Here is a 67,527-nt window from a genome sequence, read left to right as displayed (position 1 = left end):
ACAAGGCCAAAAGTGGTTTGGTCAATTGCATCAAACTAAAGCTAGGAACTTGAAAGAAGTGCAGCACATATTAATTGCATGGTGGGCCTCATATAATTGGATATTGGTTAAAATACTGAGCTGAAGAGCAATTAAATGTAGAGGACAAGCTTTTATGGGTAGCTCAAAGACATCGGCCTTCGAGTGCTTAATTGCAGTCATTTTAGTTCAGGGCATGTACTTTAGATTTCTAGGAAATTAAGAACACAAGTGCAGAACGCTATAATTGCGCAACTAGCCAGCCCCAAAATATGAAATTGCGTTTCAAAAGCAAGAGTTATACCTGCAATTCAAGGTTACCCAGTCACTGTGTAGCTCTGATAGAGTGGGCTTTACTCAAGATCAAGAGATACCCAGCCATGTTTTCAACTTTAGAACAATGGAAGAGTGAACTACAAGATGCAAAATTCAAAATCTGCACAAGAGACATTCATCAGATTCTGCAAAATTCGAAATCTGGGTTTCATGGTTTTCAATGTCAAGTTCAAAGTTCAAAATCGTACCTTTTGTGTGATGGTAGTCCGTTTTGCCTCCTACTCACTCCATACCCAGTCCATTTGGTGAAGGATTTGATGAATGCAAGATGGAATATGTGTGTTAAAGACCACCCGTAAAAAGAACAAAAGGGTATTGTTTGTGTTTCTTTCGAAATGGAGAGGATAAGTCTCATATGTGGTTGTGAAAAGCTGAGAAGGGATCAATAAAAAAAAAAAATTGGGTCGACCCATAATGAAATTGGTGCCAGCCAACCCAAAAAAAAAAATGTTAAAAAAAAAGAAGATGAAGGGAGTATTTGGCTGCCAAGCTTTTGTCATTGCGCTAGCTAACTATTTTTTCAGTTGGCTGACCAACTTTTCATGTGTTGGCTAACTCTCTTTGAGTTAGCTGATTTGCATTTCTTCATGCCGTTGGCCAACTTAAAATTTGAACTCCCTTGTTGGCTTACTCTCCCTCACTTGAGCTAAGTGGCCAACTTAAGACTTTTCATGTGTTGGCTTACCCAAAATAGGTTTGTTGGCTTCCTTAAATTTTTCACGTGTTGGCCACCAAGAGCTATCAATTGGCTTTCTTATGATATATTTCCATTTGTTGGCTAAACCTTGACATTGTTCACTCGTTGGCTTCCATGAGCCATTACTCATTTGTTGGCCAACTCTAGTCCTATTAATCGGCTAAACTCAAGTAAGTTATTTGTTGGCTTTCGTTAGCCGATTTGCCTATTCATTCTTCTGTTGCCCGATTTGAACATTAATATTTGTTGGCTTCCATGCGTTCATTGATTTGTTGGCCACTATGAGATATATTCACGTGTTGTCTTACTCAGCCTTGTTAATTGGTTTACTCATGAACAATTCACTTATTTACTCAAACGTCATTTGATCAAGTTGCCCAATTTCTTACTAGAGCGTGAATATAGAAGCCAACTTATCAACTTGGATTTTGGTCACTAAATTTGGTTTGCTAAATTATTGAGTAAGGGTTTAATACTCAAGTTGATGTCCTGAAACCTCGTTCGACGAAGTAAACGTAGCCTAGCCATCAGGGAGGTAATGAGGAACATATATACATGAGTTTTTCAGAAGTCGATTAGGGGGGCAAGTTGACTCAAATTTCTCAACCATTTGGCGACATTCGGCGATGCTTAAGAAACTTGGGGGGGGGGGGGGCAATGTTTGTACCCACATTTGCATGTTCACTCGAACATAGCTAATGTGCATGGTTATTGAATGATTTCTAATTACAATGAGCCGCTCAACGAACAATTGGGTCGATAGCCAGAAATGTTGGCCGATGGATAATTGGACAGTTCATTTAGTCCAAGACGAGTCAAATAAAAGTTAGGCCTTTGGTTATCGGCCGGCCCGTAGTCATCAATTCGACAAGATAGTTATTGTCTAAATGTCCATCGGCCAGTTGTTCAAATCACTCTAGTTAGTTTCCAACTCGAACTCAACATGGGAAGATAGTAGCCGATTGACAGGGAAGGACGATGAGTGATAAAGATGAAATTTGATCAAGTTAGTATTTCAATCGAATTGAAGTTCGTTAGCCGATAAGGAGAGTTCAATTCAAGATAGTCTACTTCAAAATTAATCGTAGCCATTGATGACAACCATCAAAGCCGATCAAGATAGAATCCAGTGTCAAGTCAGCCGGTGATAAGTATTGAAGCCAAATCAAGATAGAGTCACTGAGCCAAGAGGAAGCCGAATTCCCCTCAAATTCAAAGAGTCAAGAGATCAGTTCAAGTCACAGAGCAGGCAATATAAATTGAAGCATCTCCAGAAGACATCACATACACAACTCCAGAAACTCAAGTCATCAAGCTTTTCTTGTTTTCGTCTTTCCTTTTTGCTTAGGTAAAATTTCCTTTTGTCCATTAGTTAGTTTGCTCTGCTAGTTACAATTTCAGTTGCTTTACTTTTCTTGTAGCCTAGTATCAATTTTGAATTGTGTTCTTTGTTTTCTTTCAAACAATAGTTAATAATTTTCAGCCATTCCATATTTCAGTTTTATTGCTCCTTATTGTCTTTATGCTTTACTTGTTTGATCATGCTATTTACTGTTCGTAGTTGCATAGTAGCTATTAATCTTGAAGATTTCATTCGTTACGAGTTCACTTTTACTGTTACTTGTTATTACTTAAATCCAATTGACTTAAGCCCTGTGCCTAACTCACCCAATCTTCAGCCACCAAGTCCTTAGTCTAGAGGCATCGAACTATTAGCCGAGAATAAGTTCCTTCCTCGGCCAACAATCACTCGACGAAGTCAGAAAAGCGTACTACATCTACAATTGCATACTTGGCCTTCTGGCCATATGCTGGCACGCCCTGGAATTCATTCATCAAGAAGGACGTTTGTTCCTTGATTCCTCAGCCATATAGGCCGAGGTGATTTTCAGAGGCAACATCTTTTCGAAGCCCACTGGGGGGGGGGGGGGCAATAACTCCAGAAATGCCGTGTGCTTAAGGAACTTAGTGGCTGAAGGTCGGGTGAGTTAGGTGTGGTCGTGAGAGTATGAGTAAATATGAACTGTCTGGTCAGAGGGCTTAAGTCAATTGGATCCAAGTAATAACAAGTAACAGTAAAAGTGAACTCGTAACGAATGAAATCTTCAAGATTAATAACTACTATGCAACTACGAACAGTAAATAGCATGATCAAACAAGTAAAGCATAAAGACAATAAGGAGCAATAAAACTGAAATATGGAATGGCTGAAAATTATTAACTATTGTTTGAAAGAAAACAAAGAACACAGTTCAAAATCGATACTAGGCTACAAGGAAAGTAAAATAACTGAAATTGTAACTAGCAGAGCAAACTAACTAATGGACAAATGGAAATTCTACCTAAGCAAAAGGTAAGACGAAAACAAGAAAAGCTTGATGGCTTGAGTTTCTGGAGTTGTGTGTGTGTTGTTTTCTGTCGATGCTTCTATTTATATTGGCTGCTCTACGACTTGAACTGATCTCTTAGCCCTTTGAAGTTGAGTGGAATTCGGCCTCCTCTTGGCTCAGTGACTCTATTTTGCTTTGGCTCCAATACTTATCGTCGGCTGACTTGACACTGGACTCTATCTGGATCGGCTCTGATGTCCATTATCATCGGCTGGAACTAATCTTGAAGTAGACTATCTTGGATTGAACTCTCCTTATCAGCTAACGAACTTTAATTCGACTGAAATACTAGATCCCACCTCATCTTTATCGTTTATCATCTTACTTTGTCGATTAGCTATTATCTTTCCAAGTTGAGTTCGAGTTGGAAACTGACTAGAATGACTTGAACAATCGGCCGATGGGCTTTTAGATAATAAATCTCTTTTTCGAATTGATGACTACGGGCTGGCGGATAACTAAAAGCCTAACTTTTATCTGACTCAACTTGGACCAACCAAAGTGTCCAATTATTCATCGGCCACCATTTCTGGCTACCAGCCCAAATTACTTGTAGAGCGGCTCATTGTAATTAGAAGTCATTCAATAACCATGCACATTAGCTACGTCCGAGTGAACATGCAAATGTGGGTACAAACACTTTTCCCATGCTTCTCACTCATATTGTTCATCAATTTTAGTTCCTTTGTCTTGTCTGGAAGTTGAAAGATGCTGCAAACAATGACGATTATTATTCATTCTGGTAATTTGATTATATTGTCCGACCATAGTCTTTGTGTAGCATTTGAAATGTATGATCATAAAGTTCATAGCTTTTTATACTCGTGTTTTCCCAAGCTTTCTATCTCTTATATGTATTGTTTCCCCATTTTAATTTTGTTTTTTATTTTGTTTGAAAATTGAAAAATAATGCAGACTATGAAGAGTACTGTTTTTTTTAATTTTTTTATATTTTATAATTATTATGTCTTTATGTAGCATTTGAAATGTATGATCATAATGTTTTTGTATAGCATTCTATTCCCAAGCTTTCTACCTCTTACATTGTTTTCCTATTTCAATTATTTATTTATTTATTTTTTTTCACTTTTTCTGGAAGTTGAAAGATGCTGCACTATGTTAAAAAATTACTAGAGGTCTAAGTGTCTAACTACTGATTTTGGAGGTAGAAGAGTTTTTCTATTGGAACCTCCGAATTTGCTCACTTGACCTCTATGCTTTTTGCACCTCCTATCAAATTTTCAAATACTAAATTTACTCACTACACCTCACTAAAGTTCCTTAAATAACCTCACTCATATAATTTGCAAACAAACTATTATCTTTAAAATAAAAAAAACTTAGTCATTTCAATGATTAATTATTCTATAATCTTAATTACATGTCTATTCCTTAATCAGACAACATAAATCTCTTATCCAATTAAAAAAATAAAAAATAATTTCTAATCAACAATAAAATAACATGAACTATTGTGTGATTTTTTTTTTAAACTTTTTTTTCTTTTAGTTGTGCAAAAAAAAAAAAGAGTAATAATTTTTTTCTGAATGTTTTTTTTTTCTCTATTTTCTGCACCTCATGATTAATTAATTATTATTTTTTTTAGTTTTTCTATAAATGCTAGCCCTTTTTTTTTTATTATTATTATTTTTTTTTTTACAAATATAATAGATAGACTTAGATTTAGGTTATAATATGATTTATTTTGCTCTCCCTCACAATGTGTTCAACATGTATATCATATATTTTTATGTCACATGATCTTAATCATAGTTTTAGTTATTATTAAATATATATGAATACTTTAATGAGTATGTAGTGAAATTGGAAAATGAAAATAGATAAGGAAAATAATAAAGAATGCAATTTGATTATTATTGAATTGGAAAGTCTAGAGAAATAAAAATAATATTTTTTTGATATAATTATTATCCTTAATAGTCATTTTATAGTAGGTTATATATGTAATTTAATAATTTGATTATGAATGAGGTCAAGTGAGCAGATTTGGAGGTCTCAATAGAAACACTCTTGATAGAACCTCCCAATAAAAGGCTTTTGTTGATTTTTTTGGACGATAAGCATTTTGGAAATATTAGAGAGGTATAGATAGCATATTAGTTATTTTCAAAAGTAAATTGAAGGTCTATTAAATGGAGAGATCTAAATACCAATTTATAGAGATATGATCATATGAATAGAAAATCATGACTACGCAAGATAATAAATTTGGGATTGTTTAAGGATATCTCTATTTGTGTTTGGCCCAAACTCTAGGTTACTTGACCTAGTGGTAATAGGGTTAAATTAGAAGGATCTAGATTCCTATTCAATGTACGATTACTTTCCTTGTACGATTGGGATTCTATGTATTGTAATCCTCTATATAAAGAGGCCCCTATTATCAATGAGAATACACAGCAAATTCCTCTCAAATTCAGTTTCTCTAAAACACGTTATCAGCACGAGCCCTAACCCTGAAACCCTAAATTCGTAGCCTTCAAATCCCAGAAACCTCAGCCGCCCAACTCGAAGATCTCAACTCCAGGAGTCCGAAACCGACGGCCCCATCCCCAAAACCGGCCGGCCAACCACCGAACCGGCCACCGGAAGAAGCAACAGTTCCCCTGCCCGGTTCAAAGCTTTCCTCACCACCTCCTGCAGCCATACTGGTCTCCCTGCAGCACCTCCACCCCAGAAACCCGGAACCAGAAAATTCCCCACCGGAACCGGCCTAGAATCATCCGAACCGGCCACCAGAAAAGATTGATACCGAACCGGCAGAAAGAAAAGAAAAAAAAAAAAGGGAGAAGTAGAGCCGCAGCCCAAGCCGAGCCCGAGCCGCTGCCTGAGGCCCAGCAGCCTGAAGCCCAATAAACAAGACCCTGCTGACGTCATCCTTGCGTCATCCGCACCCACGTCAGCAAGCCACGTCAGCTCCAGTCAGCAAGCCACGTCAGCATCGGTGCCACGTCAACGCTGGTCAACCCTCCGGTCAACCACCGCCGGCAACTTTTCCGGCCGACTTCCGGGGACTTTTCCGGCCGACTTCCGGCGACTTTTCCGGCCGACTTCCGGCGACTTTTCCGGCCGACTTCCGGCGACTTTTCCGGCCAACTTCCGGTGACTTTTTCCGGTCAGCTACAGTAACTCCGCAGATACAGTACTCCGGCAGCTACAGTAAATTTCCGGCGACGACTTTTCTGGCCATCTTTTAAGGTAATTTTTATAAAAGTTCCCGTTTTGAAGTTTTTTTTTTTCAATTTCTTCTTCTTTTCTCGGGGACTTCCAACATCCCTTCTTCTACCCCCCTTTCTTCTTCATAGGGGAGACCAATAGCCGAACTGTGGGGGTTCGTGCTCACTCCAAGCTTGGAGCTTGTAGAGTCCTCCAAACTTAGAGTTTGTTGAGAAGAAAACGATCGACCACATACATCGTCGTTTCGATCTAATCCAAAACCCCTCTTGGAATCGGATTTTCTTGGAAGCGACTACGCTCAGAAAAATCCCTAATTTCTTGGAAGCGACTACGCTAAGAAATTATATAGTTTTTCGTGGTAGCCTTCTTCGCTCCGAAACTAACCCTATTTTCTTGTTGTTTTTCAGGATGAATAACCTGAACAAGTTGAGCTTCGCTCCACTAGAGACAACAGGCGCAGGATACCACAAGTGGGTCCGTGATGTGCGCCAGCATCTTAAGGCTGATGGGATCCTAAGTACGATCCAAGAGCCAAGTCAGGACGTACGTACTCCTCAACAAGCTGCTGCTTTTGAAGCAAATAGAGCTACGAGAGAGGCGAATGAAGCTAAAGCCATCATTCTCATGACAAGGCACATGAATGACGCGCTCCAAAATGAGTACCTCAATGAGGAAGACCCAAGAAAACTATGGGTGGAACTCGAGCAGCGTTTTGGCAACGTCCGTGATTCCCTGCTTCCAGACTTAGAAGTGAGATGGCATAGCCTCCGCTTCTGTGATTTCAAGTCTGTACTTGACTACAATTCAGAAGCACTTCGTATCAAGTCTATGATGGAATTCTGTGGGCAGAACATCACTGATACGATGTTGATCGAGAAGACTCTCTCCACCTTCCCCGTCTCTGCATTGATGATAGCCAAAAACTATCGAATTGATGTCAATGCTAGACGCATCACAAGATTTCATGAGCTAATTGGCGCCATGAACGTAGCTGAAAAGCACGACAACATACTTGTGAAGAACTATAACTCTAGACCCGTGGGAACCAAGTCAATTCCGGAGTCTAATTATAGTCGCGCCCCCAAGGGAGGACGCAAGGAGCGAAACCCTAAGAGTAGGGATATTTCTGGACGTTCTGGTCCATATTCTCGCCCTAAAGAGGAAGGAAATCGCCAAGATAGGCGTACACGGAACCGTGGAGGTAAACGTGTAAAGAGAGAGAGAGGCCAAGCCTCCGGTTATGGTGGTAACGCCACCAAAGGCAATAACCGTCTACAAAACGCCCCCAGAGCGCCTCGATCAAGGGAATCTGACCATAATGATGCTTGTCTCAGATGTGGATTAAGTGGACATTGGGCAAAGAAGTGTACTGCATCCCAGAATGTTGCAAACGCATACAAGATGTATCGTGAAGCAAGGGAGGCACATTAAATGGAACAAGAAGGTCAAGATGGAGATCTCGATCTAAGGGTGGAAGACTACAAGGATCAAGACCCAGAAACTGGCGATTTTGATTAAGTCTTTCTATTTCCAAGAAATGTAGGCAATTGCCATATTATTTTTGTAGTAGATGCCAATGCTATTAGTCTTTCTTCAAAGTAGGCGCATGCAATGTGAGTGTGATGTCTAGGAAGGTTTTGAGATCAGTGGTACTTAAGTGAGCCTCGCTCCACCGACATCTCTCTACTCACCTGGTCACATTTACATTGGAATTACCGAAAGGAGTTAGACGACTACCATTGTTTTGCATTAACTAGTTTATTGGATTAGATTTCCTTTGGTTAAAGAAACGATGATATAATTCCGTTTGGCTTATTAATAAAAGTTGAGTTCTTTTCTTTATGACTCCTTTTTTTAATTACGAGCTTTTCTTTTAGGAATGGATGAACTTCAATGTCTTGCGGATAGTGCGACTACGCACACCATTCTACGACATAGGCAATTATTCTTGGAGATGTTGCCTACTTATTCATCTGTGACTACGATGGCTGGGCCATCAAGTTTAGTTCAAGGACATGGAATGGCCCAATTCCTTTTGCCCAATGGCACCTTGATTAAAGTCACTGAAGCTCTCTACGCTCCTAAGACGAATCGAACCTTATTGAGCTTTAAAGATATTAGAGCCAACGGATTCCATGCGGAAACGCATAGTGAGAACGGAATAGAATTCCTTTGCATTACCTCTAATGATTGCGGAAGAAAGCGCATCTTAGAGAAGCTTATGTGTCAATCTAGTGGACTTTATGTCACTACAATTCGACCTATTGAATCCAATAATGTCATAAGAGAAGACCTCTTGGATTCAAACACATATTGGCTTTGGCATGACCGACTAGGACATCCTGGTCGTGATATGATGCTCCGTATACTAAAGACTTCACACGGACATCCATTCTTTAGAGTGAGAAGAAGCAAGAATCGAAAATTGATTCCAGGACTTAGCAAGACCGCAACAATTGCAGCATCTGGAGCTGCAGCCGTCTTGGGGCGCCATAGGGCCGCCCAAGTGGTGACGCCATTAATGGCGCCAACCATGAGCATAACGCCATGGTTGTTCCTCCTAATGGCTCTAACGCCATAATGGGAGATGTAGTCACACACTTTGCTTCTAATAGCGCTACAGACGCTCAGGCCCAACCAAAATCCTCATTGGTTGCTTCTAAGGCCCCTCGCTCTTTCTGCAAAGCCTGTTCCTTCGGGAAATTAGGACCGAGACCGTCCTACGCAAAGGATCCCAAAATACTCATTCCGTTCTTACAGAGGATCCAAGGGGATATCTGTGGACCAATTCAACCACCATGCGGACCTTTCAAATACTTTATGGTATTGGTTGATGCATCGACACGCTGGTCACATGTCGCGCTATTGTCCACTCGAAATGCTGCTTATGCTAAACTCCTCGCCCAGATTATCCGTCTACGGGCTCACTACCCTGACCATCCTATTAAGTCAATTCGACTTGATAATGCTGGGGAGTTTACATCGTAAACATTCGATGACTATTGCATGTCACTGGGAATTGATGTAGAGCATCCAGTTCCCCATGTTCATACCCAAAATGGTCTCGCAGAAGCCGCTATCAAACGACTACAGATGATAGCACGGACATTGGTTATGCGCACCAATCTCCCTATTTCTGCTTGGGGATATGCAATATTGCATGCAGCGACGCTAATTCGTCTACGACCCACTGCCACCCAATCTTACTCTGCGTTACAGCTAGTGACTGGATACGAGCCTGATATCTCGCACTTACGCATCTTTGGGTGTGCCATTTATGTGCCTATTACGCCGCCACAGCGTACTAAGATGGGTCCACAACGACGAATGGGCATTTATGTTGGATATGAATCTCCAGCGATAGTCCGCTACCTTGAACCCTTGACAGGCGATCTCTTTACCGCTAGATTTGCGGATTGTCACTTTGATGAGACAGTCTTCCCATCGTTGGGGGGAGATAAGAACACATATGTTCAACAGGAACGACAGGAATTGTCGTGGTCTGTCCCCACTATGTCTCATCTCGATCCCCGTACCGCACAGTCCGAACTTGAAGTGCGAAGAATAATCGAGCTCCAGAACGTAGCAGACGCTCTGCCTGATGCGTTTTCTGATGTTGCCAAAGTGACGAGATCACACATACTTGCTGCAAACGTGCCTGCAAGGATCGATGTCCCAAATACTGGACATCACACCTCTCCTGTGACACCAGGAGATGGCGCCATTGCCCAACATGGCAATGATGTGGCATCTATGGCCGCAGGTCCCGCAAGAAAGCGCGGTAGACCGATTGGTTAGAAGGATACTCGCCCTAGAAAGAGAGCGAACGAGGCACAAACAAATCCTTTGATCATCGATACTCAAAATCCGTCCCATGACAATGTTCCGGATTATGGTTATGTCCAAGAGACATCTTTGGGGATGCCTCATTGTCAGAACCTATCCCTGAGAACGTAGAGATCTCTGTTAATTACACTAGTGTACATGGGACGTGGGAAAGAAACTCCATCATCATTGATGATGTATTCGCGTATTCAGTGGCGCGTGAGATTATTGAGACCGATGACATCGAACCACGCTCCGTTGATGAATGCCAACGTAGAGCCGATTGGCCAAAATGGAAAGATGCGATCCAGGCAGAACTTGATTCTCTAGCGAAAAGAAAGGTATTCGGACCAGTTATGCCAATACCGCCCAACACCAAACCAGTTGGTCACAAATGGGTATTCGTTAGAAAGCGTAATGAGAAAAACGAGATTGTAAGGTACAAAGCTCGCCTTGTGGCGCAAGGTTTCTCACAACGCCCTGGGATCGACTACGAGGAGACCTATTCTCTCGTAATGGACGTCATAACGTTCCGCTACCTTGTCAGTTTGGTAGTTTCCGAAAAACTGAACATGCAGCTTATGGATGTGGTTACTGCGTATCTATATGGGGATCTAGATACAGAGATATACATGAAGATTCCAGACGGAATTCAGTTACCCAAATCAAGTGGCTCTAAACCACGGAGCGCGTTTGCAATTAGACTAAAACGCTCACTATATGGATTGAAACAATCCGGACGGATGTGGTATAACCGTCTAAGTGACTACTTGATTGGAAAGGGATATGTCAACAATGAACTATGCCCATGTGTGTTCATAAAAGGGACAAGTTCCGGATTTGCAATAGTAGCGGTTTATGTCGATGACATGAACATAATTGGCACCCTTAAAGAGTTAAGGGAAACCGCTGAACACTTGAAATCCGAGTTTGAGATGAAAGATCTTGGGAAAACACGGTTTTGCCTCGGTTTAGAACTTGAGCACCGTAGAGATGGTATCCTGATTCATCAATCAGCTTATACCCAAAAGATGCTTAGGCGTTTCAACACTGATAAGATTAAGCCTTCAAGCACCCCAATGGTCGTCCGTAGTCTTGATCCAAAGAAAGATCAATTTCGTCCAAAAGATGACGATGAAGAAGTGCTAGAGGCAGAAGTGCCCTACCTAAGTGCAATAGGCGCATTATTGTACTTAGCACAATGCACAAGACCGGATATCTCATTCGCTGTGAACTTGCTAGCTAGATATAGCTCTGCGCCTACACGACGCCATTGGAGTGGTGTTAAAGATATCTTTCGATACCTAAGTGGTACGATCGATATGAGCTTGTTCTATTCCTTCAGAGAGAAGATGGATTCGGACCCATCAAGTGCCAGGGACGCCACACATGGTGGACTGCGTTCCCTCTCCCCATCCCAAAACGATATAAGTGTTTTGGAAGGTTTTGCTGATGCTGGGTACCTCTCTGACCCACACAAAGGTCGCTCCCAAACTGGTTATGTTTTCACCATGGGAAAAACCGCGATATCTTGGAGGTCTACAAAGCAGACCTTAGTCGCCACCTCTTCGAATCATGCAGAGATTATTGCTCTTCACGAAGCAGTTCGTGAATGTATATGGCTTCGATCCATAGTTACGCATATTCGAAGTAATTGTGGTTTGAAGTCTACCACAGATGAGCCAACGAGCATTTATGAGGATAATGCTGCTTGCATTGAACAAATGAAGCAAGGCTACATCAAAGGCGACAACACCAAGCATATATCGCCTAAATTCTTCTACAATCAGCAACAACAGAAGCTCCTCAAGATCAAAGTAAACCAGGTTCGATCTGAGGACAATGAGGCAGACTTATTTACTAAGTCATTGCCCAAATCCACGTTCGAGAAACATGTGGCAAGAATTGGCTTGCGGAAATTATCTGAACTCCCATGATCGTAGTTATCAGGGGGAGGCGCAGACATCAGGGGGAGACGTCTACATGTTCAGCTCGAAACGTGAAGGGTGTGTTGTGCTCTTTTTCCCCTTCGACCGAGGTTATTTTTGTCCCACTGGGTTTTTGTTACTCGGCAAGGTTTTTAACGAGGCAACGAGAGAAGCACCACGTTTGGACAACACAAGGGGGAGTGTTTAAGGATATCTCTATTTGTGTTTGGCCCAAACTCTAGGTTACTTGACCTAGTGGTAATAGGGTTAAATTAGAAGGATCTAGATTCCTATTCAATGTACGATTACTTTCCTTGTACGATTGAGATTCTATGTATTGTAATCCTCTATATAAAGAGGCCCCTATTATCAATGAGAATACACAGCAAATTCCTCTCAAATTCAGTTTCTCTAAAACAGGGATTGCTTTTTTTTCTTTTTCCTTTTACAATTGAGCTGGGCTTTTTGGTAAAACCTGTACAACCATTTGAAATGTTACCCTAAATAAAAATTACATCGCAAGTCCTCCTTTCTTCATTCACCGACTTCTTGGCTCTCTCACAGTCACTGCTTCTTCTCCCTGACTAGTTTGATTCTAATGCCTTAAAACCTAAACCTGACCCCAAAGCTTCGATCTTTACCCATATCATCGTCCTCCGGATCCAGGCGCAAGATGGGTCATTCTTGTTTAGTTGTATAAGTATTTTGCAGTTCTCAACGCTGTCTATTTCTCTGTTCTCATTTCTCAATTCTCAACGCCTCCTTTGCAGCAAGGTACTCTCCCATTTCCTATTTACTTATGTTTGAACTTTTTGGTTCTTTTTATCTGTTGGGTTTTGAATTATGATTAAGAACTAAAACGTATATAATGAACTGGGTTCTCTTGCTTGATTGAGATAACTAGCCTGAAGGGCTGTACTCTGTAGGAGTTATGTTAGTAAAGAATAGACCGTCTTATTTTGACTATGCTTTGGTGAATATGTCCTTCCATTTTGTCTTTTCTTACTGACTCTCTTCTCCCTCTTACAACCCAAATTCTATTTCTCTGTGAACTCAGATGAATCTTCTCGACAACCTTTAAGCCACATTTGTAGGAGCCTAGGAAGCTTTGTTCTCCTGCACATAGCAAAATTTTGGTTGAATTTATGGTTATTTACTGCTAAGTATAGATTCTTATAATAATGCATGGATAGTAGGGTTGGTTACTTGGTTATTGTCACATTACTTTGACTTGCATTTTCTCTGTTTAGTTGCATTCACTGCTATGACTGAACTGAGTGTTGTTTTGTTACGATAATTTTGCCTCAAATTGATGCTCAGGATCCGAGTGTTTGTACATTGCACTCTCTTTAAAGGTCACTATGAGTCCAAGGATTAAAGCTTCCTCCAAGGTGAGTAAGAAAAATACCATTGCGCGTACAGTTTGTCGGCGATCACCTTCTGTCACCAAACGTGTTCGTAACCAAAAAGTTAAGTTGTGCTATGAAACCAGCACTTTGAAACGTAACATCATCAGTGAGCGTCCTTTTGAACTAGAGGATGTTGGTGAAGATTTCACTAATATTATTAACAAACGTCAGTGGAATTCCCTGATAGATTATAATGATCCACCAAATGCCACTCTGGTCAAAGAATTCTATGCTCGTCTTGCTGAGGATACTGGTACCGATCAGGATAAAGTTTATGTCAGGAAAAAGTTGGTACCTTTTAACCCTGAGGTTATTCGATGTACTCTCAATCTTCCTCCTTGTAGTTTACCCGACAGCTATGCCACTTTCAAGAAAATGATTGACAGAAAGAAGCAGCACTTGCCTTCTGACCTTCGTGATTCTGGGACCGGTCATGGTGAAATGCCATCATCAAACTATGGATGTCTGACAGATCTCCATAGGACCCTTGCTCAGCTCAGTAGATCATCTATTTGGCCTTCTAGTCAAGTATCATGGCTTTCAAATCGTTTGACCTGTTTAATTTGGCTCATCACTCAAGACGCAGTTGAAATCCCCTTACATGAAATCATTTATGATTGGATCTGTAAAGCAGCCAAGAGCAAGAAGTCATGTTTGGGCTTTCCTTGTCTTATCACCAAAATTGGTCATGATGCAGGAGTTTCTTTCCGAGTGCACGATAAGTTTATGAAGCTTCCGGAGCCTGTTGACAGTGTCAATAAGGTCAAGAGTGATGCTCATATAAAATTTTCCAACTCAAATCGTTCTTCAAGTAGTGCCCCTGTTGCCTCTTCTGGTCTGCATGATGATGCTTCTTTAACTTCGAATCCAATGTTGTGCGACTTGCAGAGTTCAATTATCGCTGTGGAAAAGGGGATAGCTTGCCTTAAGAATGCTGTCTCTCATGTTACTCAAGATACCATAGGTGACAATATTACTGGTTTGACTACCCGCATGTCTGCTTTGAAAGCTGAGTTAATTTCCATTACTAACGCTTTCGCTCATGGTTCTTGAGATGTTGTTGATGATCATATGTATTACCAATATTACTGTTTTGAAAGGGCTTGAAAGAAGTTTCCGTAAGACAGGGCTCGAGCTTTTGAAGTTTCCTCGTAAAATGTCCAAGCATTCCAACACAGATGTTGCTACAGGTGGTTGTGGTTATTTGGGCCGGAGCGAGAAAAGCTTAAATTTTTTGGGGGCTCTTTTGGACACTTAAACGTTACTTTCTTTTGCAACGGGTGTACTTCGAATTTGTGCCTTTTCTTATAATTGATATTCGAATTTGAGACTTTTCTTAAACTGTCAACCCCATTCCTAGATTATTCTAATGTGAATATCACCATCAGTGTTAAAAAAAATGATAATAATTAAAAAAAAAAAAAACCATTAAGGCACCAACGAACCTCTATATGATTATGAAAAGTAGTTTTGTTAGTTAAAATATATATATATTTTTTGATAGAGATAACCCTAAAAATCTCACAATAAAAAGTTTTGTGCCTATATTTGCAGATTTTCATTTCCCTTTTGACCTCAGACTCTGCTGGCTTACTCTGTCCTCACCAAGCTCAAGGTCTCTGAAGTAGCTTCGTACCCAAGACCCAACCCGCAAACACCATAGCTTCCATGGCCAAAATCTCACATGTATAAAAATTTGCTGCTGCTATATCAATGCAACACTGATCATTAATATAAAAATCTAGAAGTCAAACAACCTTAACTAGTTACATTATAAAGTTGAGACAACAAAATGTAATAAAACTAGGAACTGCTAATCAATGAAGAAATTGTAATGCTAATTTTAATTAAACCGGATCACTCTTAGGTGACTAGTAACTGGTCTTGAATGGCTTGAAGGATTTGAGGTCAAGAATCACACCAGCAATGGAGCCAGCAGCAGATGATATGGTTATTATGAGACAAACAACACTTAGGATCTGGAGGCAAATCCACCTTTTGCTCCACTTTCGTATCCTCTTCTGCTCAATGTACATCTCTATTGGGAAGTAAATTGTGAGAGGCCAGAATCCCAAAGCACCGAGAATTCCAACGACATCGTTAAAGAACGGGAGGAGCATAGATATTAGAGTGGCCACAATCACAAAGGCAGTCCTCCACACTGATCTGAAGAGGTTAATGTTGCAGTGGCAGAAACAGGGGACACGTACCCTGATTTCTCTTGTAATGAAATTACTGTCCGGGTACTTTTCGGCTGCTGCTTTCTCAACAAAGGCGAAAAAGGGTTGGCAAAAGACTTGGTATCCGCCAACAAGGTGGACTACTATGGCAACGTTGGCAATGTCTAGGAGCCAATAAGGGTTGTAGAAGCCAAAACCAGTGAGCAAGTTCCCAGGGGCTAAGTCTCCAAAAGCAGCGTAGCCCATGCAGCCACATAGCATGTAGAAAACGGTTGAAACTGCAACGCTAATTATTGTGGCCTTCTTCATTGTCTTGGCTTCAGATGGTGGTGATCTAATTGTGTCCTGAATTTCCAACAAAATAAGAGAGAAAGAGTAGGCAAAAGCTATGTTACCAAGTGCTTGGAATCTCCTCCACATCTTTTGGGTTTCAGTCACACTTCCAATGCTTATTCCAGTCATACTTCCCATGATGGTTCTGGTTTCTGCAACTTTGGCAATCCCAAGTCCTAGTCCAATTGTGGAGTAAGTGAATGACATAACCGCCGCAACAATGGAGAGCCACCACAACTGGTCGAAGTTTGGAATCTGCGACAATACGATTTGCATGATGCCGAAAGCAATCATGTACGGGTTGCTGTTGATATGGCATGGATCTTTCCCGCCACTCTTGTGGAAGCAGTTTGATCTCTTTATTGCCATCATGCTTATAGATGCTGCTATAGTGTATCCAATGGCACTTCCGACTAGGTTCAAGTACTGAACAACTCCACAAATCTTGACCTTAGCACCACCTAGGTTGGATTTAACAGCATCCATGTATGTGTAGTTCCTTTTTCCGGTGTCAGGATCATTGTTGCGATAGCAATCGGAGAGCAGAGTTGAAGTGTAGTAAGTCACCCAAGAGAACAAGAGAATGACTACTGGGCCAGCAATCCATCCAAGCTGAGCTATTGCCCAAGCCAAGGACAGAACCCCAGAGCCAATTACTGCCGTTGTTATGTGAGCACTTGCAGTCCAAAGCGTTCCACTTCTTCTGGGTCGTCCATCATCATCAAAGCATTCGGAGTTTCCCTGTGGCGGTATGTCTATTGAGACATCACAAACTTTGTTGTTGGGAAACATGTGCTTCTTGTTATCACTGATATTGAAAGAAGTGTCTCGGAATTTACTGAATGCCTAATACAAAGCTTCTGAATTTACTGAATGCATTATGCAAAGCTTGATGTGTTTATATATAGACTACGAAGCCAAATTAAAATCTTAAAAGGAGTATTAATTGAAGTCATACATGGAAATGAAACCAGTCCGAAAATGAAAATGAAAAACAAACCCAAAATGAATAGGAGTCCAAATCGAAATATGATTTGAATTCGATGCTTAAGCTGGGAGAGTGACCGATGTAATATTGTCTCTATATAAAATGAAAATGATACACAAACCCTAAATGAATAGGAGTCCAAAATCCAAATCGAAATATGATTTGAATTGGATGCTTCTAGCAAATTGGGGGAGCGAGCGTCTGTTTAGTGAATTCAATATGTAATATTATCTATGTGTGTGTGTGTGTATATATACATAATCTTTTTATGCTAATTAAGGACCTCCTTAGATTTTAAAATCTAAGGATTTTCTTGAATATACTCACTTTTCGATCTTATATCTAAATCTCGACCGTTCAGTTTTTAGGTCATAATGTATAGATCACTTCTACCTCATTCCCGATAGAAAAATTAATAATAATACAAATGCCACTTCCCTCCCCATTTAGTTCCTATATTTCACTTGGAGCTCAAAATTCAAAACGGTCAAGAAAAATATTAATTACCCTACAAAAGACAAAAAAAAAGAAAAAAAAAAAGAGAAACTTTCCAATATTGTCAGCAAAGGTTGTTATATTACAACTAATCAAAGGGTTTTTGTCCATTTACCCTAATTCTAACCCCATTAAGTTTTTTTTAACTCCCCTTTATCTATAAAGACTTTAATAAGGTCTTCTCTAATACTCAATTAAGTTTTTTGTTTTTTTGAGACCCTTTTGTTACATAGAGAGAGAGAGAGAGAGAGAGAGAGAGAGAGAGAGAGAGAGAGAGAGAGAGAGAGAGAGAGAGAGAGAGAGAGAGAGAGAGAGAAGTCATAGGAGACTTCGCTAGAGTCCCGTCACTGGCTGCCGAATTCCAGTCACTGGTCACCGAAATCTGGTCACCGACCATTGGATTTCTCTGATAACCTAGCTGGAGGTCCACAAAGAGGTCGTCGGAGATCTTGTAGATCATCGGAGAGGTTTATTGCCCCCTCCCGCAATAAACCTTTATTGCCCCCCAATAGACTTTTATTGAGGGGCAATAAAAGTTTATGAAACCTCTCCGGAGGCTCCCGAAGAGGTCTTCAAAGATCTCATGGGGGGATGGAGAGGTTTATTGTCCCCTATAGAACTTTGGGTCACCGGAATGGGAACTAATCTCTCTAAAATTATACAAATAAAACTTTGATTAAGGAAAAAATGAGGAGATTACATCAATTCAAAACATTTATTGCTCCCAAATAGACATCTATTACCCCAATAGACCTTTAACATACCTTTATTCCCCCCCCCCCCCCCCCCCCACCATAAAACTTTTTTTTTCTTTTACTTCTGGACCTTCTGCCCCCATTTTATCAAAAAAAAAAAAAGTTGATTTGGCCGCCTACACATCTTCTCCCTAAAGAAGTATCAGAACAGAACCAAACATCCCCACTTTTAGGTCATCATGAAAAGAACCTCACAATTCTCCCAATGATTTCCGGCATCTGATTCAACTTGAACTTGTTACAACCTTTTCCAGGTACCATACATAAACTTGTTTTCCTCAGAGAGCCACCTAAGAGGTAAAACAAGAGATTTCAAGGACTTTGTAGAACTTTTGTGCTTATATTATTCTCCGATTCTTACTCGCTAGGCCACAAATTGTGTTTAATTAGCATCCGTGAAAAGAATCATAAATTTTAAGAAAGTGTCATTTTTCAAGAATACATAGTGCTATAGAAGGGTGCAATGCTTCATATAATCTAGGGTAAAAGTTATAAATATTCCTTATGATTTAAAAATATTTAATTTCACTCTTATGGTTTGCGAAACTAATAACTACTGGTCCAAATGCTATTATTGACAAAAACTTCCTCAAGTGAAAGGATATATTTGTCATTTTAATTTAAAAAAGTAAAAAAAAAAAAATTAAGTCCGAAAAATGAAAGAGTGGTTTTATTCATACCTCTATATTTGCTATTTAGACCTCTATTACTTTTGATAAAAATTTAATTCCCATTTTATCCCTCTAGAAAGCTTAAAAAAAGATGATCATCGTTTCTTCACTAAAAGACTTTAGGGGCTTGTGGGTTTCTAGTTCAGGTATTGAAGTTTGCATCGAATTCTTTGAATCATATCTATTAAATGATTTGTCCATTATCATTGTTTTTTTTTTAGCGTCTCTCTTTGAAGGTGGAATTAAAGAATTGAGTATTCATCACGTTAATTAGTATCGATTACCTCTTCCTTTTCATTTTAATTGTAAACTGTAAACAACAAAACTGAAAAGTTTACTTACAGTCTTTTGCTTACAGTCTTGCAACACGAGGTTAATTGATGGTCAGGTCTAGGTATATATTGAATCAACAACATGAATAGTTGTTTGGGAAATTTAGCCCTCGTCTACTATGTACAAGCAAGACAGGAAGGGCATAATTTGAGGGTGAGATCTGACGACGCCGACCTTGGTTGTAGAAGTGTGATCGGAGGTGTAGGTAGGTGCTGGACAGGTTGAAGAAGGATAGATGTACAGACCCAAAAAAATGCATGTACATAAAAGAAAAGGGCAAAATTGAAAGTTTAATGATAGTTTTTTGACATAGAGGTCTATATAGCAAATGTGGAAGTTTGAATAGAACCACTCAAAATGAAATTAGGAGGCTATGGAATTTTGATTTAAATATATATATATATATATATATATATCATATCCAGAGCGGAGCTCCGCTTTAAAATTAAAGTGTGAAGTTCGAGTTTTTGGTCACTTTTCTGTCGTATATTCACATCTCGACCGTTCAGTTTTTAGGTACCAGTGTATAGATCATCTCTGCAAATTTTCAGCCAAATTGATGATCGTTAAGGTATCTAACTAGCTTAAACCAATGGACGGACCGTCTAGCTTTAAGGCAGTTATCAATGCCTTAACGATCATCATTTTGGCTAAAAATTTGCAGAGATGATCTATACACTAGTACCTAAAAACTGAACGGTCCAGATATGGATATGCGACCGAAAAGTGACCCAAAACTCGAACTTCACACTTTAATTTCAAAGCAGAGCTCCGCTCTGGATATGATTTGTATATATATATTTGATTTCCTATGAAATTTCTAGCATTTTTTTTTGTTTTATATTTTTTTTTAGATGCCAAACTTGGATTTACACAAGACTTGAATATGGAATTTTTTTTGTCAAATTAGCTTTTCGACCAAATTTGATCAATTTTTTAAAACCACAAAATTAATATTGGGCATCACTTCAAATCACATAGACCATTTATAACTTTTACTCTATAATCTAACCAAAGGACGACTTCTATATGCTTTTAGTCCTTACAATTTATTTTGGAGCTCGAAAAGATGGACCAAAAGAACTCCAAGGAACAATCTCTCCCAATGAAATTGTCATCTGCAAATTTCTACTACTATTTTTCTTTGCATATACTGGACAGAACTAATTACATAATTAAGTTCAAATAGCTTCCTCCCTCGTTTGGTTCTATGGTTCTACTTCTTACATTTCAGATTTCACTTTTAGAGTGCAAAAGTCGAAAGTTTTTTTTTTTTTGAGTTGAAGGAGGTCAGACTTTATTGATAATTAAAAATAATTTCAAGGTACAAACTTTCTGAAGAAGAAAAAAGGCGCAACAATTGCATCAAAAATACAAGAAAATAGGAATATAGCAATAGCGCAAGCGTTGTTTTACCACTACAAAATGCTGCCGTGTAGTGAATGTTGTAGTCGATGGTATGACTACCCATGCATATCCAACTCACATAATGACAAAAGTCAATATGAGAAAGAACAGAGGGCAATCTTCTATCAAAAGATCTAAGCCGGCCAAGGGTGTCAGAACATGGCCGTGTTGGCATACGATCCCTTTCGAACAAATACCATAATCTTGAGTCCTCAACCCAATACAAATAAACATCAGGATCCCAAAGCCAGTGCAATAATTGGAAGGGAACCCAATAGAAAAGTTGTGACAAGATCCTGGGTCGGGTCCAAGACCCACCTGGAACCCATATTCGGATCTGATGTAGACCCTTCCTCCAAGCCCAGCACCATGTGTTACCTGGAGTACTCCAAGTAAATCCGACAATTTGCTTCTGACTACGCCGAACTGCGCATGCCAGCATCTTTTGAGAAGGCCAGTTTGGACTCCAAATCTGACTGACGACGAACTCTGCATAGGGAAGAGCCTCAACCCAATCCAGAGCCAGATCTGCACCACCAATTGACCTGTGGTACGACCACCACCAGACTGAATCAACGTCATCCTGCACTATGCGTCCTTCACCTTTGAAAACCCCACCAGAAACTTGGCATCGAAGAACGTCGGGGACCCATCACCAACACCACAAAGCGAAGCTCTACTAGTGGGACACAACACCCACACCGACACGCAATCCAGCCAGAGGAAGACCCCTTTCCGCACCCATTGATTCGCCCCCGCATCAGCAGCCCCGCCGAGAAGAGGCAACCCATTGAGAAAGCTGTAGCATCTACCCAGATCCCACTCCTCTCAGTAATAGCCGCCTACCTCCGAACCCGTACCAAAAGAAAATTGGCCCCCCGACACCGCCCCAGCAACGCCCAAACTTCTCTCTAAAGAGGCACTACCTCCGAAGACAACGAAAGTAAAAATGAAGAGGCCGAAGCCTGAAAATTTCTCCATGGATGGAGTAGGTATAGGTGACGACGACCAAGAGAGCCGCTGCACCACAAACCCTAGCAGAGAGCTTTGCTAGGTCGGCTTAACTCTATTTGCAAAAGTCGAAAGTTGAATCATCTTAATTGTAGAGCACTAAAAAAAAAAAAAAAAGGAAACAAATTTATGCTTCCGGTGCATAGAGTATTATGCGACTCAGACATGTTGGATCATAGCATTGTCCTTGGTGACCGTGCGAAAACATCACAAATATATGAAAGAATAGCAAAGGGGTTTCACATAATCCATCCAAAGGGCATCTTTTGTTCCCTTTTATTAGTTCGTACATTTCACTTTGTAGCTCAATATAATGTTAGTCGGAAATATTGAATTGTCTTAATTGATTTACAAAACGGTTAATAAGAAATGTCTTTTTTTTTTTTTTTGAACTAAAGAACAGAAATTCATTAAGAATTTAAGGGATTACAATCATAGTTGACTACATCCGAAATACAATCTGGAACCTGCATAGTCCAAGTTTCATTACAACTAGCTTCAAAGCCAATGTTGGCTAATTGATGTGCAACTTGATTGCAGCTCCTGGAAGAATAAGTGATTTGGACACCCGGGCATTTATTCATTCCCACAAGAATGTCATCAAGTATATTACCAAAAACAGAATGATCAGAGGCCTGATGTTGGATGTCTTGCACAGCACTTAGGCAGTCAGTTTCGATCACTGTTGGAGGCAGTTGAAATTGCTGCAACAAATCTAGCCCAGCTCGGATGGCTAATAACTCAACCTGTTTGGCAGAAGATACATGGTGCACGGGCTGTGCAAAGGCAGCCACAAAATGTCCCTCTGCATTACGAATAATGCCCCCAACTCCACCATGGTTGACCGATGGTAGGAAAGCCCCATCAACATTGAGCTTTAGGAAGGGGCTCGACGCCGGTGTCCAACGTGCTTTAACCAGAGACTGTTTAGCAATATTCGACATTTAGGCTTTTTGAAATTCTTCAAGCCAAGCCATTGAACTAAGAAAGAGGTCTGCAGCAGGTCTTGAGTGATTGTCCCACAGCTTTGAATTCCGGTTTTTCCATAAAGACCAAATAGTGATAAGCAACTTGTCAAAAACATCATTCTTGAGATGACAAGCTCTCTCAAGCATCCACTCTTTGAAAGGCATAGCAGTTTGTAGAGAGTTTTGCAAATGAAAAGGTGACTTAGAGAAGATATTAATGGCTACTGGACACTTACAGAAAAGGTGAGTTGTGTCCTCAATTCTGTGCTGGCAGAGCAAGCAATTGAGATCCCCTGTATATCCCTTGAGGGTTAATCGTTCTCTAGTAGGCAGCAAGTTTTGACATGCTCTCCACACACATATTTAAACTTTCCCTGGTACTTTGGCTTTCCACAATCTACTCCATAATGGTCGAAAAGGGTCTCCAGTTGACGGGGTAGCCAAGGCACTGCCTAATACATGTTCTCGGGCAATCCAATATGCTGTTTTGATGGTGAACATACCTCTCGGTTCTGGCTTCCAACAAAGTCTATCATGAGAGGTCCGTCTACTCAGTGGTATGGCTAGAATCTGTGAAGCTATTTCTGGGGGGAAGAGATAATGTACAGAGGCTGGGATCCAAGACCTATCTTGTTGGTTTATAAGATCTGCCACCCTCTCAATGATAGTTTCATGAGGACGACGAATCAAATATTGAGGATAGTTAGGAATCCAATTATCGTTCCACACATTAATCTTCATTCCATCTCCAACTCTCCACCTAACGCCCGCCTTGAGGACCAGCCTAGCCTCAAGGATGCTTCTCCAGGAGAAAGATGGGGCTTCACCTAGCTCCGCCTCCCAAAAAGAGCAATTGGGAAAGTATTTAGCTTTAAACAATTGAGCAATAAGGGACTGGGGATGAGATACAATTCTCCAACATTGTTTAGCTAACATAGCTAAATTGTAAGCGTATAAATTTTTAAAACCAATACCTCCTTCCTGCTTGGTGAAGCATAACCGTTCCCAACTTCTCCAATGAATCTTCTTTTTGTCATCTGTGTCTCCCCAGAAAAAAGAGGCACACAGTTGATGCAGATCATCACACAAGCCCTTTGGTAGCAGATAACAGTTCATAGTATAGAGAGGCATGGTTTGAGCCACAGCCTTGATGAGTGTCTCCTTCCCAGCACTACTCAGGATTTTGGATTTCCAATTGACTAGCTTCTTTGTCATCTTTTCCTTTATGTATTGAAAATTGGCAGTTTTGGACTTGCCCACTCTCAATGGGAGACCCAAATAGCGATCATGCTCATTCACTCTTTGAACCTCAAGGATGCCAGCCAGATGGGTTTGAACATCCATAGACACATTCTTGCTGAAAACCACACTGCTTTTCTGGAAATTAATCTTCTGACCAGAAGCTTTTTCATAAATATTGAGAATTCCTCGAATAGTTTGACACTCTTCTATAGTAGCTGCTCCAAAAAGAAAACTGTCATCAGTAAAGAAAAGATGATGCAATGTGGGAGCTCTTGGACTCATTTTTAAACCCTGAATGGTCCCTGCTGCAACTGCTTGAGATAAGAGAGTAGAGAGGCCCTCTGCACATAATATGAACAAATATGGTGAGAGCGGATCCCCTTGCCTGATTCCTCGAGTTGGAGTAATTACTTCAGTTTGTTCACCATTAACAAGAATGCCATATGTAACAGACTTGACACAGTTCATGATCATATTTACCCATTGTACATCAAAACCCAACTTGGTTAGCATCATCTGCAAGAACGCCCACTCAAGCCTATCATAGGCTTTGGAGATGTCAAGCTTAAGAGAAAGGAAGCCTTCCGCTTGAGTTTTTAGTTTATACATAAAATGGGCTGCTTCGGTAGCCACTAGAGTATTGTCAGATATCAATCTTCCAGGTACATATGCACTCTGTAGTGGAGAGATAATTTCGGGGAGCCATCTTTTGAGCCTATTGGCAACCACTTTGGAACTAATCCTGTAAAGAACATTGCATAATGCTATAGATCTAAAATGAGCAGCTGCTGTGGGATGCTTGATTTTAGGTATAAGACAAAGATGAGTAAAATTAGATGCTTCCCAAATCTCTCCTGTTTCAAGAAAGTTTCGAATAGCTATGCAGACATCCATGCCAACAATGTTCCAATACTTTTGATAGAAGAAGGGTGACATACCATCAGGCCCCGGGCTTTTGGAAGGGTGCATTGAAAAAGTGCATCTTTGATTTCTCCATCAGTATAGGGCAGCAACAACTCCCTATTCATATGAGGCATAACTTTCATAGGAGTTGCTCTAAATATAGTAGATAATGCATAATCATCTGTTTCCTCCGAGGCAAAAATTTGTTGGTAATACTCCAGTAGCATGCTTTTAACGATGTCAGGATCAACCTACCATACACCTTGATCATCAAGAAGTCCCTTGATGCAGTTCCTACTTCGTCGATTTGAGGCCTTACGATGAAAGAATGCAGAATTCCTATCCCCATCCTTTAACCAAACCGCACGAGAGCGTTGTCTCCAATAAGTCTCTTGCTGGGAGAGGATTTGACTATGCTTTACATGCAGCAAACGTTGTTCCTCATATTGCTCTGGAGAGAAAGGCAGACGCATAATGTCCTCCAACCTTGCCCTAATTGCTCGTAATTCAGAATTCTGCTTGTTAAACTCTATGACATGCCATTGAAGCAATTGCTTACCAGTGGCAGAAATCTTCCGGCTAACCTGATGGAGCATATTGCCAGTAGTTGGAGAAGCCCACTGTTGCTGGATTATTGCAGTACATTCTGCCTTGCCATGCCACATCTCCTCAAAACGAAATCTGCGAGTAGGCTTATGTCCTCTAGTTCTATCTGTTCTCACCTCCACAAGAATAGGGCAATGATCTGATTCATTTGGCGGGAGAGTAAGAGCTCTGCTAGAAGGGAAGAGATTTCGCCATTCCATAGACTGAAAGCTCCTATCCAGTCGTTCTTTAGTAAATTTGTTAGACCACGTGTATTTGCATCCAATGAATCCCATATCATGCAATCCACACGACATCATTGTTTGCCTAAATGCATTCATGGGTGCATAAGCCCTAGGCGCACCCCCAGACTTATCAGCTTGGCTCATAATCTCATTGAAGTCTCCAGCCATGAGCCATGGCAATCTGCAGTTCTCAGCAGCTAGGGCACGAATCAACTCCCATGTTCGGTTTCTCTCTCCCCGTGCAGCATATCCATAGACACCAGTAAAGCGATACGAGGTAGGTTCCCCTGGTTCACCAACCTCAACATCAATGTGATGAGGAGACTTTGAGCGAGGATCAACATGAATCTCACTATTCCACAACAGAGCAAGACCTTGAGAACCCTCTTCATGTGAAAAGCATATATGACCGGCAAATCCAAGCTTGTTGACCAGAGACGTGATATGCTTTGGTTGTGCTAGGGTTTCAGCCAAGAAGATCAAGTTAGGCTTCTTTAACTGAACCAAGTCAACCAACGCTCTCTGAGTTTCATTACAGACAATTCCCCTGCAGTTCTAGACTTACACATTCCCTTGAATCATCAGATCCCGATGAATATAGGCGCAAAAAGCGTTTTGAGGCGGCGCAAAAACCTAGCGGCGCTTAGCATCTAAATTTCAATTTCTTTTATTTTGGTTGTATTTGCATAAGAAATGTCTTATTGGAACCTTGTTGGCAAATATTATTCCATTACTAACTTATATATATTTTTTATATTTGACAAACTTAATCACATTATCCATGCAAAGACCGCTTCCCTCCCTATTATGGTTCCTACATTTCTTATTTGGGTTCAAGAGGACCAAGCAATGGTTGGGAAATGAATCTTCTTAATTAAACCAAAAAAAAAAATTAGCAACAACTTCGTCTCCCAAAATAGTTATTGGGCCATTGCTGTTTGAGTACTATTTTATTTGACAAATTAATCAAAGTTATTCATATCTTGTGTTGATGATAGTATTGCATGTGCAAATTAATGAGGAAATGAACTGCTAATTTTAATTAAGGGAAAATATCAGGAATGGTCACTGAATTTTGACATATTCGACACTTAACTCACTGTATTTTCAACAATATCACATAACTCACTCAATTTTGAAACCGTCTATCACATAACTCACTATCGTCTAACATCGTTTATTATCCGTTAAATCACTGTTTGGGTGTTGTGTTCTCAGTTTTTTTTTTTTTTTTGGGTTAATTTTCCGTTAAATCACTGTTTGGGTTTTTTTTTTTTTTCTTCTTCCTTTGGGAGTTGTGTCCTCAGATCTTCTTCTTCCTTTTTCCCCCCTCCCTTATTCATGCTTTCTGTGTTTGGTTGCTGTGCACCGAATTACAACAGATTCATTAGACAAGTATTGTTGTGGGTGTGGGGCGAGACGGAGATGGAGCGGCTGGGGGAGGTAGGGCGGTCGTGGAGAGAGAGCCGGACGGACTGAGCCGACGGGGAGGATCTGGCGAGGCTCATGTGCGGGGGAGAGGCGACGTGTGTGAAGAAAACGCCGGCGGAGGGGGTGGAGAAGCTGGAAGTGGAGGAGGTGAAGCTGGTGGAGGAGGAGTGGGAGGTGTAGGACCTTCCGGAGAGTGAGGATGAGTTTTAGAGAGAGAAAGTGAAGGAGTTTCAGAGAGAGAAAAGGTGGGAGGAGAGAGAGGGAAGAAGAAAAAAATGTTTAAAGAAAAAATAAGATAAAGGTTTAAGATAGAGAAGAGACGAAAATACCCTTTAAAATATGACCATGTAGACGGTAGTGAGTTATGTGATAGACGGTTTCAAAATTGAGTGAGTTATGTGATATTGTTGAAAATACAGTGAGTTAAGTGTCGAATATGTCAAAACTCAGTGACCATTCCTGACTTCTTCCCTTTAATTAAACCGGATAACTCTTGATGCATTAGTAACTGGTCTTGAACGGCTTGTAGGATTTGAGGTCAAGAATCACACCAGCAATGGAGCCGGCAGCAGCTGCTATGCTTGTTATAAAGCAAACAACACTTAGAAATTGGAGGCAAATCTACCTTTTACTCCACTTTGGTATCCTCCTCTGCACAATATACATCTCTATTAGGAAGTCAACTGTGAGAGGCCAAAATCCCAAAGCACCGAGAAGTCCAAGCACATGGTTGAAGAACGGGGAGGAGCATATATAGATATCATAGGGGTTACAATCACGAAGGAAGTCCTCCACAACAATCTCAAAAGGCTCAGTTTGCAGTGGCCAAAACCAGATTTCTCTTGTGATGAAATTACTATCTTGGTATTTTCCGACTATTGACTTCTCAACAAAGGCAAAAAAGGGTTGACAAAAGACTTGGTATCCGCCAACAATGTGGACAACTATACCAACGTTGGCAATGTCTAGGAGCCAATAAGGGTTGTAGAAGCCAAAATCAGTGAGCAAGTTCCCAGGGGATAAGTCTCCAAAAGCAGCATAGTCCAAGCAGCCACATAGCATGTGTAACTGCAACGCAAATTATTGTGGCTTTCTTCATTGTCTTGGCTTCAGATGGTGGTGATCTAATTGTGTCTTGAATTTCCAACAAAATAAGAGAGAAAGAGTAGGCAAAAGCTATGTTACCAAGTGCTTGGAATCTCCTCCACATCTTTTGGGTTTCAGTCACACTTCCAATGCTTATTCCAGTCATACTTCCCATGATGGTTCCGATTTCTGCAACTTTGGCAATTCCAAGCCCTATTCCAATTGTGGAGTAAGTGAATGACATAACCGCCGCAACAGTGGAGAGCCACCACAACTGGTCGAAGTTTAGAATCTGCGACAATACGATTTGCATGATGCCGAAAGCAATCATGTACGGGTTGCTGTTGATATGGCATGGATCTTTCCCGCCACTCTTGCGGAAGTAGTTTGATCTCTTTATTGCCATCATGCTTATAGATGCTGCTATAGTGTATCCAATGGCACTTCCAACTAGGTTCAAGTACTGAACAACTCCACAAATCTTGACCTTAGCACCACCTAGGTTGGATTTAACAGCATCCATGTATGTGTAGTTCCTTTTTTCGGTGTCAGGATCATTGTTGCGATAGCAATCGGAGAGCAGAGTTGAAGTGTAGTAAGTCACCCAAGAGAACAAGAGAATGACAACTGGGCCAGCAATCCATCCAAGTTGAGCTACTGCCCAAGCCAAGGACAGAACCCCAGAGTCAATTACTGCCGTTGTTCTGTGAGCACTTGCAGTCCAAAGCGTTCCACTTCTTCTGGGTCGTCCATCATCATCAAAGCATTCGGAGTCTCCCTGTGGCGGTATGTCTATTAAGACATCACAAACTTTGTTGTTGGGAAACATGTTGAAAATACAAGGACAGAATGTGTTTTCTGGAAACTGGGGATTGCAAGTCACGTATCAATCCTTACTGGGCAGTAGAAACCAAAATTAACAAATAGAACACCAGATTTTGGTTACGCAGTCAAAACCTCAAATATGAGATTAAAAGAATAAAAACACAGCGAGACTCTTACTCTTGAGAACTCAAAAATAAGAATTAACTTATGATGAAGGATATGTTCTTTACAAACTCGAATAGCACTAGCACGGCTACAATGATTAGACAAAATCTAATACGAAGTTTGTCTTCCGTCTTGAACTCCTTCTTCTCTTGAACGATCGCCGAATATCGCTCTATTTTCTTCACAGCTTCTCTACTGATCTTAAGAGAATTTATGCATATGAAAAACAAGACCAGACACTTAAGCATGGAACAAATGCCTTTGACTCTTATGACAAAATCAATCTCAAGCATGCAAGACCTCCAAACTGATTCTTGCTTTTTCTCCCCTATCACCGTCCCTCTTTTTCAATATATATGAATAGGTGCCGTCCCCCAACACAAACAAATATATTTCTACCCTAATACCCCTTCTACAAGGAAACTATCTTTTGTTTTAAAGATGACCAATCAAAGACATCAACCCTAAAATATTTAGGAAATCAATTACCCACTTTCACACACAGAAAAATATCTTCAAATAAATAAAAGATATTAAACTCATTAACCCCAACGATACCTTCCTAGATTAACACCAAATTTATGCATGTATGAATGGATGCATTTACCTGAGATTCTCTTGGATCAGTTTGTACGACACTTCCCGTTTTGTATGGGAATACCAATACTTGTACGTAGAATCTCCCCGTTTGGAATTCCTATGCAAAACACATTAACCAGAGACAAACTCTCCCCCTCAACAAGTACAGGAGAGACATTACAACTCATCATCCATACTTTTCCTGAAACACTTATCACATAATTGGTAAAATACACAAGATAGAACAAATCCAAAAGATCACACATCACATTTAACATCATATTTCTCCCCCTTTTTGAATAGGGATGCCAAAGGACTAGGGGCGGTCATCCCTAAGTGCCCGAATAGTGGACCTCAATTGCACCAAATGGAAAGAAAGTATAGAAAATTAGATATAAGTGTCATTTTGAAACTTACATTAGTCATAAAGCCATCTAAATTTTTTTGTACACATAAGGCCACTTTAGGACTCAAAACCATTAGCTCCTTTTTATGCTATACCTATTTTTACCCTTATCTCTCTCTCTGCCTCTCTATTTTCTTGACAGAGCTGATTTTTTTCAAAAACAAATTGCTCTCTCTCTCTCTCTCTCTCTCTCTCTCTCTCTCTCTCTCACAACTTTTTGCTGGAAGGACCGTGCGTCTCTGCCGGCGCATCATCCTGTCTCCGTCGGCATCCAATTGCTCGATCGCGCGACTTCGCCTGTGCACCGTCGAGAATGCTTTGGGATATCAGGTTCAAAACCAAACTCTAGAAAAAGCCAGATTCCCAATTACCAGATCCATCCACCTATATTTCTTGATTTCTCTAATAATTGAGCTTTGTGTGAACAGATCGGTGTCGGTGGCGGTTGACGCGCCGTACATGGCTGCCGGGACGATGGAGGGAGCAGTTGATTTTGTCCTTCAGGTCCTCTGTGAATATCGAGATCTTCAGGCTAGATTTACAGCTGGATGATCGTGATCTTCCGGTAGCATATGAAGCGTCGGCGTCAGTGGCCTTGCACCACCACTCTAATGCTTTTGTGGATATTCTGCCACCGGAGGCAGATTCGAGTATCTTACTGCTCAGCCAGTCAGAAAAGGCCCGACGTCACCTACAGTGTAAGCTATGCTCAATCTTTTTGGTATTTTTGTTGAAATTGGATTAGGGATTTCTATTTGTTTGCGAAACTTGTTAAAATTGAAGTAGAAAGCATTAACTGGAATCAATTGGAGAATTTGAATTGTGGAATTCCATGATATTCAGTCTATGCGTGGTAATAGCTAGTGACGAGGGTTTGTTCTCTTAGTTTGGGTTTTGCCCAACAGTCTACGCCTTGGTCCAGTATGAATGTTAAGGTGAGATTTAGGAAAAGTTATTAATTGAGGCTTCTGAATTGTGGAATTTAATGATATTCACGAGTCATGTGATGTGGTTATAGCTAAGCTAATTGTTAATGAGTGAGAGTAATTTAGAGAATAAGTCATAGTATTTTGTCCTCTTTCTTCTGTGAATAAGAGCTTTATCAAAAGACCCATGCCAAACAAATCATACCAACCATATCTAAAGACCAAAGCAATTCAAGAATACCTTTTAAACATATAATGGATCCAATCTTGAGAAACATATACTGATCAAATGTTAGCTTAACAAACATGTATAAAAACACAATTAACAGGGCCCAAAACACACATGAAGCAAAGGAGAGACATAGCACATCCAAGTAAGAACTAAACAAAGAGTTTCATTTTGTGTTTTGATTTTGACATGGTAAATAAGAATGCTTGTGATTAGTATGTAAGATTGACATTCATGAGTTTTATTTATTTTTGATTTTGAGATACTGATATTCCCTGGAATTGCTACTCGAACAGTTTTAAAAAGGCTACTATTACTGTCAAGCAAACCTATTATTAGTTTATCTGTTTTTTCTAGATAATGATTACTGCAAAAAAAGGCTACTAATATTGTTTGAAAATGCTACTAGCATACTTTTGTAAAACTACTATGATCGTCAAACAAACATACTGTGTATTTTTGTTAGTTACTCCATATGTTTTCATTCATGTCAAAACTAGAAACTGATAATCTAGTTGATCGATTCATGTGTTTTCATTCAAGCCTGTCTACTGATCTTTGTCATATCTTTGTTATTCCAAAAATTCTTTCATTTTTTGTTGCAGTCGGTAGCTTTCTATAATTGTGCTAGTGGCTTTTCAACACAGTGATAATAGCTTTCTATCCGTATGTTAGTATCCTTTCAATATGATGTCAGTAACTTTTCAGTTTTCATTTTGATTCATTTCAATTGGTCTTTTGTCAATAGCTTATCAAATTGGAAAAGCATGATTCTGAATGAAATTCAATTTTCTTCTTGTTGTGATTTCGTATCTCTATTATTTCTTGTTTGGAATTTGTGTTACACTATCAGCATGTATAATCAGTTGGTTTTGTGCAATCAGTATCTGTGTCAGTAGCTTTTTATTACTGGTCTAGTAGTTTTGTACATGTGTTATAGTAGTTTTATGTACCTATGTCAGTAGATTTTTATCAATAGCTTTTTGTTACTGGTCCAGTATCTTTGTAAATGTTCTATAGTAGCTTTCTGTACCTATGTCAGTAACCTTTTATTACTGGTCCAGTGGCTTTGTACGTCTGTTATAGTAGCTTTCTATACCTATGTCAGTAGATTTGTAAGTTGCTTATTTTTTATTATCAAGTTAATAAAGAGTGCCATGTTTGCAGCGCAGCAATACATTGTTGTTTTTAGTTTTTATTTCAAATACTAATATTTTGTTGTATCTTTGTTCTTGTAGAATTTTCTTCCCCTTTGCATTTGTACTGGTAGATTTCAAAACTCTTGTGAATTTGGATATTGAAGTCTCCATTGGCCAATAGATCATTCGGCTAACCAAGAAATATGGAAATGAAGTCTCATGCTGAAGGTGGCAAAATTATGCCTATGGGATTAGGCGTCACCATTGAAAAATGATAGTAGCATTACAACATCACTATGCCAATAATGTCTTCAGACGACACTTCAGACGACATAATTCTTGTTTTCTGTCGTCTGAATTTTTTAAACTTCTTTAGACAACATATAAATTAATTCTGTTGTCTGAATAGCATGAGAATCCATACTGTTTTAGTTTTTCTTGCTTTGAAAAATTCAGACGACAGATAACTGTCGTATGAATAAACCGAGAGATTCTCACTTTCAATTGAAAAAATAAGACGACAGATTTATGTTGTCTGAATGAAACGGAGAAATTACTTCACCATGTGTGTCCAAAAATTGTTTTTTGTTACCATGTAAACTTATCATCAATTTGCCTTAACATGTCCATGTTTTTCCCACACTCGGTCAAAAAATCAAAAACACCTTCTCGCACCTAGTTCTCTCTCGACCTAGCAGCAACCTTAGGTAACCCAGAGGAACAAACCAGCAACATCCCATCCATTACCAGCAACCCAACCTAGATTCCCTTGATTCATTTCCATAAGAAAAGACAGAAGATTCCTCTGCACTCCCCGAACCAGGTTTTCCCAAAACTGGAGTTCTTCGATTTCAAGAGCTGGAGTCCGAAGTATTCAGTATTGTTAATTGCATGGTAAGCTCGTTCTTCCTCTTAGGGTTTCGACTTCGATTCGTTTTGGATTTTAGGGTTTTGTTGGGATATTGATTTGGGGGTTTTGCTAATCTTCTTTGAAATTAAATTGGGGCATTAGGGATTTTGTTGATTTACACGTTGGAGGTGACTGAAATGGAATTGAATTTTACTCAGGTTTAGGGATCTGGTACTGGGTTTTTGGATTACCTTATTGGTTTATTCTTTAATTCGATTTGGGTGTTTGTTAGCTATAACCTTTGAATAAAATTTGCTTAAACTTTATGGGTGTTCTTCAAATCGTTTTGAGCTGGACTCCGATTCGTCATCGTTGTACTGTCTCCAGCTCTGAAGCCGTCTCTGCTCACTATACCCAGAAGACAAGACCTTGAGTATGAGTAACAAATGGATGGACGTAAGTACAGATTACAGGGCTGGAAGAACAGTAGTGGATCCTTTGGAGAGATCTACTTAGGTGCGTTGTTCACTTCTTCTTTTACTTTGCTTGCTTTTCGTTATTGCTAAGTCATGTTTGTGGTTCTATAAACTCTATACAATTTATATGTTCGGACTCATTTTTGTGGACTGGAATATCCCTTCTCTTACAAAAATCTCTACTTTCTGTCAATTACGAGTTATTCATTTGCATACTGACAATGGGTAGAGTGTAGTTTGCTTAGTTATGTTCATATAGCTTATCGTCAAATAGGTGCTAAGTTTTGTACAGCAAATGTTTGTTAAAATGCCTCACCGATGGTTGATTAGCTAGTTATCATGTACCATTTGAATTAATACATAAACAATGAGCTCTGTTCATCCAAGTAGTCCAGTCTATCCAATATACAATTGTTTTATTTATTTATTTTGATTGATCTTGTTAGTCTTAAATCTCTGTCACATTATGATAAGAGCATATTGTATCTTTTTCAATTCTGAACAGGTCCGCACAAGAGGTTGGAGTTTTTGCTGCATCAATCTGCAAACAAGTCCTATGCAGATTGTGGATCTTCATATCCAAAATGGGTGCAAGTGTGGCTATGCCTTTTTCTGTCACATGTCAATATATTTTATTTTTACAAGCTTCTTTTTCTTCGTAGCAATTCTACTTTTGGCTTTAAATATATATCAAAGTATGTACATCTAATAAGATGTCTATATCACAATGTGGGTGGTGTAAATTGACAAAGGTTTGAGATGTCTACATCATATTGCTTTGGAGCGAGTCTGTGATGCATGTTTTCAATTCTGGACTCCAAGGTTTTTGAGACTTTGATTCACTCTATTTTGATCAATTTAATTACTTAGCTTGGCCATTGGAAATTGCAATCATATTTGTATGAGTTATAACTTATAAGCAAGGTCTTGTCTTCATCTTTATAGCTGTTTGTGAGGCGGACAAAAGGCTCAGGGTCTGCTGTCGATGGATCCTCAGGATTGCTACACAGGGGAGAGGACCGTGAACGAGGTTGAGTGTGCGTTCGTTGGCAGATTTGGGCTGGGATGAGAGGAAGTAGAAGGCGGGGGAGGGGTGTTCTGTGATTGTAATATGGATAGCTTCTCTGTTCAAAATTCTCCATGGTTCATACTCACCTTCCAAGGGCGCTATCTTGGATGATTCTAATAATGGTGGGTGTTCTGCACGAGCGTTTGTATTTTACAGAGTGTTTTTTTTTTTTTACTATTGGTTTACTATAATGTGTTGTTGATATCAAGTGGTAGTGCCAAGAAGAGAACTGCATTGCTGGTTGTTGCCCACCCAGATGATGAGTCCATGTAAGCATAGCTTTACAAATTGCTTTATCATGTTTCAGGTCCAATTGGCTTGAGTTGTGTCTGACTTCAGCTGAGTTTCTTTTTAGTGTAATTTATGTTGTGGAGCTTGAATGATGGGATGGTATGAAGGAGAGTTCATCGTATAAACATCAAATTGCCTCTTATGTTGCCTTTTGATTTTGATGTCTGCATATATTTTCAAAATTGATTGTTATCCTTGATGATTAACATCTGAGAAAAGTTCAAAGCCTATTGCAGAAACTGCCCTGTGTGTGTGTGAGAGAGAGAGAGATATTAGGATACTCATAACTTGTAGTCCATAAGTTGTTGATCCAAGAAGTCATGGATAGGTGCTAACTTCTTTTGGAATTCTGCAGAAACTGCCTGCTGCACAGCTCTCTTTGGTATTTGTTTTACCCTACTTAATGATCTTCAAATATCCTGAAATTTTGATATGTTTTTTTTCTGTTAGTTAATAAAGGATCTGGAAAGTTTCATCTTATTCTGAAGTAAAGTGAATTTTCGGTGATTTTTCCAAATTTGGTCTGCATTTGGGAAAGTTCCAGCATTTTGAATGTATCATCTGATTTTCTGTTGAGATTTGAAATCCTATTTGAATCATTTAACCTCTGATTTTTATGTATATTGAATTATGCATTTGAAATGGTTGTTTCAAAACTGATTTCATGTCAATTGGACTTACAATGAATTTTTGGTGAATTTTCTAAGTTGACCATACTACTGAGATTTTTTTATATAACTCCTGCAGTTCAGTCAGATTGTGTTCATCTTTTTCCTTACTTTCCGAACTCCAAATTGTATGAAATTTCAATGTGTTCTACCTTAACATGTTTACTATGAGTCTGCAAAATTTCAAGTTCATGGCTATATCAATAAATTTTTAATAAATTCCCAAAGCTAAGCTGTTCATGCCTTAACATTCCAGTTCACTTATGTCTCCCTTTTGATGTGTGATGCAGATTTCTTTGACTATTTCATGTCGATTTTACTGGAAGAGAACAGCTTGCAGATCGCTATATCAGTTCCATATATATATATATATGATAGATGAATAGTACTAAGTAACTTCTTTTGTCCCTATAGATAGAACTGGTCTCTATGGGATTATACTTAAACCTAGCTAGTTTTTTTGTGCCTTCATTGATCATACTTGAACCTAGTTTATTATTAGGGAACTGATGGGATTGATCACTATATGTATTCATGTATTTTGGTGGAGACAATGACAAATATGGCTTTATTTTGGCTTTGGTGGAGACAATGACAAATATGACTAATTTTAATGGCTTTGGTGATTGTTATTTATGAATGATGTTGATATGGTTAAAATCCAACACAGGTTTAACAATATATGTTGTCTCAACATATGTAGGAACAACTAAACCAAACTATAATCTGTTGTTTCTTCTTACTTTTAAACAACAGAAAAGTGAAATCAAAATCAATATCAAACAACAGAAAAGTGAAGTCAACATCAATATCAAACAACAGAAGTTGCAATCAGACGACAGAACTCATCACATAGATGTTGTCTAAGTGACATTATAACCACAGATGTATGTCTAAATCTGTTGTCCAAGATTATTTCCCAAAACATTTATTTGTTGTTTCTTTCTATTTTCCAACAACATTTATCTGTTGTTTCTTTTTATCTGCCAACAACATTTATCTGTTGTTTCTTCTTGTTACAAACGACAGAAGGTCACCAATTCTTCAAAGTTGGGAACTTCAGACGACAGTTTCTTAAATTACATCTGTTGTGTGAAGGAGGGTGAGACGACGGACGATGTCTGTCGTCTGATGCCGTAAGAGACGGCAGCTGAATACACAACAGAAAATTTGCATATCAGACGACAGATATCATCTGTCGTCTGAAGGCATTATTGGCATAGTGCATTGACAGTAGTTTTATACAACTATTGTAATACATTTACACAACTGTGTTAGTGGCTTTTTACAACTATAGAAGTAACTTTTTACATAGTTATATCATTGTTGAAACTTGGATACTTTTTGTATCATTGAATATGATTTCTTTTCTCAATTGTAGTAGTATTTTTATTTTGGTTGTATCTTTTACATTTCCATAGCTTTCTCAGTCTCTGAGAATAGCTTTCTCAGTCTCTGAGAGTAGCTTTTGTTCTGCTTGGTAGTAGTTTTTGTTCTGCTTGGTTATGGCTTTTGACATTGATAAGAGTAACTTTTGGTAATGGTGAGAGTAGCTTTTGTTACTGATGAGTGTAACATAGGTTTTGTTGGTAATAGTAGCTTTTGTTGCTGGTGACAGTAGCTTTTGTGACATCGCCGGGGGTTGCCGAAAATCTCACCAGAGTAGCTTTTGTTGCTAGTGACAGTAGCTTTTGTTGCTGGGGACAATAGCTTTTGTGGTCGCCGGAGACCCGCCGGAGTTGACCGGAGACCTCGCCGGAGAGGAGAGAGAGAATGAATGTTGATTTTGTACTCTAGTGGCATTTATGTAAATATATTGGTTTTTAATATCCAAAATATAACATCTTTTTTAATCTAGTGGCCTTATGAAGGAAAAAAACTAGTTGGTGACCTTATGGCTAAAAAAATATTACAAGATGCACTTATATGTAATTAACCCAAGAAAGTAATCATGCAAATTCCAAAGAAGATAGAACTCATGGATGTGGCCAAGTACTGAAACTCCCCCTTAATCGATTATGTCATGAAGAATGCAATAATGAAATGCAATCACATAATGATTTGGTTTGTATCCAATTGTTAAGGACAGATTTAATCCGCATAGCTTTTCCAACAAGAGCAAGACCACATATCCATACACAAGAGTGCAACAAAATAAGTTCACACGAGTGAATCGTTTCCGACAACCACAAGGTAAGTTAGAAGATGAACGAGTATTCTATACCTTTTGTTGTGTAGAGTGAACATATCTCAAGATGGGGTGTGTAACATTTGTGGAAACCTGAAAAGCAAACCTCACATACGAGACAAATTTAAGCACGTAAACTTTATTCCCCCTTATAACACCGTGTGGGCATAATTTTGAATTTTTCTTTTTGCCTTTCACACAAAGTAACATTTTTTTTTTTTTAAGGAAGACTACTACCCATGTAACGAGTATTTTGCTAGCAGCTCCCAAGTCAAATGACTTTAGGGTATTAGATGTAACAAGGACATCCCAAAGAGTACATCTACTCGAGTCAATAGTCTCACAATCCACCGGGGTGGCCAAACCATTCCTGTTTCTTCCTAATCCTCATATCGTTCGTCACGACCGAGGCCTATTTACTTTGGGAATAGCCTGGCCATGCTCCACAAAATGTTGTATCTTTTTAACAAGGAGCAACAACAACATTAAACAACTTCGTATGTGAGTATTGAGAACAAGTCAGCCACAAATATTACCTACCACCACGTTGAGGATGTGTGCATATGATGAGCCAAAGTGATAGAGAATATGTTGTTCATGCTCACGATTACAGAGTGATGCAAGAACAAATTCAAAACATGCTAAGCACCTCATTTCGCACAGATTTAAGAAAATGTGTATGGCCCTTGGCAATCTAAGTTCAAATTAATCTGTTAGAATTAGAAACTTGGGGATACAAACTACCATTTCAATCCTGAATTTCTAGAAACTGATCCTAACAATGCACCTATACTACCATGAAGACATACAACATGAATGCATGCAAAGAGATATGGAAATTAAGGAAGAGTCTCAGAACTTAGAACACCAAAGGCACTTCTAAGTGATTCAAAATGAGTATTATCCAAAGGTTTTGTAAACGAATCAGCCAAATGATGTTCAGTAGGAACAACTGCACACTCAAGCATATTATCAAGATTATCTATATGAGCAGAAAAACAATTATTAGAACCTTTTTTTAATCCAGATTTGCTTCTACTTCAAATCCTGCTCTTTGGGGATTGCAATGCGCTCTGCAATCCTGTTGATCAACTTCAGATGCTCTTTCAGCTCAGCTTGCAGCGATGCAGTTGGGCTAATTTTTGATGCTTTCCTCTGATTTTGAGTGACCATGCGAAGTATATTACACGTAGGACGTATGTGTCCCAATTTTCCGCAATAATGACAAGTAGGAATGAAGTTTTTGGAGTTGTGAATATACCTGGGTTGACGCACAGAGGTGTGCTTGTCAGAACTTACCGAAGAGCTTTTCTGATGTGATTGGATGGCTTCACGAGGTTCTGGTCTTACAGCTAATTCGGTGGCAGACTTGTTGTCACTAGAGCTTTGTGACTGACTTGATGAACTCTCACCTTCTACACTTTTTACAAATGCCAAAAGTTTGCAAGACTCGTCATTATATCCTAATCCTTCTTTATTACAATGAGTTTTGCCAAATCCAATCATTTTAGAGACTTTTTCAGACCCTATAGAGAACTTGTTAAAGCTTTCCTTGACCCTTGATAATTCTTCCTGCAATTTCTCATTTTCAAGGGTTAGAGAAACATTTAAAGAGGATTGAGCCTTAATTTCAACCTACAAAACTTTGATTTTGTTAGTAATCTCATCATGCTCCTTGTCCCAGTCTTGAGACTTGACCGTACCCTGCAAAACTTTAATCTTATCAACAAGGTTAGTACATTCTTCTTCCCATTCTTTCAAAGATATTTCAAATTTTTGCTCAATTTTTTCTTTCTCACCTCTTAAGGATTTGACTTCCTCTTGAAGTTTATTATTTTTTCTAAGAACAATTCTTGAGGCATTATACAATTGCTTGCATTTTTTATTTGTTTCTTCATCAAGAGTGTCATCTTCTAAATTAGAAACATTAGATAATTCAGAATCAAAAGAGGAAGTAAGAGCAAGATTTACCTCTTCGCCATCGGATTGAGAGCCTTCATCACTGTCACTCCAAGTAGACTTTAAAGCCTTGTTTCCACTCAAATTATACCTCTTATTGCCACAATCGGCAGCAAGATGTCCAATTCCACCACACTCAAAACATTTAGGCTTGTTAGGAAAAATTTTCGAAGAGTTTCCAAAGGATTTTTTGTTTTTCAGAAAATTTTTGAACTCTTTCGTCAACAAAGCTAAATCCACAGACTCATCAACAATATAATCTTTCTTTTTAATGGAGGAAAAAGCAACACCTTTTACCTTTTTTTTCAGGCTTGAGTCTCATCTCAAAAGTTTTGAGATTTCCTTCCAGTTCGTCAAGAGAATAAGTGTCCAGGTCTTGAGGTTCTTCTATAGCTGTCTGTTTGGATTGAAACTTTGATGAAAGAGACCTAAGGATTTTCTTGACGATTCGATGCTCTTCAAATGGATCACCAAGACTACGACACTGACTTGTCACATTCAGAAGACGAGCATGAAAGTCATCTATTGATTCATCTTCTCCCATTTGCATGTTCTCAAACTCCAAGACAAGTCTTTGAAGCTTCTGACCTCTAACCTTTTTATTTCCTTCATAAATGACTTGAAGAAGATCACATGCTTGTTTAGCCGTGTCACAATGGCTGATTCTCACCCTCTCCTTCTTGGATAAAGTTGTGTATAAGGAATTTCGTGCCTTGAAATCTCAACTTCTATTCCGAACCTCTTCTTCTGTCCATTCCTTCCTAGGTTTAAGAACTCTTGCATATGTCCCTTCTACTTTCTTTGAGTCTTCAGCCTTGGTTGGGTGTTCCCATCCAGTCTCAACTATTTTCCACATATTTTCATCCTGAAAGTAGAGGAACGCCCTCATCATGATCTTCCATTGTGAATAATCCTCACCATCAAATAAGGGCGGGCAATTTATGGAACTGGAGGCTCTGTCACGTTCACGTTCCATCCTTGACCACGGATCAACTAAAAACCTTTAGAACCTGCTCTGATGCCAAGTGAAAATACAAGGACAGAATGTGTTTTCTGCAAAATGGGGATTGCAAGCCACATATCAATCCTTACTGGGCAGTAGAAACCAAAATTAACAAATAGAACACCAGATTTTGGTTACGCAGTGAAAACCTCAAATATGCGATTAAAAACACTGCAGGACTCTTACTCTTGAGAACCCAAAAATAAGAATTAACTTATGATGAAGGATATGTTCTTTACAAACTCGAATAACACTAGCACGGCTACAATGATTAGACAAAATCTAATGTGAAGTTTGTCTTCCGTCTTGATCTCATTCTTCTCTTGAACCATCGCCGAATATCGCTCTCCTTTCTTCACAGCTTCTCTACTGATCTCAAGAGAATTTGTGCACATGAAAAACAAGACCAAGACACTTAAGCATGGAACAAGTGCCTTTGACTCTTATGACAAAATCAATCTCAAGCATGCAAGACCTCCAAACTGATTCTTGCTTTTCTCCCCTATCACCGTCCCTCTTTTTCAATATATATGAATAGGTGCCGTCCCCCAACACAAACAAACATATTTCTACCCTAATACCCCTTCTACAAGTAAACTATCTTTTGTTTTAAAGATGACCAATCAAAGACACCAACCCTAAAATATTTAGGAAATCAATTACCCACTTTCACACACAGAAAAATATCTTCAAATAAATAAAAGATATTAAACCCATTAACCCCAACGATACCTTCCTAGATTAACACCAAATTTATGCATGTATGCATGAATGCATTTCCCTGAGATTCTTTTGGATCAACTCGTACGATACTTCCTGTGTTGTATGGGAATGCCAATTCTACACATGTGCTTCTTGTTATCACTGATATTGAAAGAAGTGTCTCGGAATTTACTGAATGCCTAATACAAAGCTTTTAAACGCGAAAAAAAAAAAAACACGACACAACAGAAAATGGAAAATTTTCCTTGCTCATTAATACTCAAGTATGGCTTAAAACTATGTGCGTGTACCACGTGTACATACCTAGAAGGCTAGAAACAGATTTGGAATAGCAACCAGTCGAAAGTTAACAAGTTCATCAGTAACTCTCAATCTTCAAAACAATATGCTACTGTCTTCAACAATGCCAATAAATTATCTCAATCCGTAAGCAACTCTATTGCATCAATCATAAAGAAACATTGAACGAAGCATTACACAGTTTCTAAATAACAACCTTTCCAACTTTCCATTATCCTCATTTCCAGGACTTGTTTACTTCAGCCTTTCCTAAAATGATCATCTTCAACTCTAAACATTAAAAACAACCCATAAACCCTAAACTCAATGAAGCTTTCCATTTACAAGCTTATATAGAAATTAAATAACTACTCATCCTAAATTAGGTGAAGCTAGTATGCAAACTAACACTACTGTTCCCATAAACCCTATCTCAGCTTCTATGTGGTGATCTAAGGTTCAGCTGATATGGTGTAGTCCTAACAGTACCATACACAATAGAACAGTAGAAGCCGTAATTGTACTCCTAACACCAGAAACCTTTCCCAATTTTCAAATGCAGGAAAGATTTCATGAGAAACATAACAGAGCACTCACCTCTGCGCCTGTAAATGCTCAGTCTTGCTCCCCTATTCCAGCTTCACCAAGCAATTACATCAATCAGCACACAGATCACAATCAAAATTTCCCAATTGAATCAGCAATATCCAAAATTATCTCAAATTTCAACAATTCAATACTCCAGATCACTCGTTGTGGAAAACTGTATGTAGAGTATTTAGAGCATTTTGTTATTGTGATGTTGTGGTAGACTACTTTTCTTGTAGTGATAGCTGCCGCAACAATTGAGAGCCTCCACAACTGGTCGAAGTTTGGAATCTGCGACAATACGATTTGCATAATGCCGAAAGCAATCATGTATGGGTTGCTGTTGATATGGCATGGATCTTTCCCACCACTCCTGTGAAAGCAGTAGTTAGACCTCTTTATTGCCATCATGCTTATAGATGATGCTATTGTGTATCCAACTAGGTTCAAGTACTGAACAACTCCACAAATCTTGAGCTTAGCTCCTCAGATCCGAGGGTAGATTGAACAGCCTGCATGTATGTGTAGTTCCTTTGTCCGGTGTCTCCGGAGCGATAGCAAGCACAGAGCAGAGTTGAAGTGTAGTAAGTCACTCCAGAAAACAAGAGCATGGCAATAGGACCTGCAATCCATCCAAGCTGAGCTATGGCCCAAGCCACGGACAGGATTCCAGACCCAATCACCTCTGTGATAATGTGTGCTGATGCCGTCCAGAGAGTTCCGGTTCTCTTGAGACGGCCATCATCATCAAAACGGTTGTGTGAAATTAAGTATCTGGTTAATTATTGTTGTCCCCCATCTTTACAAACCAAAACAAAGCTAATGGGTTACAATGCAAAACTACAGAACTCCCACTGTTGAAGGCTTTAGGAAATGGGTACCGTTGCTCAACACAAAGCTAATAGAAAGAAATGTAAATATTGGTGTAGATATAGATGATTGGGTCAGTTTGCATGGGATGATGTTTTGGTTGGTTTGTCATTCAATCTCAGCGCTGAAGTATTTGTGGGGTTGGTTTGTCATTCAATCTGAGTGCTGAAGTATTTTGTGTGATCCAACTACCATACAAAGATAATCTAATATTAGGATTGTTCTACTAAGAGAACATTTTTGCTGCTGTTTAGATTATTAGATTTAAGTCCTATTTTTAAATTCTTTTTAAACTGAAACAGTGCGAGTATTATATTTTTAATCGAATAATAAAACATGCTCATTAGTAGAATCCAAAAATATTTTAGGTGTATAAATTATTTTCTTTTTAAATGTGTCTCCCTATTGCTCAGTGTCGAGCAATAATTAATACACCTAAAATATTTTTTATTTGTCAATTTAGTATTTTCTAAATGTGCCTCCCTATTGCTTAGTACAATCTGAAAATACTTTAGGTGTATTAATGCTCAGTACCTCCCTATTGCTTAGTTTTATATATTTGATCGAATAATAAAAACAGGCTTTGTACCTCCCTATTGTTCATGCCTCTCTTATACCATCCATTGTATTAACGCTGTTACCCTCCCAGTAGAACCAAAGAATATCTGCACACCTGAGACAATAATACAGACAGATAGCGACATCAAAATAACATCGATGGACAACTATGGTCCAAATTTTGACAACATAAAAGAAAGTTATGCGATAAATGGACATCATTTCTGCAGATGAATAACTATAAGCGCCGACCAAGAATCTACAAACTACAGAAATCTAGTTACAACATTACTTCCAACCCCAATGAAAATTCCCCCAACTAATCTACATTAGTAAGATAGACATATCTCTAATCATACTCATCACCTCCCTTTTTAAAATGATTCACCATTCCCATGTCACTATTTACAAACTTGAGTTGAACCTCCATTTTAAAGCTGGTCTTCTACTATTTAAAACTGCGTCTTTGTCTATGGGCTGTCATTGTTATTTTACGGATCCCTGCTTCCTGTTGTCATCTGAAGAAGACCCCACCCCGTTTCTTCACTACCATTGTGTTGTTCTGCAAGTCCGGCACCTCTGTCAGTCATGGTATCAGGTGAGTTTGAACTGCTTGTGCATGAAAGCCTGCCATTTTCAGATATCACAGACCTCTGAAGAAGTTGGCCACTGATATTGCTATTCATAGCAGCAACCCTGTGTGCATAGAAGAGGCAACTTAGAAGCAAAACAGAGAACACAGCATGCAATGTAAGTAAATAAATGGATGCATAGTCAGCTTACCTTCTTTGTTGGAACACTGTGAGTCCGGAGATAGTCAAACAGGAAGTGTAACTGGGGGACCAGATGAACACGGCTCTGCTGATTAGGCATTTGTGAACTTGAATTAGGTGGCCAACAAACTGCTGATCTAGTTGTAACACCTGATACAGTATTGTTTGGATTAAAGGCTAGCATCAGAAAATTGGAATATCAACTGTTCCTCCCCAAGGATTTATAGCAAACAGATGGCTGGTCCACGTCGAGGAACTAACCAAGATTCAGTTGCTGTCGTCACTGAAACTAACGTCCTGAATAATCTGCAAAGGTAGAAACAAATAGGGAATAAGATTAATATCAAACAAGTGATTGTTGAAACAAGCGCCATATTCTACACTGGACCAAAAAAAGAACACGATTCTTACTGCATTTGTCATTCCGTGCTGTAGCCTGTAAAGACGTACATGAGATGCATTAGCATCAGTTGAAGAGGAGACTCCAGGAGGGCCAGGCATTATGTTAAAAAACATCGATGTTATGCCCCTGAACCGAAGCAGACACCAAAAGTGTGCCACTAGGATCAAAGCATAATGCTGAAATAGTTTTGGTGAGCCTGGAACTGTGAGTGTGCGATAACAGCGGTACTGAAAATATCTCTGGCGTTGACCTGACAAACCAAAGGAAATAATAAACACAAGGAACCCAAATAACTGAAAATGAAAGGACCAGGAAAAGTGTCAGTTATCCCTACAACATGATTTAGTCAAAAACACAATGATTAAATCATGCAAATGATGAGGAAATACCATGCCTAAGCACGAATATCCTTCCATCATATAAATTGTAAATCGATGAAATTCCTGAAGTATAAAACATTTTCAAAACAGGTCTCACGACGCCAGTGAGCACTTGTACTCATGATGTTAAAAAAAAAAAAAAGGTTTTCCGTAAATACACTGAAATTATATCAAATTCCAAAATACAAATTACATCTACGTTAGCACGAAAACAGAATTTCCAGAGCATATACCATTCCAACACTATGTCTGTTGACTGGCCATTGACAGTATATGTTTTACCCTACCCCCAAGTCCTATCCATTCCCATAGGCATAGCACACATGCCCTACCTCTCTTCCACTAAATAAAAATAATTTCTAGCACCTAAGGTCCAAGAAAGTAATGCAGTTAAATTAAAACAGTATAAGCATACAAAGGATGAGAATATACCCGTAAAATTCTTTAATTACTCACAAGGGACATATCCCTAAGGCGTTCTTCAGACTTTTCTGAAGGAACTTTTGAGTTAGAGCTGCCCCTTGTGAACGTGTGGGTGGTGACTGGTTATAATCTGTACTACGCTTTTGTGCACTTGACTGATCATAAGTAGCTGGAACTCCAAATCTATCAGGCATACCTCTTGGCATTAGAACATCCTCGGGTTGTAAGTTCCCCGCTCTGAGACGGAACTGAAACCATTCAAATTACCAGATGTCATCCCCGCTCTAAGGTACACCTTCATCTCTGACTGCAGCAACTTGCTGAGCAGAATCAGCAGCAACTTGCTGAGCAGAATAAGCAGAAACTTGATGAGTAGAATCAGCAGCTTCCTGCTTCTGACATTATGCTAGTAGAAGTGCTTTCAGAAGATGCTATATCTTTCTTGTCTTCAGGGTTCTTATAAGCCCCATATTGATCAGATGTTACCCCAGCAGGATCAGCCTTAAAAGAAATTTATTTTCTCTTCTTCTTCCCTTTTGAAATAGTACTCCTAGTTATACTCAGTTTGGGAAGAGGTTTATCCTTGGAACATGACACTGTAAGCGAATCACTACCATTACCAATATCCTTTATGCTTTGAACTAGTACCTGAAAATTCTCTAGATTGAAAAGGAACAGAGGGCTGATCTGGTCGACTGGGTTTTAAGGAAGCAACTTCATTATTACCCATGCTACCACTTCTGCTAGGAGAGGCATCCTCTCATCTAATTCTGTATTGCACCTGATATGTTGATCTTTGCCTCCTTGTGCAGTTTCAGAAGTTGCAATAACATTGCCTTTAGTGGTTTCCTTTGCCACAGACTGCTCTGCTGCTTTGTCAACAGATTCCAGACTTTTCACAGGGGTAGATTCTGAAGTAATACTAGGACTATTAGCATCCCGTTTGTATCCTTCGACCAAGCTTTGTTCAGACTGGTTTCTGCTCCCACCAATTCATGCTTTCCTTGTTCATGCAGCAGCGAAAATTGCCTAGTTGACTATGATGAACAACAGCAAAAGTATTGACAGCAGTCCCAACACCAAGTAATTCAGAAGGAGATGGCACCTTCTCAAAACTGTTTCAGCCTTCAAGTCAGAAACAATAGTGGCCGTGCTAACATTTGAGAGTGATTCCCTGGCCAATTCTGAAAAAGATTCAATACTTTCTGGAACAGCAGCTGTATTACCCTCTACAGTTTCAGAAACACCAACACTAGAAGATATACCATGTTCTGAAGTCTGAGAAGGAAAGCTTGGTGTAGTACTAGATTGCCCAGCAACCTGTGTTGAAATGCAAGAAGACCAAAAAAAAAAAAATTCAAATGGTTAAACAGTTATATTGTTTTTGTCAAAAACCATCAAAATTAAAAGAGACAGAAAAGGATCTCCCCCAGCAAATATTAATAAAAGTACCTGATGCTGTGGTTGAATACTCCCTTCCTTTCCTGGTTTCTTTCTGCAGTTGACTGACTACAGGATAAAGAACTGGTACAAAGCACAGACTCCTCAGCTGGGGCAACTTAAATAGAGGATAAAGAACTTGAAACTTGGCTTTCAACAGAAGGAGCAGCCGGCATACCTGCTGATACTTTTGCTGCAGACGGCAATGATTTGTTAACTAATGGGTCACTGATAGGAAACCTTGAGGATGAGATGACATAACTTCTCCAGCTGGCCTTCAAGGCTTTGAGAATTCACTGTGCATAGGGAGCCCAGACTTGGTGACAGGCAGGAAATTGTGAGCTGACAGATTTTTGAAAGGTATACTTTGGGTAGACTCTGGCTCACTGGATAGCTAAATCTGGTGCTTGTGAACTGGGTGACTTGTGACTACTTGTTAAAGGATGTGAATTCAGAGATGGAAAAAACAGGGGATTAGGATTGGTATAATAGGTTGTAGGATGAGAACTCGCAAACGAAGGCATGGGCTGGGACTGAGAAACATTGGGGTAAGTCCTGGCGGCTGATAAGCCACCATCTGGATATGAATCTGCCCGTTTATCAAGCCTTAACTCTTCATGTGTACCTGGATGTGTAATCTTGACAGGAGTTTTACGAGGGCCAGCAAACTTTCCACCTTGCTGTTGGCGTTATTGTGCAGCTATGCTGATCCCCAAGTTGCCCAACTGAGGGAGCTGAGGACCCGTTTGGGGGGAAAAACTCAGGTTCACTTTTTGATGCATAACTCCAGGAAGCTGCATGGGATGGGGTTGTAAACCTGAAACTGTACTTAAGTGCTACCTATTGGTAGTGGAATAGGAATTGGCAGTCAAACAAGAGTGACTGAATCTGCTGGTTGGTCCATGCAATTGGTTCTCACTAGTGATGGTCTTCCTGGCCCTCCTCAGTACTAGTATTTTTACCTATTGTGTCTTGGCTTCTTTGTCATAGACATTGGAACTTTTGTTGTTCTGTGTTTTTGGTTGTATGCTTTTTGAGGCTATCAATAGATGAATTTCAGACCAAAAAAAAAGAATCTGCTGGTTGAGGCCACCAAATTGCACAGAAACCTGTGGCTGATGAAATGGCATTGACGTCATAAGGATCCCATGCATTGGAGGACCAGAAGGTTTCTGACTTTGGCTAGCAGTCGTTGTAGGTGAGACTTGCACATCCTTTTTGGCCTTGGGTTGCAGATGAGCCTTAGCAGCACTAGATTGGTCGACAGAAGGTTGATCTTTCCTTGGTAGCTGCATAGGAACTGCAGTGCTTGGCAATGACGGTGCAGGTCTAAAGGACTCAAGCCGTGCCTGCATGTTCAAAAATGACATAATCATTTTGCAGAAACATTGAAAAAGACAAAAAGAAAAAGGAAAAGAAAAAGAAAGAAGCAGCAAATAGAATAATCAGCTAAAACACAAATACTGCTTAATTTACTGTCAATTAGGTAACACGCTGCAAAAATTGAACTACATACAAAGGCTACATTATGTATAACGAAACAATACAAACAAAAAAATAAAAACACTCTTCAATATTATTGCAAAGGATAAAAGGAATGAAAGAGTGATGCACTAAATCAAAGATGTGAGCTTAGAACAGATGGTGACCTGATCGTGTTTCTGCTCATCCAAAGTTGGGGGAACTGAGCTAGCTCGAGCAGGAATCTACAAGCACGAAGGAACATTCCCAGGTTTAAAAACGTACTTTGAATCGTTCAGCACTTGAAAACAGGAAACTAGACAATTGGCATGAAGTGTTCAAAATAAAATTACCTGCATCCCATTCATCAAACCAGGACTTGTGAACCCAGACTGAAAGGAAAATCCCTTGGACGCATCCCTTGGGCCTGAACCATTGGAAATAAAATTAAGAACATTAATAGTTGTGATCTACCCTTTTTTCATCTTCAAAGTTTTCTTGTGTGTGTGAAGTGCATTACTACACTGTTCCTTTGATGCATGTACCAATGTAGATTGAATTAAAAATTTCCATATATAGTCCCATTGTTTCAACATACTGAAAATATGCTAAATCCTCCCCATTCCCCAACATCAATGACATGAAAATCCACCGTTCCACATTATCAACTTATCTTTTACAGGAGTATTGAGTGCTCTTGTGTCAGGAGACAGACTGAGAAGCTGGAGCTATTGGAACAGCTTGAGAGCTTCTCGGTGCAACTGATGGTTCTGTTTGCTTGGGAGCTGTGGCTGTAACAATTGTCTCCAATGCATATTAAGACATAACAAAACAAAAATGCTTAGTAAAGAAAATCAAACCAAACAGGAAAGCACATTGCAAAAAGAAAACCAATTGTCCAAAATCCCCATTTCCCTTCAACTAGCTATAGAAACTTATAAAGCATTAGCCAAAACTCCCATACACTCCCATACTGATAAGAAAGTACATAGCTTGGATATTTTGACATACATAACATGAAATTGCGACTGTACATGGGCGACATTTTGATGTGTAGAAGCACTACCAGGATCCAAAGGATTTACAGTGACTACATTCCCCTGGATTGCCCTCATTGTGCATTGCTGTTAAACTTCTTGAAGCTGAAAATTCATTATAAAACCATCAAAACATAATTCCCAACAACCACATAATTCAGTAACACACAACAATACAGGAAAAAAAAAAAAAAATTCTCAGTCCTCACATTGCAGTCAAAAGCAATTCATTTGAATTGTATAATCTAAAAAGAGAGAAAAAAAATTAAAATTTAACAGAATAAACCCAAGAATCCAAGCATACAGATCGACAAATCGGGAGTCAAAATCAATTGCAGTCAAAATCAATCAAACTACAAAGCCTAATACATATATATGCACATACAACCACCCAAGTAAAGACGGGAGTTATTAGAGCTTGATTAGTGTACCTGCGGAGTAAGAATGGAAAAATTAGGCTTTATTTGGGAACGCAGAGAGTGATAGAAAAGGCAGATTTTTCAGGTAGATCATGGAATGGGCCTTGCGATCTGACTCATAAGCAGTGTTGAGTCAAGGGTTTAAATGCGGTAGGACGTAGCACAGCTTATTAGTACTTGGCCCAAGACACGAGTGGATAGAGGAGTGATCAAGCTGGGAAGAGTACTCAACACTCAACAGTCCAGTCAGGACCCAGAAATGGCTTCCATTCCATCATGTACCACTGCTGCTTCCCACTCATGCCTCACCTCCAACTCCTTCAGTTCTCCATCTTGTTTTGTCAAACTCAATGCCCAGTTTCTGGGTACCCGAAACAGGCAGGGTAGGGTCAGACCCTTTGGTCTTGGACCCTCCAAGTGCTGGTTCAAATTCTGTATAGATGCAAAGGTTGCTGGAATCTACGCAAGCCAATCCGGTGGTGAGTTTGATAAAGATAATGTAGAGCAGGTTTGACTCTCTCTCTCACTCTCACTCCCACTATTGTTCTATGTTAGAGAATTAGAGTACCCAAATAATAGTTGGCATTGTGTATTTTCATGTGTTTTGAGAAAAGATGAACTAAACTCGAGTATTTCTACTATTAATTGCTAGTAAGTGGAAGAAGTAAAAGATTTCATAGTAGAAAGGTGTTTGCTAAGTAATTTGAAGGGTTATCATCATTATTGTTAATATGGGTTCATTACATTTAAATCAAATTTGACTGAAGATGGGAGTGGAGAAGCAAGTTCTGAAGGCTGGAACCGGTCCCAAACTGGTCGCAGGTCAGAATGTGACCGTTCATTGCACCGGTTATGGAAAAGATGGTGATCTGAATCAGAAGTTTTGGAGCACTAAGGACCCCGGGCAGCAGCCTTTCACCTTCAAAATTGGGCAAGGCAATGTTATAAAAGGGTGGGATGAAGGAGTCCTTGGAATGCAAGTTGGAGAAGTTGCTCGTCTGCGGTGCTCTCCAGATTATGCTTATGGAGCTAGTGGATTTCCTGCTTGGGGGATACAACCTAATTCAGTTTTGGATTTTGAGATTGAAGTACTACGATTGGAGTGACATCAGGGCAGGGAGTTGGAATGTCTGCAAATCCATATGCATGACATAATAAGTGGCATATTGTTACCAAGGAGGTGAAGGACTAATAAGTAGAAGCAAGAACAGGTTAGTTTTGGATTGTAGCACCTACTTTCACTTATTTTGTGCTTATTCCTTGAGTCATCTTAAAAATAGTTGTGCCCTTTTGGTATGAATTTTTTCAGACTTATGGTGAATTTTAAATTTAGACCAAGATAAATTCTCATGAACTGAAGATCATTATTCTGATAGGGAGTGCAGATAATTGAAAACACCCGACTCCAATTTACTTTTAAGATTAATTGCTCCGCATCAAAATACTAATGGAAACTAAAGTAAAGGCAGTAGCTTCCTGTCAAGTGAACTAATAGTGTGTTGTTGAAATGAACTATTAGTTATTTGTAGCAGAAGCTGCAACAAATGCCCTGCACATAATAACCGGAACTCACTCACATTGTTGTCACTTGTTAGACCCTTGATTGAGTGGATTGACATGCTTTCCAAATATCTGCTACTATTATATTAGAGATGGTAATATCCGAAGTTATGTGGCATTTCAATGTGGAGAAAAATGTTTGCTATTTGCTTCATTTTCTTTTTACAAAAGTTTGTAATTTGTTCTGTTAATCACCTATTGTTTGCAACTATATATATCAATGTCATTGTACTGGTTTTGAACTGAGTGATAACAATGTGGATAAACTTTTCACCTGAAAAGAAAAGTATCAAAGAACTAGATCCCCAGGATGTTGGCTTATAAGAAAATGCTTTGGATGTGTTGTGCATAACCTGAATTAGAACTGCTTCAATTGAACCTGTGAATATGTTTGGAAATCAATTAAAGCAGCAAATCACTTCATTTTTGCAGGATCTCTCTTATAACAATTATGCTAAATGCTACTATATTTTGCAAGTAGGAAGCAAGGCTGGCAAAAGAGCATCTGCTCGTGTCATGACCTCAAATCTTGACGTGTTACTGACCGTACTCTTGAATTCCACTTCTGCGGGCATGGATAGTGAAGGCAGACACTTTTCAGATGATATTTAGGAAGGCTCAAAGATGTAATAAACTTTTTCTTTTCTAATTAAGTAGCTCATAGACTAACTAGATCGATTTGCCTTGTTTATTGGCAATGATCTCGCATTGTTTGAGGAGCTCTAGAAATTTTGTAATGAGGATATGCTACTTAAAGATTTGCAGTTTTGCTAGTGTTGAATAATATACATCTCTTGAGCTCAAAGAAAAAACAAAGTTAAAACTTCTCTCTTACTCCAAGCGGAAAGGTCACCTATGAGCCCTTTTGATTTTGTATAACACACATAAAAGTTCAATTTTCTGAAACTCTTTAGACATGAGCCATTAGATTAGTTAATATCTATGATATGCCCCATACATATAACAGTTATCATTTTTCGAGTTTTCAGTACTCTTAAAGCATCGTAAAATACCACAGTTAGATACAGTCATCATACATAAAAATTAAAAAGAAAGCTCATTCGTCATAAAGAACCAATTTTTAAGTATCTGTTCTTCTTTTTTGTTGATTTGATTTTTATGGAAGAGAAATTTTCCTAATAACTTCATCCTAATTGATCAAAATTAAAAATTTTGGCTGTACTTTTTATTCTATAGCTTTAATTTTTAAAAGACATAATGAATTAAAATTTTCTCGCCATCCTGCACATGACCAACAGAAAGGGTCTGACCCAACTTATGTCACTGCCCACTTAAGAAGTTCTTGACTCTTAAGTCAAACTCAAAACTTTTCACTAAAATAGAAAAAAGAGTGACTTATGTATTTGACTCGAGATGAGTATTAAAAATTATTTTAACAAAATATTCTCTAGGTTTGTTGAGTTTCCAAATCCACGTCAACAAATGTATCATTCTATCTAAATTTTAAATTTTTAAGGGCCACGTACTTAGGATGAACGGTCGAAGATCTCTCTTTCACGAGAAATATGGTAGACCGTAGCACACCTTATTAATACTCTGCCTATACTTGAGTGGATAGAGGAGTGATCAAGCTCAGAAAGTTCACAGTTACTAGAGAACTCAGACATGGCTTCCATTCCATGTACTACTACTCCTACCCACTCATGCTTTGCCTCCAGCTCCTTCAATTCTTCAACTTTTTCAGTCAAACTCAATACCCAGTTTCTGGGTACCCGAAGTAGGCTGGGTCGGGTCAGACCCTTTGGTCTTGGACCCTCCAATGGCTCCAGAGCCAAGTGCTGGTTCAAGTTCGGTAAAAACGGTGTAGATGCTGAGGGTGCTGGAATCTATGGAAGCCAATCCCGTGATGATTATGATAAAGATGATGTTGAGCAGGTTTTTACTCTATCTTCCTTTACAACTTCTACCTATGTAATTTGTGTTATGTGTGAATGTGGGTTACTAGTGATTAACTAATTACTGTTCGTCTGTATGTGAGAGTTAGAGTAGCCACATGATAGTTTGTTATGTTTGTTTTGTGTGTTTTGGCAAAAGATAAAGAAGCACAAGCATTTCTGGTATATTCTGTACAAAAATAGTAAAAACTAGAGAACAATATTTTAGATTACTTGTTACCATATATTATTACATGGTAGTTATCAACTCATCAATGAATGAAGTGATTTTTAGATAAAAAGAAAGTGCTAGTAATTAGGAAAGGTAAAAAAACATCAAAAGTTAAAAGGGAATTTGAAGAATTTTTAGAGGGTAACTATCATTATTAATATGAAGATGGGAGTGGAGAAGCAAGTTCTGAGGGCTGGAACTGGTCCAAAACCGGTAGCAGGTCAGAAGGTTACCGTTCACTGCTCCGGTTATGGAAAAAATGGTGATTTGAATCAGAAGTTTTGGAGCACCAAGGACCCTGGGCAGCAGCCTTTCACCTTCAAAATTGGCCAAGGTTCTGTCATAAAAGGATGGGATGAAGGTATCCTTGGAATGCAAGTTGGAGAAGTTGCTCGTCTGTGGTGCTCTCCTGATTATGCTTATGGCCCTAGTGGATTTCCAGCCTGGGGTATACAACCTAATTCAGTTTTGGTCTTTGAGATTGAACTACTAAGAGTTGGAATATCTGCAACTCTATACGATATTCTAAGTAACTTGCTTCGCCTCAGGAATATACAATTATCATGAAAAATGTTGTATTCAAATCTTGGTGAGTATATCCTTTATTGTTCTCATCAGCATATGGGTTGGCTAAATCTCTACCCTTTTATGATATATTTTCTTCTCGAGTTTTGGATGTCTGATTGGTTGCACCATGATTGGAGTATAATGAAGATAACTATCATCTGTTTCAAAAGAAAAATAGAGATACTCCACAACTGTATGATAGGGTGCTGTATGATATGATGATCCACCATCAGGGCAGGTAGTTGAAACCTATAGTTTCTTAGCAATTAATTTACTCAATAGAGCCATGACATACAGAGAACAAAAGACCTTGCCAGAATTTATTGCAGTGCAGAACTTTTTTTTTTTTTTTTTTTTCTGGGTTTTATAAAGGCACAAGGTGATCGAAGCATCAATTCTTTGGTTCTTGAAACGTTGTTTGGTTGAAAATTCAATAGTAAAAGCTGATTATTGGCCTCTAAGAGTAGTGTGGTGTGTCCATGGAAGATGCTCATATATGTATAACTGAAAAGTTGTTAGAAACAGATAACTTGATCGGTCCTCTGTGAGGTTTCATATGTGGCATGACAGAACTCAAATATTATAAATTTTGGGATCTGCTTCATGTTAAACTAATTTGCATATATGCATGTATGTTAACATTAGCAAGATGATATCCTTGTTTGTTGCCATATTAAGAGAAGCTTTCTCATGTATGTTAAAATTATGTTAAAATTTGTCAAAATAATGTGAGTAGGGAGAACTTTAGACTTGGTGCTAAGCATCTATTGAAAGCATAAACATAACTCTTTTTCAGAGACCTTAGGCTTGAGTTCGGTATGCATCGTACCTGCAATTGGATTTGGAAAACATTAACACTTATTTATCTGTATACATACTGTAGAAGTCCTAGTTTGAGGTTGTCATATGCTTTTTGTGGATGAATTAAAATTGGCTTTTATCCAGCAATTGATGAGTCTTTAGTTTCTCTGTTCACTGGTTGACTTTTTTATTTTCTAAACAATGTACCCGTTGATATATACTGTTGGCGGTCGTTAGCTTTTCTATCAATGCATCATTTTTGGAAAAATAAAACTGAAGCAGGGCTTTTGACAGCAGGTAAAGTGTTTGTGTTATTAATCGGTTCACAGTTGCACTCCACTTTTTAAAGAGTGCAAGTGGTAATACATGTTCAAAATTCCAGTGTTAAAGTCGCTCCCCATTTTCTTTAAAGTGAAATTTTCAACTAGAATCATGATAACAGTATGTAGGCAAAGAATCGATCTGATACAGGCCTTTTGATTACAGTATTTCAACTACATGGGAATGCTTGCTGTTGAGGGTACGTATGATAAGATGAATGCTCTTTTAAGCCAAAATATCCACCCAGTAGATATTCTATTGTTGATGGCTGCCTCAGAAGGTGACAAGCCGAAAATTGAAGAACTTTTAAGAGCCGGAGCTAGTTACTCTGTCAAAGATGCTGATGGGCGAACAGCTCTTGATAGGGCTGCAAGTGATGAAATTAAAGACTTCATTCTTGGTTTTTCAGTTCAAAAAGCATGATTGGTTAAGTTTGGTTTAATATTTTGTTGTGCTTGATGACTTTGACAGAATCACATCATGTAATAAATTCTACGGCAGACTTTTGCATTTTTTTGAATTATTATCTTCTTCATTTTTTGTGTTGAATGAACAATATATTGATTTATCAAATGATAAAATACAATACTCAAGGTATTAAAATTGATTATCTAGAACCAGAAGTTTTAACTGTTTTAATAAGCATGGTTGTCCCAAAAGAACGGGAACTCTTTGGACGGCAACTGCTCACATAATTACTACAATATATGGGCATGAGGTTCTGTGTTTAGCTTAGGTCATAGCTCAAAAGATTTAATTCTATTAACTTTTTAGTATTCTCCAATATTTCAACTAATTCTCAAAGAAAGTTGGATGCAATCAATTAACAATATAATATGATTGTCATATATGTTTACCAGCCAACTCTATTATATATTCATATCACATACTATACATCTAATATCTACAGTGGAAAATGAGTTTCACATCGTGCTATTGTGACAGACATGTCATGAGGAATTGAATGGATTTAGCACCATCTTGCCTCACAACCCCGCTCCGGGGACAAGATTTGTAACATCAACATTAGCAGGTGGGATTATAAACACTAGTGAAAAATCTATAGCTAATAAATAAACGCCACTCCGTAACTTCGCAACAATCATATGGCTAATGACACAACCCATTAGGTAGACCAGATTTTTTGAGATGGAGGCCTTGGTATTGTAGTCCGTGATGAGCATGTTACGTTATTTCCCTCATGTCCTAGCCTCTCTGCTATTCACATGGAAGCTGAGGCTTGTAGGGCTGGAATTCTTTTGGCTATTCATTTAAACTATGCAACAAACAAACCAAACTCATCAATGTCAGTACCGACTCGTTCTTTAGAGTCACATATTACATTACAAAGTAAACTCACCCACACTCTCTCACTACACAACGGAAGATTTAAAACTAAAAGTACCCTTCGACGTCCACCCTGCCAAACGTACACCTCAACTTCGACAACGATTACTCAATATTCTAACCTGCACAATAACCCCTACACTATGGAATAATGCACCGGGTTGAAACAACAAACCCGGTAAGCTTTTGCAAGCTCGTATGAGTAAACCTAGAAAACCACTAAAACACCTTTTTGATCCAAGGACAACAAATCAACACAAATAAATACCAGTAATCCCTGCATAGAAATTTAGTTCAGGAGATCACCCCAAAAGCACACAATTCAAAATAGAAATCATAGTAATCTCTGCATATAGTTTAGTTCAGGCAAGCTCGTATGAGTAAACCTAGAAAACCACTAAAACACCTTTTTGATCCAAGGACAACAAATCAACACAAATACTGGTAATCCCTGCATAGAAATTTAGTTCAGGAGATCACCCCAAAAGCAAAAAATTAAAAATAGAAATCATAGTAATCCCTACATATAGCTTAGTTCAGGAGATTACTTAAAAATCAACAATAGAAGTGAAAAAGAAAAAGAAATAAAGAAACCAAACAATAGAAATGAAAAAGGAAATTAATTAAAGAAATCAACCTCATGCTAATGAATCCTTCCAAAACTCAACACCTTTTACCAAAAGGACAATTACAAGTCATCCCGTGACAAAATCATAGGAAATGTTAACCTAACAAATCAATATGAAAATCCGGTCCAACCTGGACACGTTGGCAGACAGACTAGAGCTCTAACTGATTGTAACCACTCACCCGGCTAAAGACATGATTCCCGATATATTGCCTGAGGTCACAACCTGCGACCTAGAAATTCTTAGGTCAACTTGACCCTTAGATCAAAATATTTAAACGAGTCACTCTGGACCCAAAACATTACTCAAATCACCAAAAAGAGAAATCACAACCTGTGACGTCTACATCTTCAAACACTTTCCAAAACAATGGTAATACCATTTCCCACAAAATATTATTTCCCGAAAGTTATACCCCAAAACAATAACGAACTCACTCATACACATTGCTTGTATCACCACAAAATCACCAGCAGATAATAAATGCTCAAATTAATATTCCAAATAAAATCACCATTATATTACTTTACCCAATGCCACACCATCCAGATATATATATATACACACACACATAGTCATCCACTCAGGAATGCCTATTAATACCAACTATAGTTCACACATCACGAAAATTGAGAAATTCATTTTTATACTTAAAAACTCATTTTTCATACCTGTGAACCGCAATCCTATGAACCTTAGTCGATTGAGTTCATATCATTTAAAACAAATATTCATTTCCAAAAATGATTTACAATTATCAATTAATTCCGATTATTAAGTAACTCGGTTCGTAAATGAACCACGTGAGATTTACTCACTTCTAAATCCTGTTGCGTCTTCTCTTACAGCAGATAAGGTATCGAATATGCTTCGTCAATAACCTAAGTACAATACGATTTTAATTTAGTACACAAATCGAAAATGATTAAAGTTCGAACCCCCTTTGAACTTAAATCCCGAAAGTAATGTCAATCGAGGCGAAACTTCATCCGAGACCACCTGAGGTCTCCGAAATACTTCTACGATCAATATATCAAAGTTACAAGTCGATCGGACTGCCGAATCCTCACGGATCGAAAATGATCTAACCTAAAACGCTAAAATGTACCCTAACATGCTCATATGATCTCCAAAAATTACAAACCATATATTGAAATGCTCATATCGACGAGTAGATCACAATTAAGGACAGAAACTGTCCCTGGGGTGGCCGAAAGCCGCTGGAAAACGCCTCCACAAACGGTGACAGAGCCGTCGCCGTCCTCCAAATTGGGTGGCGAAACATATGCTCAAATCTAGCCCACAACATGTACATCAACTTTCATAACTGGGACAAAGTCTGAATCAAAACCATTTGGTCAGAATTTACCTCAAAAGATTTGAAATCTGATGAACCCTAGATTCCCAATCTTCAAAATTCGATCTCCACATGTTGAATCGTTGCAAGCCACCTTAGGAGAAAGCTTCTACGTCTTCTGGGCTCCAAAAGCCCTCAAGAATCGCCGCCTATGGTGGCCGGAATCGTGAGTATCGATTTGGGTAAGACGTTACGCCACAGCCGCGCCTCCTTGTTGTGCCTTCCTTCGCTCGTTTCGTGCTCAGATGCTACCACATACTTCAAGAGGAAGGTGAGATGAAGCCATTGCGACTTATGGCGCGGCCAACGGTGGCCGGACAGTGGAGTAATCGCCAGAAGAAGTCGGCTGCTCGGAAAAGTTCGGGAGAGAGGAGAGAGAAAAATTTTCCAAAAATGGAAACTTTAGGTTTTTTTTTTTTTTTTTTTTTTTTTTTTCCTATTTAACCAAAATGGAAACTTTTTCCAATGTCCACAACTTTTTCATACAAACTCTGATTTTCTCGTTCCACATATGTATGAATTCGTATCGATGCGCTCTATGACTTTCATGAAGAAAGTTTTCAGAGAAACTCAACGAATAAAAGTCAACTCTTTGACCGCTCGAAAATAAAATGTATCGAGTAATTATTCGTCCGAAACACTTTCGCTTCACCTTCAAACCACCGATACTTACTAATGAATGCTTTATTAATTCAAGGAGATTCCACAAAATTAATAACCAATTTCCAGGGTCTCACACAAATGGTGTAACAAATAGATTTGCTCACCTTGCTAGTTTGATTTATGTAGATGCTATTTGGTCAAAGGAGTCTCCTGTGATTATCCGGGATGTACTCTACAAGGACTTATGTACTGATACTAGCACAGATCAAGGTCTTATGTCTCCCTCTATGCATAATTCTAATATTAATAGGGTGGTGCTATTCACACACCATTTTTCTTTATTCACACACCCCCTCTATTTTTCTATTACTTTAATTCAATTTTCTTTTAAAAATTACCCTAATTACCCTTCCTTATAATTATGTTAATTTTTTTATTTTTTATTTGGCAAGTCAATCATCTTCAAATCCTAAACCCTTATTTTACCCCAACTCTTTTCCATTCCCTCTTTTCTTTTTCATCAAAAACTTCTCTAGCATAGTCATTCTATCTATCTAATATGATGCTTTGAAGTTTAATCATGGTAGAATAAGAAACTTTAGATCCATCTTTTGAGAAAATTTTGCATGAAAAAAAAAAATATAAGTTCAATGATCATTCGAGCCCTTTTAAATCTATTATTCCTGGTAAGATTCTAACTGAAATTATTTGGTGTATTTGAATCCATTGAGCAATTATCGATCTTTACAATAACCTAATAATGATGGCCTTATGATTATAAACATGATTTGTTCTACTATATTATGCTAGTAGAACATAATTTTGTCCCTACATGAAGATTGCAACTCATTGCATTTAATATTATGTAGAGCATCTCTAAATTTTGTGCACAACATCAGCTGCAGTGTGGAAGCATGTGGCTGAAGTGGATAGAACGTCAATTCTATTTTTTTTTTTTTTTTTGTTTCAGGATGAAGTACCTAGAGTTTGGTACTTTGTAAAGTATAAGGACAAACTTTACAATTTGGATTCAGTTGGATGAAGGTGATTACCTGAGAAGCATATTCTTTCTCTAATAATACATGTCATTCCACTTAATAAACGTATTATTTTTCCTTCATTTATAGGTAAAAAAAATTGATTTATTGTATAATTATGTTTGATTCATGATTGAATTGCCAAATAGAAAAAAGAAAATTGAAAAATAAACAGATTTACAAAAGAGGGTAGTTAGGGTAATTTATAAAAAAAATTGAATTAAAGTAATAGAAAATTAAAAAGGGGTGTGTGAATAGATAAAAAGAGTGTGTGAATAGCACTAGCTTATTAATATAATAAGTTAGGCATAGAGATGAGTTTCCCAGTTTAGTTGGGTTCTAAACCCCCTAAAAAAAATGACACAACGCATTAGATAATTCACAGCTAGCACCAAATTAGAAGGTCAAGAGTTCAAACAATTACTAAATTTATGGTGCTCAAGAGTATCTTACATATCTAATAATCCGGAAGCTCGAGTTTTGAACTATTATGTTTAATTAATTGATATAGAGAACAATTATTGAATGAACCTATATGATTTTTGCAAAGTTATAGCTTCTGTGTAGTAGCAGCATTTTTATCATTGTTTCGCCTAGGATGAGAAATAAAATAAAAGGGACAGAGTCTTGCCATCTAGCTTAGCTTAGCATGATGTTGGAATGGAGATGAGATGAGTGCGGTTGAATAGTAGCATGTATTGTCAAGTGATAAAATATTTTATGAAATAGGGCATTCATGATAAATGTTAATGTACCATTACATTAGTGACTTCTTGAGAAGTCGAGAAGGGAGCACTGGAATAATCAATAAGTCGCAACAGGGTTAAAAGTTGTCAGTTTATAGTAGTGAAAAAAAAAAAAAGAGTCTAGGGACTTAGGATTTGCGTTCATAATATAAACTTATTGGTTGGACTTTATGTTTATTTATTTTATTTTTTTTATCAAAAAAATACTTCATTAATAATGAATTGAATACAATGAGTTGTGGATCAACAATCTACAAAAGCACACCAATATGGTGACCCCTGCAAAACATTGACCTAACTAGACTTCATATTGGAAATCCATACTGACAGACGGATGAAGCCAATCCGGCCCCGATTCTAAACAAAGTAACGGTTGACTAACTTTCAAAGCCTCTTTTACTAAATGGTGGGCAACTTTATTATCTTCCCGTCTCACAAAATAGCTACTACAACAAGGAAAAGACTGATTTAATAACTTAACTTCATCAATTAAATGATCTTCATAACTTAAGTCTTCTGAACTCTCATGTAATGTATTAATGACTGAGAGCGCATCCCCAACACGTGCTGCAAATTGATTCACCAACACGTGCTGCAAATTGAAGACCATGTAAAAGTGTAAGAGCCTCCACAGATCTTGAAGGGAGACTGCAAGTGCACCTTTTAAGTGCCCTTGATAGTCTCTGAATATTATACCCAGACAACATAGTCCTCTTTTCACATCGCAGGCCCCATCAAAATTAAGTTTTAAGTGTTCCCACAGAAGGTGGTGACCATTTCACACCACTCTGTCTTTGTGCAACTTCCACATTCTGCCTTGAATATCTTCTGTCCACATGTTGCAGCTGCCAATCCCAAGCTAAGCAAATCAATTCATTGTGGTCCACGGTCTTCTCTCCATGTCGATGGAGATTTCTATTCTTCCAGATCCACCAAGCCACAGAGCAAAATAAATCAAACTCACTCCCAGTAGCAGTAGAGAAAACGTGATGCACAAGGTCACTGAAAGATGGCTCTTGCTAAATAAATCATCCAAGATTCTTCTCTTATGCAGGTTTGTTGCACACGGTAGAAAGTCCTGAACTGCTCTCCATATAAAAACCCGGACCTTATGTGGTGCATTTATCCTCCAAATTCTCCCCCAAACCTCCTTAGTTTTATTACCACTACAACCTGCCATGGAGCTTCCTATTTGATCTTGCATTTCTTTTGCAACCCAATAGCCTGACTTCACACTATAGACACCATTTTTGGTATAATGCCAAACCAGTTTGTCCGGTATACTTCTTAATCCCAGCGTCCCAGCGGCATAGTTAGAATCATGTAAGCTTCGTGGGCTAAAACAATATCTTTAATCAGACCAGGAACATTCCAAGCACCGGATTCAGGCACCGAACTTGATGTTGGAGAGTGGAGATTCTCTGACAAAAGAAAATATAATTTATAAAATTGGGGGTGGGGGTGACGACAAGATTTATTAAATGAAATTGAGGAGTACGCAGTGTGATGCAAGTGCATCGAAAACAAGACGCAGAAGCGCATATAGTTTTGAAGAGCAACCAGGGTATGACTAAATGGCTTACGACCTAGAAATATTCCCAATGAATTTTTTTTTGAATTTTTGTTATTCAATGAAGAAATTTTAACTTTAATTATAAAATTGATGAATTGATGGAAATACCTTTGTATATCAACAAATTTTAACAATGTTAGTGGTTACTGGTTAGGGAATCGGTATCAAAATGCGTAACAGAATAAATATGCAAAATACAAAACTTTGATATTTGGGTATCAAAATGAAAATCCTCACGGGATTATTTTAATTAATCCTAATTTTTGCCTCTACTTGCTTTTGTACATCTTATATATACAAAAAATGTTTTCTTTTCTTCTTAAGAAGGTGGGCCTGCAGCACATCCTAACATCCCCTTAATACCGAGCCTGGATACCATGGTAGGAATCCAAGGCTCACGGTTTAACTTTTCATCAAAGCTTAGGGTAGATTCGGTAGAAAACCCCAGTTATGCATGTAGGCAAAGATCGATCTCACATATGCGTACGTTTTTATTACAGTATTCAACTACACGCGTCTTGATTCCTTTTAGAAATTGAGACATGAAGATATAAGGAACTCTTAATGTAGAAACTTCAACACATGCAATTTTTTTTTTCGATAGAAATCAACACATGCAATTCCATCCGCTATGGAATGCATCTGCATGTTATTAGTCTCTTATTTGCTCCCTCATTTTTTCTTTTTGTTTTTTTGTTTTTTTTTCTTCTAGTTCCTCATACATTTCCTAGAACCATTAGAATCACCTAAAATGGGAACATGTATTATACATAATGCATGTGTTTATACTTCAGAGCAATTAGCAAACTCTTTAGAATAGTACGTTATATCACACATTATGCATCTAATATCAGCCAATGAGTTTTGTATTGGGCAATTCTCACGGATATCTATATGAAGTGAGGAACGGGTTCAGGAAACAACATTTTCAGCCTTGACTAGTCTGGAAAGAGCATCTGCACTGCTCAAATCATATCTTCCACAAATGAAATTTTGGGAACTTTGACAAATTTCTCTACTAGATGTATATTTAGTTCATATTATCCGGTATAGTAGTTTACTTTGTTTTTAATTGTACTGAATACAGGTATCCGGAAAATATCATATCTTGAGCAAATTTCATTTTACCTCCTTAACTTTTATACTCTAAATCACATGGGCCTTTGCATTCTAATTTCATCATGGGTACTCCTATATTTCCAATTTCAATCAATCATGTATAATCTTTAGTTTTTTTTACCAATTATTGTATAATATGTTTTGAAATTCTGGTCACTTACGATATAATTTTATAGCCCACATCAATGAATCATCATCCTATAAAATAGTCCATTAAAGCCACGCCCGTTTTCAATTTATAGAACATTTGACGGAAAAACGTGTTTCCAGTTTTGTCAGATTATGAGGCACAACCGATCGAACACGTTTAATTTACAAGTTTGGTTTGTTCACCAAGGAGACTAGCAAGGTAGGAGTTAATTCAATGCTATCTGACAAACACGTACATTTACCGCTGCATGTGTCAACCATGCATATCAGCATATGTGATATTTAATGTAGGAGATGGATCACTATGTGATATTTAATGTAACAGATGAATCACTGTGGTACGTGGGTGGATTCATCGACCTAGTCGACAAGAACTTAATATCTAGTAAAATGTCTGGGTTACAAACTAGCCCTACCCCAAGTGACGATATATTCATTTCCTTCCTACAGTAAATATGACATATGCATTTACAAGAAGTGATGATTCATCTCCTACATCAAATATGACATGACTAGATCCTATCCAGAGCGAGGCATCGCTTTGAAATTTCAGAGCGAGGTTAGGGTTTAGAGTCACTTTTCGGTCGCATATCCACATCTCAACCGTTCAGTTTCTAGGTACTAATGTATAGATCATCTCTACAAAATTTCAGCCAAATTGATGGTCGTTAAGACATTGATAACTGCCTTAAAGCTAGTATGGTTCAGGTTGGACAGATTCAGTTCGTCCATTGGTTTAAGCGAGTTAGATACCTTAAAGACCATCAATTTCGTTGAAATTTTGCAGAGATGATCTATACATTAGTACCTAAAAACTGAACGGTTGAGATGTGGATATGCGACCGAAAAGTGACCCTAAACCCTAACCTCGCTCTGAAATTTCAAAGCGATGCCTCGCTCTGGATAAGATCTGATGACATATATATAAATATATATATATATATATATATATATCCTACTCAGAGCGAGATTAGAGTTTAGGATCACTTTTTAGTTTCATATCCACATCTTGACCGCTCAGTTTTTAGATATTAATGTATAGATCATCTCTGTAAAATTTCAGTCAAATTAATGATGTATAAGGTATCTAACTCGTTCAAACCAATGGATGAACTAAATCTATCCAACCTGAACCGTACTACCTTTAAGGCAGTTATCTATGCCTTAACGACCATCAATTTGACTGAAATTTTGCAGAGATGATCTATGCATTAGTACCTAAAAACTGAATAGTCGAGATGTGGATATGTAATCGAAAAGTGACCCTAAACCCTATTTCAGAGCGAGGCATCGCTTTTGATAGGATATATATATATATATATATATATGTCATATTTAATGTAGGAGATGAATCATCACTTCTTGTAAATGCTGTTTGTACCCACATTTGCATGGCCACTTGGACATAACTAATGTGCATATAGTTATTGAGTGATTTCTAATTACAATGAGCCGCTCCACAAGTAATTTGGGCCGGTAGCTAGAAATGGTGGCCGGTGAATGAGTGGACACGTAAGTTGGTCCAAGATGAGTCAGACGAAGCTAGGCCTTTGGTTATCGGCCGGCCATAGTCATTGGTTTATTGTCTAAAAGCCCATTGGCCAATACTCTAATTGGTTTCCAACCCGAACTCAACTTAGAAAGATAATGGCCGATTGTCAGAGAGGCCGATAAGCGATAAAGATGAAATTTGATCAAATAGTATTTCAATCGACTTAAAGTTCATGTCAGCCGATGAGGAGAGTTCAATCCAAGATAGTCTACTTCAAGATTAATTATAGCCGTTGATGACGACCATCAGAGAGATAGAGTCCAGCGTCAAGTCAGCCGACGATAAGTATTGAAGCCGAATCAAGATAGAGTTACTGAGCCAAGAGGAGGCCGAATTCCACTCAACTTCAAAGAGTCAAGAGATCAGTTCAAGTCACAAAGCAGCCGATATAAATAGAAGCATCGACAGAAGACAAAAAAACACACAACTCCATAAACTCAAGCCATCAAGCTTTTCTTATTTCGTCTTACCTTTTGCTTAGGTAGAATTTCCGTCTGTTTCCTTAGTTTATTTGCTCTGCTAGTTACAATCTCAGTTACTTTACCTTTCTTGTAGCCTAGAATCGATTTTGAATTGTTCTCTTTGTTTTTTTTCAAACAATAGTTAATAATTTGCAGCCATTCTAGTCTTTAGTTTCATTGTTATTATCTTTTATTTGCTCCTTATTGTCTTTATGCTTTACTTGTTTGATCGTGCTATTTACTGTTCGTAGTCGCATAGTAGCTATTAATCTTATATTTACTCATAATCTCACGACCGTACCTAACTCACCCTACCTTCAGCCACCAAGTCCTTAATCTAAAGGCATCGAACCACAGCCGAGAATAAGTTCCTTCCTTGGCTAACAATTGCTTGATAATTCAGATCTACATCCACTACACCTATAGTTGCACATCTGGCCTTCTGGCCGTGTGCTGGCACGCTCCGCATCCATTCATCGAGAAGGACATTTGTTCCTTGATCCCTCGGCTATATAGGCCGAGGTGATTTTCAGAGGCAACATCTTTTGGCACGCCTAGTGGGACACAAGATTACTATTTTCTTAGTAAGGTTGAATGCAAGGGAAGGAGGTTAGTCAACAAAAATAAGACAACCCATACAGTGTAAACAGGGGAAAGAAGTGTTTTCGGTGTGGAGAGTCAGGACATAATTCAACTTTTTGTCCATCACGGCTGAAGCTCGATCTTACTCCAATCAGAATGTCACTTGAGTCAAGTGGGAATGGGACTTCAGACGCTTCGTTGGCAGAGCAATCAGCCGATGAACGTAGAGCTCAAGAAGCAGCAAAGGCTGCAGCAGCCGAACTAGCCGCAAGACAGGAAGCTACACAAGCAGAGGCAGCTAACGCCGCTGCAAGGCAAGAAGACATGAGACGAGCTGCCGCTGACGCAGCCTTGGCCAGGCAATCTACTGAAAGTTCGTCTAAAGGCTCACCACTTAATACTTTTCAGAGTGCCTCGAATAGTGCAACCACTCC

The 67,527-nt window shown here is 38.6% G+C and overlaps 5 protein-coding genes, 2 long non-coding RNA genes and 1 pseudogene across 15 annotated transcripts in view; 3 read left to right on the top strand and 5 right to left on the bottom strand.

The window, feature by feature from the left end:
* LOC112201891 overlaps positions 1-748 on the bottom strand; it is a 2,022-nt gene extending 1,274 nt beyond the window's left edge. The window contains exons 1-2 of the long non-coding RNA XR_002936944.2: positions 543-748; positions 323-454 (exon numbers count right to left, since the gene is read on the bottom strand). This is a non-coding gene — a long non-coding RNA (uncharacterized LOC112201891). The remainder of the gene's footprint in view (positions 1-322; positions 455-542) is intronic.
* Positions 749-12,916: 12,168 nt separating this feature from the next.
* Positions 12,917-15,142, top strand: LOC112202655. The gene is made up of 2 exons (XM_024343655.2): positions 12,917-13,166; positions 13,713-15,142. The coding sequence occupies exon 2, from the start codon at positions 13,754-13,756 to the stop codon at positions 14,852-14,854; it is 1,101 nt and encodes a 366-aa protein (XP_024199423.1). The 5' UTR covers positions 12,917-13,166; positions 13,713-13,753; the 3' UTR covers positions 14,855-15,142.
* A 530-nt stretch (positions 15,143-15,672) lies between these two features.
* On the bottom strand, positions 15,673-17,106 carry LOC112202654 (amino acid permease 3). The gene has a single exon (XM_024343654.2). The coding sequence runs from the start codon at positions 17,104-17,106 to the stop codon at positions 15,673-15,675; it is 1,434 nt and encodes a 477-aa protein (XP_024199422.1).
* A 10,743-nt stretch (positions 17,107-27,849) lies between these two features.
* LOC112201359 lies at positions 27,850-29,263 on the bottom strand (annotated as a pseudogene).
* Positions 29,264-42,346: 13,083 nt separating this feature from the next.
* Positions 42,347-44,291, bottom strand: LOC112203655 (amino acid permease 3-like). The gene is given in 4 exon segments (XM_040505830.1): positions 42,347-43,286; positions 43,289-43,571; positions 43,679-43,695; positions 44,274-44,291. Coding segments are annotated over 4 exon segments (717 nt in total). The 3' UTR covers positions 42,347-42,887.
* Positions 44,292-44,344: 53 nt separating this feature from the next.
* Positions 44,345-50,715, bottom strand: LOC112167573. 7 transcript variants are annotated; one of them, XR_005799970.1, is made up of 10 exons: positions 50,574-50,715; positions 49,459-50,247; positions 49,294-49,350; positions 47,823-48,993; positions 47,657-47,728; positions 46,214-47,524; positions 45,410-45,651; positions 45,260-45,304; positions 45,009-45,148; positions 44,345-44,921 (listed from the first exon to the last, which is right to left on the bottom strand). It is a non-coding gene; the product is annotated as an uncharacterized LOC112167573 (long non-coding RNA). The 7 variants fall into 7 exon arrangements; XR_005799966.1 differs by having other exon boundaries at positions 45,009-45,304; positions 49,459-49,909; positions 50,117-50,247; XR_005799965.1 differs by having other exon boundaries at positions 45,009-45,304; positions 49,459-49,896; positions 50,117-50,247.
* Positions 50,716-50,787: 72 nt separating this feature from the next.
* On the top strand, positions 50,788-52,885 carry LOC112167572 (peptidyl-prolyl cis-trans isomerase FKBP12). Of its 2 annotated transcripts, none has more exons than XM_024304610.2 (3): positions 50,788-51,069; positions 51,329-51,772; positions 52,603-52,885. In XM_024304610.2, the coding sequence occupies exons 1-2, from the start codon at positions 50,821-50,823 to the stop codon at positions 51,665-51,667; spliced, it is 588 nt and encodes a 195-aa protein (XP_024160378.1). In that variant the 5' UTR covers positions 50,788-50,820; the 3' UTR covers positions 51,668-51,772; positions 52,603-52,885. The 2 variants fall into 2 exon arrangements, with proteins under 2 accessions (XP_024160378.1, XP_024160377.1); XM_024304609.2 differs by having other exon boundaries at positions 52,554-52,885.
* An 805-nt stretch (positions 52,886-53,690) lies between these two features.
* LOC112201935 (protein LHCP TRANSLOCATION DEFECT) lies at positions 53,691-56,486 on the top strand. 2 transcript variants are annotated; one of them, XM_024342863.2, is made up of 3 exons: positions 53,691-54,017; positions 54,414-54,837; positions 56,103-56,240. In XM_024342863.2, the coding sequence occupies exons 1-2, from the start codon at positions 53,748-53,750 to the stop codon at positions 54,813-54,815; spliced, it is 672 nt and encodes a 223-aa protein (XP_024198631.1). In that variant the 5' UTR covers positions 53,691-53,747; the 3' UTR covers positions 54,816-54,837; positions 56,103-56,240. The 2 variants fall into 2 exon arrangements, with proteins under 2 accessions (XP_024198631.1, XP_024198632.1); XM_024342864.2 differs by lacking the exon at positions 54,414-54,837 and having other exon boundaries at positions 53,706-54,017; positions 56,103-56,486.
* The last annotated feature ends 11,041 nt before the right edge of the window (positions 56,487-67,527 follow it).

Source organism: Rosa chinensis, chromosome 5 (genome assembly GCF_002994745.2).
Source record: "Rosa chinensis cultivar Old Blush chromosome 5, RchiOBHm-V2, whole genome shotgun sequence".
Classification (NCBI taxonomy): Eukaryota; Viridiplantae; Streptophyta; class Magnoliopsida; order Rosales; family Rosaceae; genus Rosa; species Rosa chinensis.
The sequence above is the reverse complement of the archived record's forward strand: the minus strand, read 5'-3'. Positions and strand labels throughout refer to the sequence as shown.

Excerpts from the sequence above, each read along its gene's own strand:
- LOC112202655 (XM_024343655.2), top strand. The coding sequence starts at position 13,754 with ATGAGTCCAAGGATTAAAGCTTCCTCCAAGGTGAGTAAGAAAAATACC.
- LOC112202654 (XM_024343654.2), bottom strand. The coding sequence starts at position 17,106 with ATGTTTCCCAACAACAAAGTTTGTGATGTCTCAATAGACATACCGCCA.
- LOC112167572 (XM_024304610.2), top strand. The coding sequence starts at position 50,821 with ATGGCTTCCATTCCATCATGTACCACTGCTGCTTCCCACTCATGCCTC. Across the intron at positions 51,070-51,328 it reads ATAAAGATAATGTAGAGCAG|ATGGGAGTGGAGAAGCAAGT; the intron begins GTTTGACTCTCT and ends ATTTGACTGAAG.
- LOC112201935 (XM_024342863.2), top strand. The coding sequence starts at position 53,748 with ATGGCTTCCATTCCATGTACTACTACTCCTACCCACTCATGCTTTGCC. Across the intron at positions 54,018-54,413 it reads ATAAAGATGATGTTGAGCAG|ATGGGAGTGGAGAAGCAAGT; the intron begins GTTTTTACTCTA and ends ATTAATATGAAG.